The 72,089-nt window shown below is 43.6% G+C and overlaps 2 protein-coding genes across 2 annotated transcripts; one reads left to right on the top strand and one right to left on the bottom strand.

Annotated features, from left to right (window-relative positions):
• Positions 1–12,657: 12,657 nt before the first annotated feature.
• LOC141804107 (junctophilin-1-like) lies at positions 12,658–55,501 on the top strand. The gene is made up of 7 exons (XM_074688379.1): positions 12,658–13,255; positions 32,546–33,305; positions 38,012–38,130; positions 40,065–40,331; positions 42,781–43,211; positions 46,881–46,977; positions 49,250–55,501. The coding sequence occupies exons 1-6, from the start codon at positions 12,877–12,879 to the stop codon at positions 46,959–46,961; spliced, it is 2,037 nt and encodes a 678-aa protein (XP_074544480.1). The 5' UTR covers positions 12,658–12,876; the 3' UTR covers positions 46,962–46,977; positions 49,250–55,501.
• A 9,154-nt stretch (positions 55,502–64,655) lies between these two features.
• tmem70 (transmembrane protein 70) lies at positions 64,656–69,675 on the bottom strand. The gene is made up of 3 exons (XM_074688892.1): positions 69,426–69,675; positions 68,086–68,188; positions 64,656–65,588 (listed from the first exon to the last, which is right to left on the bottom strand). The coding sequence occupies exons 1-3, from the start codon at positions 69,597–69,599 to the stop codon at positions 65,143–65,145; spliced, it is 723 nt and encodes a 240-aa protein (XP_074544993.1). The 5' UTR covers positions 69,600–69,675; the 3' UTR covers positions 64,656–65,142.
• Positions 69,676–72,089: the final 2,414 nt, after the last annotated feature.

The raw sequence follows: 72,089 nt of genomic DNA, 5'->3' as shown, positions 1-72,089 counted from the left end.
TATTAGACCCTGACTGTAACGAGTAATTAACTTCCCGCCGAGAACATGTTTGTTCCTCTGTCGATGTCATAAAGAGAGATATTAGCAAGCCACGGGTCACAATTTACTTTTCCACACTGCAGGGACAAATGTGTGTGTGTGTGTGTGTGTGTGTGTGTGTGTGTGTGTGTGTGTGTGTGTGTGTGTGTGTTCACTGTATATCCATTAAAAATGTTTGTGTCATCATTTGAAGATAAAGGATGGTTTTGAAGCGATGTCGTGTTTATTTCATGATTTGACTTCATTTAGGCTGAGAAGTGTGTGTATGTGTGTGTCTTTCCTTTCAGTCTTTGTTTGTACATCCCCAAATCATAACAAACATTATCTCAAGACACTTTACAAAAACATTTACAGGTCTAGACCCGTAAATGTTAATAATAATTTTATCAGCAGAAACCCAACATCAAGACAAGATAAGGAGTCCGATCTCATCTTAACCCACCGCGTGTGTGTGTGTGTGTGTGTGTGTGTGTGTGTGAGAGAGAGAGAGAGAGAGAGAGAGAGAGAGGGAGAGAAAGAAAGAAAAAAGCAGCTCTAGTGTCTCACTGCATTAACAGGTTGAGTCCACTTTTCTCACCATCATGGGTCATCATGTTAAATCTCTCTGGAGACATTCTTCTGTCTGTGTGTGTGTTTGTGTGTGTCACAATTATAAATGAAAGATTCCAGCGAGGTGAAGGGATGATGTAAAAATGATAGCAACAATCTCTCTTACCTTGACTCTGATCAGAGCGTGTGGGTCAGGGCCTTAAAGTCAGGGTCTGTGGGTCAAAGCCTGTAGGTATGGGTCTTTAGGCCTGAGCTAAAGGTCATGGCCTAAAAACCAAAGCATGTAGGTCAGAGTATGTAGGTCACAGCCTGTAGGTCAGGGCCTTTAGGGAAGGGACTGTAGGTAGGAGCGAATAGGTCAGGGCCTGTAGGTCAGGGCCTCTAGGTTTAAGTCTGCGGGTCAGAGCGTGCAGGTCAGGGCCTGTAGATCAGAGCATGTGGGTTATTTCCTGTAGGTCTTTTCATGTAGGTCAGGGCCTGTAGGTCAGAGCATGAAGGTCAGAGCGTGTAGGTCAGAGCCGGGACGTCAGAGCATGTAGGTCAAGGTATGAATGAGGCCCCGAGCTCAGATGCCCCATCCAAGCAACTCTGCTCTGCTGGTGGAATAGGTTTCTGGTCCTTCCCTTTCTAATCCTGAGAATCATCAGGTATGAAGGTGGTGCTATGGTTTTCTCCGACTAATAATACATCCTGCCCTATGAGGAGTGTGTTTTTGGATGTGAGGAGCACAGAGCAGAAAAGGTTACAACAGAGGGAAGGACCCAATAACAACATGGAAACACCTAAGTAACAACCTTGTTGAAACATAGTCACAACAAATTTACAACATGGATACAACACGATAACTACACAATGACAACATAGTAAAAGCAACATAACAACATGGTGACAACATTGTCACAACATGGTAACAAAATGGTAACAATATGGTCACCACACATTCACAACATGGTAACAACATGGTAACAACAGGGTCACCACACAGTCACAACATGGTAACAACATGGTAACAACAGGGTCACCACACAGTCACAACATGGTAACAACATGGTAACAACAGGGTCACCACACAGTCACAACATGGCAACAACATAGAAACAATAAGGTCACAACATGGCCATCACAGGGTCACAACATAGTAACAACATGGTAACAACATAGATACAATAAGGTCATTACATGGTCATCACAGGGTCACAACATAGTAACAACATGGTAACTACATAGTCACAACACGGTCACAACATGATCACGACCTGGTCCCAATATGGTCACAATATAGAAACAAAAGGTCATAACTTTGTAACAACAAAGAAACATCAAGGTCACAACATGGTTATCACATGGTCACAAAATAGTAACAACAGGTCATAACACAGTAACAATAAGGTCACCACTTGGTCACAACATGGTAACAACAGCTGACAGTACCTTTTGCTGGCTGATTCACCTCTTCTCTAGATAATGTTCAGAGAGTTTTTTTCAACAAGGAACATTCGTCAAAAACGACTTAAAGAGGATGACCAAAAACAGAGAAAAAAGATATACAACTAGAAAAAACCCACATAGAATGACCAACAGAGAATAACTCACCGAGAACTTCTCACAGAGAACGACTCATAGAGAACAACTCACAGGGAACAAGTCAGAGAACTACTCACAGATAACAATTTAAAGGGAACGACTCCCAGGGAACAACTCCCAGGGAACAACTCAGAGAACAACTTACATAGAAAAACTCACAGAGAATGACTCACAGAGTACAACTCATAGATAAGAACTCACAGAGAACTACTCCCAGGGAAAGATTTAGAAAATGACTCACAAGGAACAACTCACAGAGAGCAACTCACAGATAAAACTCACAGAGAACAACTCAGAGAACAACTCAATAAGAACAACTCACAAAAATGATTCACAAAGAATGACTCAGAGGGAACAACCCAGAGAACGACTCACAAGGAATGATTAAGAAAACAACTCACAGAGAAAAACTCCCAGGGAACAACTCCAAGAAAAACTCATAGAGAACAATTCATTGAGAAGGACTCACAGGGAACAACTCACAGAGAACAACTCACAGGGAACAACTCACAGGGAACTACTCGGAAAACGACTCACAGAGAACAACTTACAAAGAACAACTCATAAAAAATGACTCACAAAAAAAAACTTTTAAAAAAACAACTCACAGAGAACAACTCAATTAGAACGACTCACAGAGAACAACTCATAGAGAATACAACTTATAGAGATAACTCACAGAGAATGACTCACAGAGAACAACTCAAAGATAAGAACTCACAGCGAACAAATCACAGGGAACGACTCAGAGAAAACAACTTACAGAGAAGGACTCACAGAGAATGTCACAGGCAAGGACTTACAGAGAACAAATCACAGGGAACAACTCAGAGATAACAACTCACAGGAAACAACTCACAGGGAACTACTCGGAAAACGACTCACAGAGAACAACTTACAAAGAACAACTCATAAAAAATGATTCACAAAAAACAACTTTTAAAAAAACAACTCACAGAGAACAACTCAATTAGAACGACTCACAGAGAACAACTCATAGAGAATACAACTTATAGAGAAAACTCACAGAGAATGACTCACAGAGAACAACTCAAAGATAAGAACTCACAGCGAACAAATCACAGGGAACGACTCAGAGAAAACAACTTACAGAGAAGGACTCACAGAGAATGTCACAGGCAAAGACTTACAGAGAACAAATCACAGGGAACGACTCAGAGATAACAACTTACAGAGAAGGACTCACAGAGAAGGACTTGCAGAGAACAACTAAATGATAAGAAACTCACAGAGAGCCACTCCCAGAGAGCGACTCCCAGAGAGCGACTCCCAGAGAGCGACTCCCGGAGAGCACCCGGAGAGCACCAGGAGAGCACCTGGAGAGCGACTCCCAGAGAGCGACTCCCAGAGAGCGACTCCCAGAGAGCGACTCCCAGAGAGCGACTCCCAGAGAGCGACTCACAGAGAGCGACTCACAGAGAGCGACTCACAGAGAGAGACTCACAGAGAGCGACTCACAGAGAGCGACTCACAGAGAGCGACTCACAGAGAGAGACCCACAGAGAGCGACTCACAGAGAGCAACTCACAGAGAGCGACTCACAGAGAGCGACTCACAGAGAGCGACTCACAGATAGCGACTCACAGAAAGAGACTCACAGAGAGCGACTCACACAGAGCGACTCCCAGAGAGCGACTCACAGAGAGCGAGTTACAGAGAACGACTCATGGAGAGCGACTCACAGAGAACGAGTCACAGAGAGCGACTCACAGAGAGGGACTCAAAGAGAGGGACTCACAGAGAGCGACTCACAGAGACTGACACAGAGAGAGACTCACAGAAAGCGACTCACAGAGAGAACAACCCAGAGAACAACCCAGAGAACAACCCAGAGAACAACCCAGAGAACAACCCAGAGAACAACCCAGAGAACGACTCACAGGGAACGATTTAGAAAACAACTCACAGAGAACAACTCAATGAGAATGACTCACAGGGAACAACTCACAGAGAACAAATCACAGGGAACGACTTAGAGAACGACTCACAGAGAACTACTTACTGCCAGGCTCTAAATCAGCCACCCAATCTCCTCAGTCAGTGTGAGTCCACAGATCCCATGGTGCTGCTCAAGAGAAGGACAATCAAATCTCATTTGTGAAAATGTCTCCTTTCTTCCAGCTGCGCTCTTATAGAACACTCAGGAATCAATCTGAGTCTGAAAAAAGCATTACTGCAGAAGGGCTGGAGGACAGCCACTGCTCCATTCAGCCCAGCACACAGAGGGACTCCTGTAATTACACGTGTGTTTCAGATTTTGAATCCATATTTCATTTACAAACAGATCAGCATGATTCAGATGCTCAGATTCACCCTTCATCAGATGGACACAGTCCCTAAGAGGAAAAAGAGCCGGTCTGATGAGGATGCTCCTCTCTCTCTGTGAAAACACAGTCATACCACAGACTAATTTTAGACATATGCATTATATATCCAACCCATCTATATCTGAGCTCACATCCAGAGCTGGACAGGAGCCATGAGAAACCCTTTAGAGCTCATCCTTCATGGTTTCACAAAAAAACGGGGGGGGCAAAAACAGCACAACAATCAAAGCACCAAGAAAAAAAGATGAACTCAGCACTAAGCACAGAAAGCATGACCAGCCTGCTGCAGTTGTGACATTATTTTCCCTGACTCCCTGTCCGTCATACAGAGTGTGTGTGGGCGTGAGCATGAATGTGTGTGTGTGTGTGTGTCTGAGCACGCATCTGGGCAGAACTTTGCCACATGTGATACAGAGAGCAGAGGAGAACTGTGAACACAGGGCTGTTCACAGAGGTTCTGGACCACAGAGCAACTACTCACTAACTGACACGTACTTTTCAAGAGACCCCTGAAAATGTACAGGTGAGGCTATCAGGGAGTCTCTTGTGTCAAACCCCCCCCCCCCCCCCCCCCCTGTATTTCACACAGTAATGATGACGGATATTTAAAGTTGGGCTTTTCTTGGACCCGCTGCTCTAAGGCCACAGTGTGTGGTTGATTGTAAAGTTTGTTCTATTATTTGTGTTTGAAAATCTTTTTTAAATGGCCACCTTAACAAGAACTTTTTAGATGCTAAAACAGCTCTGTATATGATTGATCCGTAGCTGAAATGTGTTTTAATTACTGCTTTTTGATTAAACTTTAATTATTAGCTGCCATGGTGGCATGTTTTCTTTTCTGGCTCATTAGCTGTCAGCTTATTTTATTGTCTTGATGGAGGTTAATGTAGCCATTAGAATAAACGCACAATTAGGCATTGCCCTGAATTAATTTAATTTTTATTAAAAATGAGAGACTACTTTAGGGATGAATGTTTTGTGGTTGAAACCCAGAGTGGAAAAATCATTAATTAGTAGTAGTATTTGTTTTATTACAAAAGGGGAAGCCCTGGTGACTTCATGTTCTCTGAAGGAAGGCTTACTGTGTTACACTTTGAAAACCCCTGGATTGAAGGATACTTCAAATGCTAGTTTCAGTGCATCTCGTGAGCGGGACACTTCAGATCAAGGATAAAGGCTGATAGATCACGACCGGCAAAACACAAGAAACAGGGAGGGACAAGGAATTGCAGCTGCAAGGAACTGCACCTCACGTTAGACGTTAGATTTCCTCCTGTCTGATATCCATGTGAAAAATAACCATACTTGGATGACTGAAAATGTCCAGTTGTGTAAATGTCCAGCTGTATGCAGAAGAGGCTGTACTTTAAACGCATCAACATGTATCTCAATCTCTGACGTCAACACCTATAAGTGGCAGGGAGGAGTGGCTCTTAACCTCATGTTTCTCTGAAAACAGTTTGTATCATGTTTTTAGAGTGACCCACTCAAAGGACACTCAGACATGATCCTCAAAGGAGAAGAGCTGGAGATGCAGCATGGATTCAGAAAACTTACACCGGACCCTACCTCCTCTTTCAAGAGCCATTTTAATATAAAGCATTACATCATGACCAGAAAATGCTGCCTGAAAGTTTCTTCATTTAAAGGTTCAACAGTTCTACAGTTTCATTTAGCAGATGCTTTGTCGAAAGTGAGGTACAACCTAAAGCAAAAATTTAGACAGAGGGGAAGAAGTGCAAAAAGACGTTCTTTTTTCAATGTTGAATGATTACTGCAACAATATAGTTCAACCTTCAACAACATTCAATAATCAGTGCTAAATATTCACTAAGAGCTGGGTCTGAGACCTTCTGACTCTTCTCCCCCTGAGGACAAAGAGAAGAAGGCTCAGATTAAGGGCCTAACTGTTCCCTGAATAATGAGTCTTTAGACATCTCTGAAAGTAGAAAGGGACTCTGTGGATCGTATAGGATTGGTAATTCATTCACCATTTGGGAACAACAGAGGAGAAGAGTCTAGCTAGTGATTTGGAGCCATGCTGGGCTGGGAGCCCCAGGCGTCTTTCACAAGCAGAGTGTAGGGGACCAGAAGGAGTGTAGACCTGGAAGAGGGACCAGAGGTAGGCAGGAGCTGTTCTTGTCAATGTTTTGTAAGCCAGAAGAAGAGCTTTGAATTTGATTGGAGCTGCAACTGGAAGCCAGTGAAGAGAGATTAACAGCGGGGTGACACGCTGTTTTGGGCTGGTTAAAGACCAGACTGCTGCTGCATTCTGGGTAATCTGCAGAGGTTTAAATGTACACACAGGGAGGCCTGCTTAAAGAGAGCTGCAGGAGTCAATGTGTGAAAACACAAGCGCCTATACCAGAAGCTGCATGGCCTGTTATGTCAGGTAGGGTCCAATCCTCCTGATGTTACAGAGGGCATATCCACAAGATCAATCTGTTTCTTCAAAATTGATGTGGTGTAAATCTGGTCTGGGGAGCTTCTGGTGAGACCTGCCTGAGCCTGGAGGCAGCTGGACCACAGCAGAGCGGGGCTGGTGTGAGTTTACACTCTGACTGTAATTGAAACCTGTCTGATGTGGTGCCAGGACAGTGGACCTGGATGTGGTGGGATCTGGCTGTGAGGCCCAGGTACATGGTCCAGTGTTGGTTGATCTGGGTTAGTCACAGGTCCCTGATGTTCTGGATCAAGTATCTTTTTCATGCCACTCCAGATTTTCACTCTCAGGAGTGTCTTCATTCACTGAAGGCTGAAATAATTCACAGCATCTTCATCTTCAAACGTGAAACACAGCTCCTTACCCTGACAGAGTCCTACCCCGAGTGACAAGGGATCACTCTTCAATGGAGCAGCCTGAACTCCATCATCCTCATCCTCATTATTTGATTTAATCCGACCAACAAGAAACAGGAGATATCTGATCTTGCATCCACACAATAATCCATCTTTAAAAACCACCACGGGTACTGGTCCCACGCTCTCCCTGTCCTTACAGATACATCACCTGCTCTGTACTGACACCTGCAGATGCAGCACCAACATGTCACACACCCCCACCATCAGAACGACATCAACGTGAGACCACAACGCCATCATCAGGCTAAACATGAAACACAGCACGACTTGTTAACATCTTCCACGTACAGCGTACTCACCCTCAGCCTGTGGACAGGGAGTTCACACAATCAGAGCTTAAGGTTTGATATCAAACCTTCATCAAACCTTCCCTATTCACCTCTCAGTCATCTCCCATGTGTTTCTCCTTCATTTCTTAGTCCTCATCAGGTAACCCAGCTTCTCTAGCCTTCATTCAGGTGCTGCCATCTAGTGTTTGAAATGGGCTACAGCTGCAGACTGATGATACCCAGTCTGAAGGAGGGTCTCCAAGCTCCAAAGTTTCATCCTTCCATCCTTCCTTCCTCCACTTGCGTCATTCCCTTGAGTCTCAGTCCCTCCCACTAGAGATGATGGAGGGATGTGGAAATGAAGAGAGGAGAGAGGAAAGGAGGAGATTCGTTTTTAGAGCAATGGAACATCCTCTCCTCCGGAGCGTCACATGAAGCGACGTGTTTCAGTGATGACGGCATCAGCTGGTCACCTCTGAATAATCTGTCAGTCAGCTCTAACAGCTGTTTGTGCGTCTACACATGTGCGCTGTAATAACTCTGATAAAACGTGAACAGTTTATTTATTATTTATTTTAGATTATTTAATTATTTATCCTTCATCTAGAGCCTATCTGATGGTAAACTCTCAAACTTATTTTATATAACCTGCTTTATTGTGTCTCAGGATCACTTATTCATCAGAAAAAAATCCAGTTCCTCTTTACTTGCCCCAGGAATAAAACTTTATGAGCTCTAAAGGAAACAGAAGTCACAGAGAAGAAGAGAATACGTTTTTTTTTCTTTTTTTTCTGCGACAGACTTTTTGCTCTAACTGAAAAAGAGAATCCATGAATCTATGAATTATTTAATTGGATAGTAATCTGAGCTTAACAGTTATAAACTGTGTATTAATCCTTTGTTTTGTTGATTTGATGATGGTTGTGGTTGGTATTTTGTCCTTTAAATTAACTTCAAACTCTTTTTTAATCCCAGCTTTTAACCTGTTCCTGAACCATCCTTTGTTTGCCTATCCTCAGCTCGTCTTTTCTCTCATTAAACTCTGTTGTGTTTGTGAAGTTTCATATAGAGAAGTCTGAGCCGCTGCAGCGTCCATTCAGAGAGTGATATTCCATGGTGTGTCTGTCAGTAAAAAGACTTTCTTCAGAGCCAGCTCTTTTGGTTCCTCGATCATCACTCCGATCAGTCTCCTCCATCCTCCATCCTCTCTCCTCCGAGCACAGTTATCGCTTTGGGTCAGCTTTTCATATGGCGGCCCCGGAAATACTTCCAGTGCTGCGGAGGAGAGAGGAGAGAAGAAACTGCAGTTTATTGCTTTGGGATGCACCATCTGAGTAAGGACCCAGTGCAAGACCTGTGTGGAAAGAAATATAACAAATAGATCAGCTCTATAAGAATCTTCATCATCTCATCTGGCTCCGGCTGAAAATCTGCATGAGTGGGAATATCCAATCACGTTGCTTCATTTCACTTTACCTCATTCCACTTAGTTAACTCCACTGTTCTCTACTTTACCCCACTTTACTCTAGATAACTCCATATAACTCCACAGTAGTCTGCTTAACTCAACCTCACTCTAATTAATTTAGTCCACCTTTCTCCATTTTATTCAACAATACTCCATTTTACTTAATTTAATTTACTCCTCTTACTCAACAATACTCCACTTTACTCATCAATACTCCCATCAATTAACTTTACTTCACATAATTACATTCTACTCAACTTTATTCCACCTACTCTACTCCACAGAACTCCATTTTATTCCACTCTACTCCACAGAAGTCCATTTTATTCCACTCTACTCCACAGAACTCCATTTTATTCCACTCAACTCCACTAATTGTACTCCACACTGCTCAATTAAACTCAACTTTAATGAACAATACTCTATTTCATGCAATTTAATGTACTCCTTTTAACTCCACATAACTCCACTCTACTCCACTAAATTAACTTTTCTTTACTCCATATAACTCCATTTTATGCAACTTTACTCCACTTAATTAACTCCGCATAACTCCATTTTACTCCAACCAACTCCAACCTACTCCACCCAAATCCTCATCACTTGATTCAGCTCTACTCCATTTAATATACCCCTCTTAGCTTCACTGAATTAACTCTACTGTACTCCACACAACTATGTTTTACTCCAATTTACTCCACTTAGTTTGCTCACTTTATTCCACATAACACCATGTTACTCCACTTAAACCACATTTCTTGATTTAACTCCACTTTACTCCTCTGGAGTAACTCTACTTTAACCCACTTTACCCTATTTTCCTCTAATTAAGTCCACTGTACTGGTCTTTACTTGACTTAAGTCCACTGTTTCAATTCCACTTTACTCAGCATAACTTCATCTTACTCCACTTTAATCAACCTTACTTAATTTAACTCCTCTTAATTCAACATAACTCAATTTTACTCCTCTTAGATTCACATGACATGACTGAACTCCACTTGACCCCACTAAATTAACTAGGCTACAATTAATGCCACTTTACTCAAATTAACTCCACTTTAGTCCACATTATTCCATTTAATTCAGTTTTACTCCACCTTCATCAGATCAGAGCTTTAAGATCTTCCTCAGACACTTGTTTTTTCCTTCTCCCTAAAGGAAAATAAGTCAGCTGTCTGTTTTCTGCCTTCAGCAGTGTGTTTTCTGCCTTCAGCAGGGTGTGTTCTGCCTTCAGCATTGTGTGTTCTACCTTTAGCAGTGTGTGTTCTGCCTTCAGCAGTGTGTTTTCTGTCTTCAGCAGTGTGTGTTCTGATTGCCGTAACTGATCTCTCATGGAAACTCTGAGACTCAGCTGAACACTTGCAAGCTGATCATTCCCACAGAGGACATGGACATAACAGTCAACATACAATCATTTCCTGAAAGCTGTCCCTGACTTCAAAATAAAAGCCTTCCGATGACTTTCAGGAACTGCTGCTCAAAAGATTTGCATTGTAACAAACTTTTTCTTCCTTTTCACAAGAGCAAGGACCAACCCTTTGTATAATAATAATAATAATAATAATAATAATAATAATAATAATAATTATTATTATTATTATTATTATTATTATAGCTATAAAGCTCTTGTTAGACATAAAGAAGAAAAACACTGGAGGCAATTTTGCGACAAATTTAACAGCCTCACTGACCACCACCTTCCACAGCGTTGCCTCTGTTTTTGTCTTTTATGTTAGAGCTACATTAGCAACACCTCCTCTACAGTAGCCATGTTTATTTTTGAGTATGTTGTTGTCATAAACTGTTGACTCCCGACTGCCCCCCCTTGTGATTGTACTGGCTGACAGCAATGCCAGTGTAAAGTATGTGAGCTATGACAGTAACATTATTTGAAAAAGAGGTATGTATTTTCATACATAAAGAGAAGAGAAATGGGCCTTATTGCATCTCACTGCTTGTTGTAAGAGTTGTGCGCCTCTGTCAACCAGGTTCAGGAACAGTAAACAGGCCATTGATTGGAAAAGCTGGTTGACCAGTGGGAGGGGCATTTTATAGGCCCATATTCAACCTTAAGGTGATCCATCCCCATGAGAAATGAACTGGCTTTGTGCTACCAATAAACCAGGGTAACCCTGAAGAAACCTTGCTAAGACATCTACCCCGCTTCGAGCTATAGGCCCCTGGAGTGCATACTGCACAGCATTTTCATTACTTTTCCCACATCCCACAAATTGAGACAATGTCCTGTGTTTGATCATCTCTTCCTCTCCTCTTCCAGTCCCCTTTCTGACAAAATGACTTTCATCCAATAGCTGAAAGACAGCTATCACCATCGCCTGTGTCTGCTGTCAGTCAATATGAACCAGCAGGTGGTTTCAGGAGTTCATCAACCTGTCACCCATGTCCTCCTTACCTCCGCCCACTGACATGAAAAAAAAAGGTAAAAGCCTCAGAAATCAGAATGCAGATTTAGGTGATAACATGAAGGTCCTTGGAGGAAAAGAAGCTGGGAACATGTTTATTTATGGGTGAAACCAGTGAAGAGTGGCTCACAGCTAATGTCATAGGAACTTGATCAGTTATTTCTCCATCGTGCATGGAGATGAGCATGGTGTGAAGCCACACACGCCGTGATGTAAAACCTTCAAGAAACAGCTCACCCAGAAAGTTAAAATGTCATCTTGTGTGCCTTTTTGTTTTATTGACCATTAATTACTTGACCTTTAGGACTTGAGAACAGAAGAAAAAGAAAAAAAAAACTTGATACTCTAAATAGTTTTGATCACAATATCTCACAAGTTCTGAAAAACTTAAGAGTTTTTTTTGTTTTTTTTTTTAACGTTTATAAGAAGATTAAAAAATATATATGTATATATATTTTTTTCCTGTGACAAATCAATTTTATATCTCATGGATCAGAAAAAATGTGTGGAAAGAAAATGTGCATACTGTGTTGAAGTAAATCAGATTGTTGCTGTTCATACCTATAAGCCTGGTCTCAATAGAAGTGTTTAAGGTTAGATGGACATATTTAAATATTTGGACTATGCTGTGGTAACATGTCCCACATTGTTCAACACACAAACACACTGCTTGTCTCACATGTAGCTTGTAAGCACCTGGTCACCCTCAATACAATAGATGTGAGACAATGTTCAGACAGTGTGACCGAAAATTGCCCATTGGTGAGCGTGCGTGTGTGTGTGTGTGTGTGAAAGGCAGGCTGTCTCTTTGACAACCCTGTGACTGACCTCAGACCAGTCAGGGTGTACACCGCTTCACCCAGAGGTAGCTGGGCTCCAACCACCAGCAACCCTGAACATGGTGGTGGTAGAAGATAAATGAACGAATAAATGAATGAATAAATGAATGACTAAATGAATGAATACATGAAGCATTGTTTAAATTCAGCTGGGAGGCTATCCTTGACCGGAAATGTAACATCATATAGACTTTAATTACGTCCGTCTGTCGCTCAACACGCCGACTTTTATTTTGAAGAGCCGCGCCGGAAGCGGGCTGTGGGTTGATGATTGACAACTGATGGTGTGGACTGACTCTTCACAGAGCAGAAGAAGCAGCGGGGCAGTCTTCATCAGTCAGCGAGCGGAGGTCTGCTGCTGCCGGAGCCCGCCTCTCTCCTCCTCCGTTCCGGCTCAGCTCTCTGATGGTCCCGCCGCGCACGCACCCCCCCGCACCAACTCTCTGGACCTCACAGCTCCCCCCCGGCGGTGCTCCAGCCCTCCGTGCCTAAATGACGGGTGGTCGGTTCGATTTTGACGATGGGGGGACGTACTGCGGGGGCTGGGAGGACGGGAAAGCCCACGGACACGGCGTGTGCACCGGACCCAAGGGCCAGGGAGAGTACTCCGGGTCCTGGTCCAATGGCTTCGAGGTGGTGGGGGTCTACACCTGGCCCAGCGGGAACGTGTTCCAGGGATACTGGGCTCAGGGGAAGAGGCACGGACTCGGCGTGGAGACTAAGGGAAGGTGGATTTACCGGGGGGAGTGGACCCACGGGTTCAAGGGCCGCTATGGAGTCCGGCACAGTCTGAACACCCCGGCCAGGTACGAGGGCACCTGGAGCAACGGTCTGCAGGACGGATACGGCGTGGAGACGTACGGGGATGGAGGTGAGGGGGCGGGGCGTGATGATGTCAGGGAGGTGGTACATTTTCTATTTTTAAACTGTTTTATTTTTCCCCACTACCCTGTTTCCACACACACACACACACACACACACACACACACACACACACACACACACACACACACACACACACACACAGCTCATGATAATAATAACAGTCATGGACTGGATGTCAGTGGTGTGTGTGTGTGTGTGTGCGTGAGAGTGTGTGAGTGTGAGAGTGTGTGAGTGTAAGGGTGGCCTGGTTCACCTTGCTGCCTCCTGAAGCCAGGCTGACAGGCTGACAGGTGTTCTCCTGGAACCATCTGTTCCTTGAGGTAACTGCGGATTAACTGAGCGCTGACATGAACCCAGGCTGATTCCAGATCCCAGAGTCCAAGCCCAGAGCCAGAGCCTGATTCCTTAGCCCTGAGCCTGCCTGTGTGTGATTTATGACACAGGGCTCTGCCTCGGTGACTGCTCAGTGTTTACGAGCTGTTTCTCAGACCTGTAGTTATTTACATGTTGTTTAATGAAGCTAACAGGTGCTAAGTGGCTAACTCTGGTGCAGCTTGAAAGGGCAAACAGCAGGGAGAGTCGGGGGCTGTGATTGGCTGAAGGCAGGGGGGCTGTGATGTCATGAATCTGACATAAAACAGAGGCTGAAGAATTAAAGTGAGTGCATGAGTATAAAAGAAGGGAGCGCACAAAGATTATGAAATAAAAGGGGGATTATGAAATGAGAGAGACATTATGAAATCATAGTTATATAAGGAAATATGAAAGAGACATTATTTAACCAAAGTGACACACTGAAGAGAAATTGGCATGAAACTGGATGTGAAATCATAAAAGCTGGGTGCTCTGAATGAAAAATGAGCTCCTGAGCTGCAAGTGGCAGAAAAAAAGGACTTTATTTGAGAGACGTCACATTATGAAACCAGAGCTCAAATCCAAGGAAACCATTAAGTCGGAGCCAACAAGGAGCTCCCAGTTTGATCCAGGCGCAGTGAGGGAGATCAGCTCATTATATAAGTGATGTTAGAATAAGAAGAACATGCTGGAAAGAAACAGGAGATACTCATGATGAAGCTGAAGCAGTGGAGATGGTAGAGACTGAGGTCTGCCATCAGTAAATCCAGTCTGTCCTACTTCAGTCTGTGCTGCCGCTCTGCCACAGCACACCTCTTGACGTAGAGCGTGACATGAGCTAGACTGCAGGGCTCCACACGAACTTTCCCACTGGGTGTCGGGTGTTGGTATCAGTACTAAACAGTACCAATCAACAATACTTATGTGTGTGTATGTGCTGATAAATACTATTTTTTTTAATAATGAAATCTTGGAGTTTTTTAATTTAGCATTCATTTCTCAATATATAAACCTGCAATGCTGTGTTCATGTCCAGCATGGAAAATCATCTACTCTTCCTCTCCCTCACAGTCACAAAGACACATTTAGGTACTTAAACATGGTACCATTTGATTTTATGTTAATTGATTCTCTTTACCATAGACAGTATTTGGTCGGTACCTATAAAAGTGCTGACTTCGGTCCCTACAAGCCAGACACACTCCGTCAGGAATATGCATCAAAACAACAGGTGATATAGCACATTACCCACAGTACACTGCTCCACATGAAACAGTTGGACTGTTAGACACCACAGTTCTTACGTGGCATATTAGCTCAACAAGCTAGCTGTAGTGTACTCTTTAAAGTTTAACGACTGAAACACAGATATAAATGATATAAAAATATATGTCCTGGGAATTCATGAGGTATCCATCTACAGTTCAGTAAACAGGATTAGCCCCAACTGTAACAACAACATGGGGAACACAGTAATGCATTTTAAATGTATTTAAACTTAATATTCTGAAAAGGATTTTTGCAAAGTACCTATTTTCCATGTGTTCCTCCAGACTAGAGTCTGCTGTGTTTACTCCAACTTCAGGAACTGGTTCAAAGTGATACTCCGGGATGGAACAAGTTGGGTCCTATCACAAGGTTTAGGGCAGAAATTACCCCTACAGCAGTGTTTTTGTGCAGCAGAAGCCCAGAGCGCTCGCACCAAACACCCCCTCCCTGCTCCACTGCAGGTTTCCTCTGCACTCAGACGGGGCCATATTTTACTTGAACAAAAACACAACACATTAAAGCGTACCTCCTCTGCACTCTGCGGGTCGGCGAAAGGGGTGAGGAGCCAGCGCCTTAGGGGGTAGCCACTATCACCTGAAGAATAAAAAGTATAAAAAGGGTAATGAAACATCAGGCTTTAATAGTCAGAATTTCTGCAGTGGTGTTTGCTCTTACCGAGGAGCCAGCTATCACCTGCAGCACCTGCCTGCAGTCTGTTCCCTACACTGCTGTGTGTCAGAATGAATGAGTCCTGTGTTGACCCAGGCCACCGTGCCACTAAATTTGTAAAAACCATATTTGAGGAGCAAATTATTTGTACATTGATTGTATGCAAATTTTTTTGGTTTACATAGATGAATTCATTTTCACTCGGTGCCCTTATTGCAACGTGAGTGCAGTCAATTAACCCGATTACATTTGGAAAACCAGACATTGCTGCAAATTGCTGTTTGATGTTGGCCTGTTCACCCACAGTGTAAGGAAACCGGATGAATTGACTGGTCATGTTTATAATGCCATCCAAAATGGTTTGAATTATGTTGCTGAGGGAAGGCTGTGATATCCCAGACCTATAAGGACAAGTTAACTGAATTGTATCATATAGATCAAAATGGGCTTTAGAAAGAACATGAAAAATTATTTATTTTAATAATATCAAACACATTCCTGTCGGCTAGTTCCCACTGAAAGGAGCCGGTTGCCAGAAACCCCAGAGTGGTCAGCAGCTGTAAAGGCACCGGGATGGCGGATATCTGGCGGGTGGATCTTTCTAACATTGGGCCCAGTTCAGCACATAGATCCAAGAGCACTGCTCGAGGGAATCTAAATTGGCTTTTTAGCCAGTCATCATCATGGGCCAGGAAATCTTTGTGGTCCCTAAAGACTCTCTCCACCCTGATCCTACCACTTGCGTGATCTACCAGCAGTGCCAGTGCATCCATTGTGGCGCCTTACGCACGAGTGTCACGGCACTATTTATATGCTTATTCAGTATTTACACCAAATGCTAAACACCTTGTTCCAATACTAATTAATCAGCGCTTTCCATCACTCAATATCATTTGAATATGAAAGTATGACACATGCACATTGTGCATACAGTATGGCTCGCTTAAGGAACATACTTAAAGACTGCAGACTTGGTGTTTGTGATTACCCAGGTCTATAAGTCTGATATATGATGACAGTGAATATATGAGATGAATCGGGCTCCAATTCACCACCTCAACATGTGCCCCGCCACTTACCCAGTCTCCAAAATCTTTGTACGCAAGGGTCAAAATTAACGTACTGGTGCGCACATTTTCTCGCCAAGTATTTTTTCATAAATCACAAACTGCGTGAAAAGTGGCTTATGCCACTTTTCACGTGTGTAAGCAAGTTTTATAAATGAGGCCCCAGATCTTTAGCTTCAAAAAAGAAAAACCTGTCAGTTTGATTCCTAAATAAGAAAACACCTCTGTTTTCTTTTTTTAGATATAACATTTTCAGTCTTTTTTTTTGTCTTTAATACCAGAGACATAAATTATCTGCATGCTAGCTAGCCAGTCTGGGACTGTGGGTGAGCGCTAATTTATTGGGGGTTGGCCATTTGGATTGTAACACAGCTGGATCCCTCTGGCCATGGCCTATACTTACAGCATCATTTTCAGCCTTATATTTTATTCAAAGTGGCATTAAAAAGTCGTTGGAATTCTTGAATTCACTTGCTGAAACCTGCAGATACCATGGGTTTCACTGGTACCAACTTCCTCAGTCGGTCACAACAGCTCAGGATTTGGTTGCACCCTTTTTGGGAGCTCCAGCACGAGCATGTATGCTGATGGTTAGTTGTCGCGTTAGCATACCATAGTTTACGTTTCTTGAGTGATGAGGACTGACAGTAAGTCAGGTTAAGGTTACTTGCAGAATATTCAACTGAATGTGAAGTTTGTCTGCGACAAGCAGCGGCTGACAGAACAGTTCACTTCTTTTATATTATAAAACGAAGACAAAAAAATGTTTTGAACAAGAGCAAAGCAAACGACAGACATGCATGTGCTCACGTCTTTTTGTTATAAGTGTTGTGCTTACAGGAGCTTAACAGCAGCATCTCTGTGGAGAGATCACTCTCAGCCAATGGCTGAAGAGTTGTTGGCAGGGGCTCAGTGTTTCAGGTGATGATGGCTTTCTTGTTTCTTACTGCCTCTGTGCAACTTCAAAGTTTCAGGTTCAAACTGTTCTGACCCGGTAAGAAGTTTAGAGTTGGCTGAAACAGAGGGACCACACTGTCAACAACAAACGCACAGCATGGCCTCCCTCTCCACCCACAGGCCCTTTTCTTCTTCCCCTGCTGCTCGGCTGCTGTCTCCCTCCTTTTCATCATCAGGACTGTCTGATGTGGCACCTTTTGCTGGCTCTCCCTCACCACCAGCCTCCTCCTCTCTATTCTCATTTTCATTTTAGAAAAGCAACGATAAACCGCTTCATTTGCAACTGTGAAATGCTGTTTGTCATGAAGCTCTGTCTTTAGTTTGTGATGCTCATATTCACTGCTCGTTAAACGATGGTACTCTCTCTTCAGTGGAAAAGAGGGCGACTTTAAATCACAATGGCTATGTTTACAACAGTGTTTCCCCTACCTTCAAATGGGGGGTGGCCCTAGTCCCCCCTGGAAGTCGAGTTAATGTTATTTTCCATACAGCCCCACAGCAGAAGTGATTTAGAGTTACCTCTGTCATAAATCAGGTCTATACCTTGTTTGGGAATAAATAGCCTTGTGTTATTTATGTAATTGACATGACGGGATGTCGTTTGTACATCGTCGGGTTCACATTTCTCCTTGCGCTGTTTCACACACCGTGAACTTCCGCTCCTATGTGTTCACAGACACAAACACGTGCGCATGTTTACACAAAGAGACAAGCTCATTTCGTTTAGCAGACAGAGAGCTGGGAAAACCACCAAAAGAACCACTGCCCCCCCAAGGCTGTAAACCTAGGGAAAACACTGAACATGCAGTCAGTATTGGGGTAAAGGTCATTAATCTGGTCTCTGAAACATTTGGAATAACCTGTTTACATGCATGAGCAAATAGGGTTATTCCTGTTTACATGGCATCCTGATCCAAACAGTGACTGCTGATGGTGGTGGTTGTGTTGATGACAGCTGTGACTGGTGACTTCATGGTCTACAGTTCATACCTCCACACGTACTATAAACACCAAAGACTAAAAAAGAGGTGGGCGTCCTCTTGCTCAGCTTGAAGCGAGGTCTCCACTAAAACTGCTCCCCCTGGTGGTTGACTGCAGTGTAGGTCAAAAATCTGTCTCCCCAGACATTCCAAATGGACTGTGGTCAAACTTTAAAAAATAAAACACCTGTTAGAATTGTTTCTCCCATTCGTGTGCTATGGGGATATGAAGATGCTATTGGGCTGGATTGTCTTCCAGTCCTCTTTTTTTTTAGAAAAAATATTTTTTTTTATTAGCTTTGAGAAGTTAAATATGGGGTTTTACATCATGTTTAAAGATGGCTGGAAACTGATGTTATTGTGCAGTTTTTTTCTGGAATAGTAAAACACGTAAGAAAGAAGAGACAATAAGAGAGTAGACTCTCCTAAGGAAAAAAAAAAAAAAAACTTTTATTTTTCACACGGCTCCACTCAGATTCTTTACTGCATAGACTCTGGCAGAACAGTGGCGATGCCTGTGATGAGGAAATTATAACGGGTGCCGCCATGTTGTCCACTCTGCATACAGTCCATGGTAAACACCTTTTGGTAGCATCTTTAAAACTTTGTGAGGGCTGTCTGTTTGGCGTTGGTTGCAGTGACACCTGTGGTCAGATTCTCACTGTACTGTTTTTCCTGAATGAGGACTCCGTTTCCCATGAGCACCATCACCCACTATGATGAATACATAAACTATTCCAAGGCGTGCATTTGTTTGTTGTCTTCTTTTTACTGCTATAGTGCTCCATAAATAAAAACAAGGATTTAAAGATAAAACCTGGGTTTAATGAGAGAAAAAGGGCCTCCGTCGGGACGCTGAACAAAGACCAAAGACTGGTGTTTTCAAGAATATCAAATCATAGAGAGGCTTTATGAGAATGTGAGGTGGAACACAGATTGTTTGGAGAACAGAGATTAAGAAAGAGGAAGAGGAGCATGTCTCCATCTCTGCACAGCAACTGACATGCACGTCCTTTAAGGTTCTTCATGAAAAAACATACTATTAACATTAAGCTGTGTGGAAGCTCCTCCTCTCTGACCAAGCCAGATCAACAACAGACTATAGACCCATTACAGACTGACCACAGACGGACCTCAGACTGACTTCAGATCAACTACAGACCGACTACAGATCCACTACAGACCGACTTCAGAACAACAGAGTGACTATAGACCGTCCTAAAACAACAGACTGACTACAGACCCACTGCAGACTGACTATAGACCAGCTTCAGACCCACTACAGACCGTCCTCAGACAACAGACCCACTGCAGACTGACTATAGACCAGCTTCAGACCCACTACAGACCGTCCTCAGACAACAGACTCACTGCAGACTGACTATAGACCAGCTTCAGACCCACTACAGACTGTCCTCAGACAACAGACTCACTGCAGACTGACTATAGACCAGCTTCAGACCCACTACAGACCGTCCTCAGACAACAGACCCACTTCAGACCCATTACAGACTGACTATGGACTGACTTCGGACTGACCTCAGACCCTCCACAGACCGAGCGCAGACTTTGGTGTTTGACAGCAGAGTAAGGCACAGCTCACATTTCATCTGCTCTGAGGAACAGCTCGTTTTATGTATGAATGGATGAAAAAGTGTAAAGTATGAACACATATGAAGATGTGAATACCTCTGAACACATTTGTTTATGTGAATGTATGACAGTAAGACAGTGTGCTGTGGATCCACTCTGGCTCTGCTGGTCACATGAAACCAGACCTCCTCCAGTCTCAGGCCTCTCTCTATATTTAGCCTTGCTCTGCACCTTACTGAGACTGGATTAATCCACCACCACCTCACCCCTTCACCCCCTCACCACCTCAGCCTTAACCAGTGAGACACAAGCACTCTTTTAGACTGGACTACAGCTGTTCCCAGGTGATCCTGGGGTCCTGCTCTGTATTAGGGCTGCAACAATTAGTCGACATAATCGACAGGGGTGACTGTAAAAATTCATCGACATGAATTTTAACAGTCGGTGCGTCATATTATTGTTTTTATTATTGTCGTACGGTGAAATCAAATACCAGGCAGTAAATGCTTATCTGTGACTTCAGGTCACTGCATGAGGCGCCACGTTAACAGATACTTTATGGAAAAAGATCACTAAGTTCATACACAAGGAATATAGATGAGGAAAAATCTCTGCGCCCCGGCGGCACCGTGCGCTGACGGAGGCTCTGCACCTCCGGCTTGGACAGCATGACAGCCCCCGATGTGTACTGCCTGACAGTGTGATTTAGAGAGTCTCCTTTGCTGTCCATTAGAGACAGTTTTTTTTTTCTTAGTCACAAACTAGTGTCTAAACTTCCCTAACTTTTTAAAAGTGAGGATATTATTCAGATTGAGCTTACGGCACCGGTAACATTAAGCGGGGAGGAGGAGGAGGAGGAGCGGAGTGCGCATGATCAAAGTGGAAGTGGTGCATGTAGAGAAACCAAGCGGCAACCTCCGGTCTGGGAATATGAGACAATGCGGAAGTGCTAAAATCTGCTGTTTCTGGAGTGTTCGCTTGAGGCTTGCTCTGGAAGTAGCGGAAGTCACAAACACACCAAGCCAAAAAAAGCCATTTTCAAAGCAGAACTTAACCTATTTACAGCCTGGTTCAAAAAACGTCTCCTGTCTGAGTCGCTAATTTTACTACTGGCATTCACTGTACGAGGGGTGAATTTTTTTCTCACTCGGCCATTCAGAGGGTATTAAGATCCTGAGCTCCCCCAATAAGAGGCACAGCTGAGGGTCACGTGACTGACAGGCACCCTATGGCTGTAGGCAAAGCCCTTGCCACTACCAATATGGCTGCTTTAGCCGATGTGCTTCATTTTCCGTTTCAGAAACAGACGGGTGACGTCAGCGAGACTACGTCCATGTTTTATACAGTCTATGGTGGAAACAAACCAAACAAATGTGTTGTCATGGAGAGCTGGGAGAGAGTCAGGCAGGATCGTACAGAGCAAAGCAAGCCCCAACAAGCAACCAAACATCAGAAAAACAAGCCCAAAGTCACTGATAAGTGGTCTCTCCAGCCAACACTGGGAACAACAACTTCATCTCCCTGTTACCTGATTCATTTATTTTGAGGTTTTATTTTATTTTTTTGTATTTTACTTAAATTTTTATGTCATCATGGATGAAATAAAGACAAACAAACAATCATGACACAGGGCTGACCAATCAGAGGTGAGAACCTAACTCTGGTTAAATGCAGTGTAAATGCAACACATAGGTTGAATTTTAAAGGTCTGCACATTTTAACACAAAATAATTGTGATTAATTGACTTATTGAAAAAAAATCGATAGATGAGTCGACATTGAAAATAATGGTTAGTGGCAGCTCTCGTCCTGTGCACCCCTTTCTAAAGACCTAAGGGGAAGTCTCTCTATTTCTCTTTGTCTCTTAAACGCCCAGGTTTAAAACCATCACATACTGCTGCGGTTGGACGTTTGATAACCTCCCACACACACTGAGGGGGGATTTCTGAGCCATTTCTCTGTCTCTGTCTCTCGGTCCCTCCGTCAGTCCACAGGCCCTATGTTGTTCCTCCTTTTAAGTAGGGCTGGGCGATATATCAATGTTTTAATTATATTGATATGTTTCTTCTACGCAAATAAAAATAGCTCTATCATTTGTATCGATAAAGTTGATTTTGCGTGCCATTTAGCAGTTCATTTCTTCATGTGGTCCGCAAGTTCACTCCTATTTCTCCTCTCCCTTTCTCTGTGTCCGTGTTTCTCACATATAACGTCTCTGCTCCCCCTCCCCAGCACTGTGACGTGACAAACACCCCTCCTCCTCCCCCTCCCACCACTCACCGACAACAGAGACGGAATCAGTAGCTGAAGAAAAGTTAGTCAAAGATAAATGATAGCTCAATAATTTGGAGATGGTTTGGATTCAGTGTTTTAGACTACTAGCATCGAAAGTTTTCTGTTAAAGACTGTCAAAAACCTGTTTCCTGAGTGCTGTCAGGCGTTTGGTGCAGGATGAAACTGTAATGATGCGGCTACACCAAACGCAAACTCGCGAATTTATTCGTGCGAATCGCCTGTAATGCGCTGCGTGAACGCCTGAATCTTGCCACTGGACTATTTTAAAAATGCTGAGGGGCGAACAGGTGTTAGCGCGACAGTGCGTATGCGGAGTAGAGAGCCCGTTCATTTAAAGACAGAAAGCCCAAAAGAGCATCTGAAAAACAATGAGCTGTGGTTTCAAAAGCATGACAGGAGAGTGTGTGAAAGCTTTGGAGATCACAATCAAGGGCTGCTGCCTCTCCCTGGTAATCCACAGGCCCTGCCTGGCTGTTCCCTGTGATCTCATCTGGCCGTACCATAATAGCAGTTGCTTTTGAGCAGAGTGCCAACAAGATTAAAATAACAACAGAGAAACACTCCAATATTCTGCCAATAGGAATATTGGCGGAAAGTGTGCCACCTCAGCCAATCAGAAAAATCATACAGTTGCTAGGAGAGAGGGGAAGTTGTGGGAGTTACAACATGCAGGTCATCCATTTGTAACTTTTCACGTGTTTGGATTATATTGTTGGTGTGTTGTAGTGTGTATAGTACATAGTGTACTTTATGTGTCAGAGCGATCAGGAGATACAAGGCAGTTTTTCTGTCAAATCTTTTGACACCTGATAGTTTTGTAAATAGTTGTACAAAAACACCTGGCAATTTCCTGTTTAATGCAAATAAGTAAGGGTATTGTTTGCTGAATTTGTACATTAGCATTTTAAAATTACTATTTATATTTGCATTCTAAGTTATAAAAATGAATCACTGCACATGTTTCTGGTTTCCACATTTAAAAAATAAAACTTTTTCCTATTCTGATTTTTTTTTCTAATGGATACAAAATTAATATGAATAATAATAATAAATATCAATACACATATGAAGTGTTGCCATTCTGCATCGATTGTGCCCATCAGAGCAACATCCCAAGGCCAAGTCAAAATATTGAGATATATATCGTATATCGTGACGAGGCCTAAAAATATCAAGATATGGATAGAATGCCATATCCCCCAGCCCTACTTTCAAGTGTGTTGCAGTGTTTATTTTGAAGCTGAAACCTGATTGGCTGAGGCCTGCTGGTGTGTTTTATCTGTTCTTTGCCCTGATTTTGGTTTAGGATCACTTCTGTCAATTGGTGTGTTTTGTTAGGTGATGTTTTTCTGTGCTCCCTGTTCACGACCTGCTCCACAGGAGAACCTGCTAACTGCACACTAAAGGGGCCAGGACAGTCCGCTAGGGGCCAGGACAGTCTGCTAGGAGCCAGAAGCTTGCAGTTTGTGTCTTAACTGAGGCCCAAAAGTCCATGAAGATTCTCTGACTCAGAACTGATGCTGTTGAAGGAGACGATTGTCAGGCCTGAGCGTGTTAGCCTGTTAGCCTGTTAGCACGGAGGGTGTTCAGCCTTGGCTGATTTGGATCGGCTTTTCATGCAGATGGATTTGTTGATACTTGAAAGGAGACCAGCTCTAGAGACCAAGCTGTTTGTAAAGGCTTGATACGGGCTGGTGAAAACATGGATTATTGATTAATCAGGATTATGTTATGGACGAGTGTTGATGGACCATTAAAAATCCAAAAATCGATAACTTCTTGAAACAACACACACTGTAGTTCCCCCACAGAGGAAAGGCTGCTCAGCTGTTTCTGGGCTTTGTAAGGCCAGAAAAATATCTACGGAGAGAAAGAGAGTCCAAAAAGCTGTGGGAAGAAGGGGGAAGACAGGTTTATCTCTGTTATCTATAGCGCCATTTTTATTGTTATTATTTTTATAGAGGTGACAGCTCTTCTGCAGCTGTGCGCGTGGCTCTCATGTTTGCTCTTGAATTTTGACAGCGTTATGACACCATAGTTATCCACAGTACATACTGCCATTCAAACACTTCCCATCATGCCTCACTTGAGCTGTTCAGCACAGGCCCTGGTAACCTGTGAGGTGATTTAATCATACAGACGTTTGTCCCGGGGTTCTGCTCAGCCTGGCAGCCCACTGGATCGTCCCCCACTTTCCAGTTTGGATGGTTCAGGTCTGGCTGAGTTGTGATCCAGTTTGAGTCTGAGTAAACATTTCAGCGACAGGGAAAAACATGACACAGCCGTGTTCGTGTGATATTTAAATCCATAGTCTCACACTGTCTCACCAATGTTGCATTCAGGAACAGCCTGGGATTTTAGCATGTTGTCATGCACAAATGTTCAGGTGGCCTTGTGCAGAAGAGCATTTAAACAGATCAGATGACTTCATCATCAAAACTAGCTGAGATAAATGAAGTTAAAAAGCTAGAGACATGTTATAGCCATAATTTTTTCATATTTCTTTTTGTTAAAACACGAAATTAAAAAGTGTGCAGCTTCACTTTCTTCCCTTACTTATTCCTTTGTTCCACAGTAAGCTAGTAAAGCTATGATACGTTTTCCATTCAGGTTCATTGTGAAGGTGTAAAGCATTACATGGCTGTGAACACACAGCAGGGGTCTTATAGGGGTGGAAGCGTGTTTGACAAAAATCTGAACCCTTGGGTTTTCCTGACAGTGTGTGGTGTGTAAAAAAGACAGAGTTAGAGGGTGTGACTGTGGCGTTGTGTTGTTCTGCTGCCATGATGCACTTTGGATTCAGTGTGAGCTCAGATGACGGCAAGACGAACGTGGTGGATAAAACCACGGCTGAGAGCTGACAACTTAAAGACTTTGTCACTCTGATGACTTTTCAGATTCCTCTGGTGACCTTTTTTTTAAAGCCACAAGTTCTCTGGAGTTTAAAGCATGTTTTGATCTTCCTTTCCCCAATGAGCAGCAGGTGCTGTTGTGAGCCCCCCCCCCCCTTTCCAAAACACAGACTGACAAACAAGTCCTCCTCACCGGCAGCAGTATCCTCCTGCCGGAGCAGACAACTGCATGTAACGGTATGTTTATCTGGGTCACTTCAGCCTGTCCCAGGCCCAAATGAAGGAGGAGGGCTGATATTTGGACATTAAAACAAGAATGGATCAAAGACAGTTCATTTGTTGCTCTGAACTTATTTACTGTATTTTTACCTGCTCTCTGCATCTCTTCTGTTATTTCTCTCTCCTACAGCATCCGGGACAGTAACATGCTAACAGCTTATTATGCAAATTACAAGATTGTAGTACAGTACAGACTTTCCTTTTTAAGGAGTTGGCACCAGCTTTAGCTATGTTTCAAATGTCAAACTGCTTCATTCTCCAGGTTTACATGAGGTTACATGATTAAAACTGATCAAAACAAAACAAACAAAAACTGTTAATGTGTTAAGACTGCTATAAGTTTCCTTTGTTCAAGTCAACTTTTTACTGGATACAACACGCCGAGGTATTTCTCAGAACACTTACATAGGGATAGGGTTTGAAACATGACATCAAGCTAATGTTATAGCATTAGCATTATATATATATATATATATATATATATATATATACACACACATATATATATATATATATATATATATATATATATATATATATATATATATATATATATATATATATATATATATATATATATATATATAGTAAGAATCATCATATAGAACTGCCTTAATCCTTGGTGGCATAGATTCAACAAGGTACTGAAAACATTCCTGTCTGCTGGAAGTAGCCATCAGAAGATGGGTACACTGTGCTCATAAAGGGATGGACATGGTCAGCAACAATACTTAGGTAGGCTGTGGACTTTAAACCATGCTCAGTTGGTACTAAGGGGCCCAAAGTGAGCCAAGAAAATATCCCCCACACCATTACACCAGCAGCAGCCTGAACCGTTGATACAAGGCAGGATGGGTCCATGCTTTCATGTTGTTGAGGCCAAATTCTGACCCTACCATCTGAATGTGGAGCAGAAATCCAGACTCATCAGACCAGGCACGTTTTTCCAATCTTCTATTGTCCAGTTTTGGTGTTGCTGTGTGAATTGTCGCCTCAGTTTCCTGTTCTTAGCTGACAGGAGGGTCACCTGGTGTGGTCTTCTGCTGCTGTAGCCCATCTGCCTCAAGGTTGGACGTGTTGTGTGTTCAGAGATGCTCTTCTGCAGACCTCGGTTGTAACCAGTGGTTATTTGAGTTACTGTTGCCTTTCTATCAGCTCCAACTAGTCTGGCTATACTCCTCTGACCTCTGGCATCAACAAGGCATTTTGGCCCACAGAACTGCCGCTCACTGGATATTTTCTCTTTTTGGGACCATTCTCTGTAAACCCTAGAGATGGTTGCTGGTTAAAATCCCAGTAGATCAGCAGTTTCTGAAATACTCAGACCAGTCCGTCTGGCACCAACAACCATACCACATTCAAAGTCCCTTAAATCACCTTTCTTCCTCATTCTGATGCTTGCTTTGACCTGCAGCAGATTGTCTTGACCATGTCTACATGCCTAAATGCATTGAGTTGCTGCCATGTGATTGGCTGATTAGAAATCTGCGTTAACAAGCAGTTGGACAGGTGTATCCAATAAAGTGGCCGGTGTGTGTGTGTGTGTGTGTGTGTGTGTGTGTGTGTGTGTGTGTGTGTGTGTGTGTGTGTGTGTGTGTGTGTGTGTGTGTGTGTGTGTGTGTGTGTGTTTGTATTTTCCTGTCTTTAGCTTTCAGTCTTTTCAGACTGATTATTTCTGTTGGTGAACAGAGAGTCTGTGTGTTCAGGACCATTGGGCAGTCAAATGTTAGTCTTCTTTTCTGAGGACTGATAGATGTAAAGTAACAGTAAAACAAATATGATTGTTAGATCATATGGTGATATGGTGCAGAGAGTGTTGGGTGCAGCCCTGTGCTCCTGGTTGCTGGTGGATTTGCACTCTGCAGGCAGTGTGTTTCCCGAAAGGGGACGGTTCACTGCACATAGCAAGATCTCTGCTGGAGTTAAGTTTGGACGTCCTGCAGACTTCCCAGTATCTCAAGTTACTTCCATCTTTTAAAATAGCACATTCTCACATTCTCCTGCTGATGGCATCAGGGCTCCTAACCAGGCCACAAAGCTAACTGTTTTATCACCACTGCTGCTCTCACATTCACTAATGTGTCCAAATATGTCCGAGCTGTCAGATCACCTGCAGACTGCAGCTCACAGGTGTCACGCTGAGGTTGGGTACACCTCTGCTGGCTGCTGAGCTGCTGAGCTTCATAACATGATGTGTTGTTTCAATGAGGTTACAAAAAGAGGGAAAAGGTTTCTCCTTTGATTCCAGGAGAAGTTAAAGATACGCAACATGTCACACGAACAGCAGCTTTTCAGTCTGCGGTCTGCTGATGTCACGCTTCAGGACAGGCTGATTTCACACAGAAGGGCGCTGTGGGGAGGGGAAAACAAGGCAGGAGGAAACTGTGAGAACTCAAGTTACTCTCTGAGACGAGGAATGTGTCACCACCACATGGAAGTGTTAAAATAGCTCAAACTGGCTCAAGCCCAAATTAAGAGCCTCTGTACACAGAACCAATTCCCCCATCCCATGGAAATTTCTCATATCACACACTCAGACTGTGACAACAGAACATTTACAGCTGACAACATTCTCTAAGTTTCTGGAGGGGAAAGAAACCTCTTAATACCAGCAACCTCTGTAGGTCAGACTGCATGAATGAACCGAGGAAGAAGAGAGATCTGTGTTTTTCTCTGCTGAAAACGATTTCTGTGATTAATTTTGTAGTGATGGTGGACACTGGAGCCTAGGAAAGAGATAGAGCACAAGCGGAAGGCTAAAACACAAACTAAAGGCTAAAACACAATATTAGGGCAAAAACACCAGCTAAAGGCTAATACAAAGGCTACAGGCAAAAACACAGGCTTAAGGAAAAGTATGGGCTAAATCCAGAACATAGGCCAAAAGCTTAAACACAAGTTTAGGGCTAAAACACATAGTAAGGACTATAACATGGGCTTCAATCTAAATCACAGGCCAGAGGCTTAAATATAGATTTAAGGCTAAAACACAGGTTAAAAGCTAACACCTTGGCTTAAAACACAGGTTAAAGGGTTAAATCTAACTAATGGCTAAAACACGGGATCAAGGCTAATGCTGCGTTCCATATGTACTCAGAATTGGGAAGTCAGGAGTGGGAATGACGTCATCACCAATTTAAGCATTCCACTTGCCAAGTTGGAAAAACTTGCCTTAACAGCAGTGTTTCTGTATATAAACATTGAATAATACTATAGACACGTTTGATTTATTGTGACAAACACTATACAGAAATGATAAAATAAACAGAATAAAACAGGAGCTTAATTACTTTTTACCCCTGATCTCAGACTTTCCTGCTGGGAACTTGGGAGTGTTGTGGATACTCCAACTTACAAGTTCGAAAATCTGACCTCTGGGGGCGTTCCAGTTGGGCTTTCCCACTTGGAACTCAGACATTACAACTTCCGAGTCCAAATGGAACGCACTATAAAACATGAGCTGAAATCCAAAACACAGGCTGAAGGCTTAAACACAAACTTATGGCTAAAACACAGGCTAAAGGCTAAAACACAGACTACATGCTCAAACATTTGCTAGAATCCAGAACATAGTCTAAAGGCTTTAACACAAACTAATGGCTAAGACACAGGCTAAAGGCTAAAACACAGTTTAAAAGCTGAAACAGTGCTAAAGGCTTAAACATGGGGGTAAAGGCTTAAACATGGGTTGAAGGTTTAACACAGGGTTGAGGCCTTAAAACAGTTAAAAGGCTAAAACACAGGCTAAGGGCCCAAAAATGAATTTAAGGCTCAAACATTGGCCTTGGCTCAGTGCCAGCAGCAGCACACACCCACTGCCTCCAACCGTGATTACATGAACACACCCTCTAGCCCATCAACCACCTGTAGCATCACATTTCTACGTGGGAGAGACTTGACAGCCATGCACCTGACTTGGCATGTTAGCCCAGGCCAGTCACAGGTATTTGACAAATACCTCTTAGCAGAAAGCTAACTCATGTTGCTCTTTGTCCTGTGCTGCTCTCAAATTCCTAAAAATGAGTGAAAGTCAAGCCAAGCCTCACCGTTCTTTGGGGAAAAGCTTTCTCTTTTCTGTGTTTTCTTTCTCTTTGGTTGTGTTTTTCTTTCTCCGTGCTACATCCACTATCATACCCACTTGAGGTAGCTTCTTCCACTCAGTATCATCTACACACATAGGGTGCGTCTCAATGCGTTAACTTCGTGCTTCCTCCGTCCTATCTCCTCCATGACACCGGAAGTACTTTCCCAGTCGCCATTTTGAAGATTGTCCCAAAGCGATAATTGCGCTCAGAGGAGAGAGGAGAGAGGAGAGAGGATGGAGGAGACTGATCGGAGGAGCTATGATCGAGGAGACACGAGAGCTGGCTTTGAGGAAGTCTTTTCACTGACCGACACGCCCCCATATAGAATATCACTCTCTGATTGGACGCTGCAGCAGCTCAGACTTCACATGAAACTTCACAAACACAACGGAGTTTAATGAGAGAAAAGACGAGCTGAGGACAGGCACGGAGGATCGTTCAGAAACTGATCATAAATCTGGTATCAAAGGGTTCGCTGTGAGTTTAGAGCACAAAACACTGAACACAACCATCATCAAATCAATATAACAGAGGATTAATACAGAAAACTGACTGATCAATAATATCTTCCTGAGACACAATAAGGTGGGTCGTATTGATAGTAATATAACCCACTTTATCTGATCGTGAACTCTGAAGCTTCAGAGTTCACCATCAGATGGGCTCTAGATAAAGGCTAAATAATTCATAAATAATCTCACAATTACGCATTTTACTGGTAAAGTGATCCGTGAGCTTCTAAACAGCACACAGAATAAACAGAGAGCAGGTTTTCTTTATGGTTACGTGTGTGTTTAACTGGTTAAAGGAGCAGACAAAGCTCTGTTACTGTTTCTGTTTGATCAGAGTTATTACAGCGCATATCCCCAGACGCACAAACAGCTGTTAGAGCTGACTGACAGATGATCCAGAGGTGATCAGCTGATGCCGTCATCACTGAAACTCGTCGCTTCATGTGACGCTCCGAAGGAGAGGATGTCCCATTGCTCTAAAAACGAATCTCCTCCGTTCCTCTCTCCTCTCTTTATTTCCTCGCGTCTCTCCCCTGCATCTCTGGTGGGAGGGACTAAGACGCAAGAGAACGACGCAAGTGGAGGAAGGAAGGATGGAACTTTGGAGCTTTGAGACGCACCCAAAGTCACTTGCACACTGGGCGCGCTGCAATTAGCTAAGGTAGCCACGTCTACTCCCCGCCCAGAAATGTCCTGAAACAACCAAAACACCAACGTCCAGGCAGAGGAAGGGGTTGAGGCAGACACAGACACTGACACACATGTATAGAGGTCCAGAGGAGATGATAGAGCAGGATTATTCTTTTAAAAGATAACGTTCTGTTTTTTTAAGGAAAATTCTGCAGACTCTACCTTTAATGCTCATGCAGATTTTTTTAAGTTCTGGTGTTTTATGGACAGGTCTATAGAGTCAGAACAAGCGTTTGAATTAGTGATGTTCAATACCACTGATTTCCTTTCCGATCTTATGTGAAATTCAGGCTAGTATCGGCGATACCGACACTTAGTGTGAATACATGAAATGTGTGGTAAATCTTGTGAGAAAATGAGCGCATTTCAAATCATACCACTAAATTAAAATTACCAGTACATTATTTAAACAAATATATAAATGCCACAATAATTTCACAAGTTTGTCAATATTTACATTTTGAATTATTTTTCAACAGTTAAAGCAAATTAGACAGGTTGCAAATTATAATGGATCTATTTTATATATTTAATGTTATTTTTATTCATGTTTTCTAGAAGATATTTTTCTTAACTTACCATGACTGTTTTATTGGAATTGTTCTGTGTTATTTAATGATACCTGTTGTTTGCGATCCGCTTTAAATGAACAGTTATTTAGGGAACCTTACCTGAGTTAATCTAGGCTTTTTGCTTATGTGAGATTATCTCCTTGACACTCAAATTATTACTCAAAAAAAAAAAAACTCATGCAGTTATTTATTGAAGCATGTATTGATTTTGTTAGTTATTTCAGAACCATGTCTATTAATTCGACAATAGAAACAGTGCTTAGCAACTCTTAAAGCTCCACATTTTCTCCTTCTGTACCTGGATGGTGTCTGCCTGCAGCACTGAAAGACTCAGCCAGAGATGTGTGTCTTGCCCTGGCAGCACCGCCCTGACGCTGAGCTCTCCTCCTTCTCTGTCCCCCTCATCATAAATGCCTCGTCTTCTTGGTTGTGATACAACCTGAGGTTTTAAGCAAGGACTGCTGGTTGCCACAAGTCCTGCACACAGACAGCTGGTATTGGACGTATCGATCTTTCAGTATCATCCCGCACATCACTAGTTTGAATTGACTCAAAAAGTTTGTTTACATATACAATTTTGATTATGTTTAGGATGTGAACAAAATAATGGCTTTTAAGATTAAGGTATTGTGAATGCAGTGTGAATGCTTTGTGTCATTTACTGAATTTGTGAGTCCAGTCTGCAGAAAGCACACATGCTCTCTTTTGCCCTGTTTCCTTCAAGCGGTTCAGCTCAGTTAGCTTTGCTCTGACTGCAGTCTGGTACACTCTGACTACGTCCAAACATCAGTCTGTATTTTGGCCTGACTTCAGTCTGATAACAGTCTGACTATGTTCTGATACAGTCTCTTTACAATCTGACTTAATATGATACAGTGTGACTACCGTCTGCCTACAGTCTGACTTCAGTCTGCCCACTGTCTGCTATAGCCTGACTACAGTCAGACTGAAGCCAGTCAGACTGAAGCCAGGCTACTGCCCCACAGTCTGATTGGTAGATGGTCTAAATCCTGTGTAGTTTCAGTCTCTGTTTCTATCTGACTGATTTGTATTTACACTTCTGGCTCTGTCCCCCCTCCCTTCCCCTGTGTCTCTCCTGTAGGTACGTATCAGGGTCAGTGGACTGGTGGGATGCGTCATGGTTATGGCGTCCGTCAGAGTGTACCCTACGGCATGGCCTCAGTGGTCCGCTCCCCCCTGCGAACCTCTCTGGCCTCTCTCCGCAGTGAGCAGAGTAACGGCACCGTGCTGCGTGACAGCCTGTCCGACAGCCCGGCTGGAACACGAGGAGGCTTTGTTCTCAACTTCCACTCGGATGGGGAGGGCTCAGAGAAGAAGAAGGGTCTTTTTCGCCGTGGCTCTCTCTTTGGTAGTCTCCAGCGACTGCGCAAATCAGACTCCCGCTCTTCAATTTCCAGTAAACGCAGCTCAGCACACAGCGACACCACCATGAGCCGCATCAGCTCCAGCGACGCGAACTCCACCATCAGCTTTGGAGAGGGAGACACGGGCGATGACTTCCTGCCTTTAGAGGACAACGTGGACGCCACCACCACCGAGTCCTACATGGGTGAGTGGAAAAACGACAAGCGCTGCGGATTTGGTGTGTCAGAGCGGTCCAATGGGATGAAGTACGAAGGCGAGTGGTTGAACAATAAGCGCCATGGCTACGGGTGCACGATCTTTCCTGACGGCACTAAAGAAGAAGGGAAGTACAAGAACAACGTGCTGGCTCGGGGTATCAGGAAGCAGCTGATCCCGCTGAAAAACACCAAGACCAAACAGAAGGTGGACCGAGCCATCGAGGGGGCTGTGAGAGCTGCAGCCATCGCCAAAACCAAAGTGGAGATCGCCATCTCAAGGTAAAACTTCACAAAAGTAACCCCTGTTTCACTCCTGGAACTGAAGTTTCAGCTGTTCTTTGGTTTTAAAAGCTGCACTTTGTACACACTTTTACTCACATTGAAAGCTGCACCATTTCCAAAAACATTTTCATTATCTCTAGTGTCATGGTTCGTTTGGATCACGTCTGTCATTGCGGAATAAAACAGCTCCCCCTCCAGCTCTCAGCTGATTTTCTCACGAGTACTGTACGGATGAGCGAATGCAAGTTAGTAAAATAACTATGGCTAGGCAGCACATACCTGAGGTCCATAGTTTTAAGACAGTGGATAAACTCTGTTTTTTTTATCACTATGGGTACCATATACATGCGCCTGACACTTTAAAAACCATTGGGACACATGTCTTTTTTTAATATAAAGGAACATGCGGAGATTATTGGTAGTTGTAAATTTGCACCTTTTGATGAAACTAAATAAATAACTAAAATGTTTTTTTAGGGCTGGGCAACGATTAAAACTTTTAATTGTAATTAATCGCATGATTTTCCTGATTAATCATAATTAATCGCATTGTGAAAGTGCCATAACATCAGTCATGCAAACACTAAATCAGTACTTGTTATACAGTAATAGTTTAATCACATATTCAGTGCAAATCAAATTTACAAAATGTAAATACAAAATTAAAGCTTATTGCCACTGTCAGGGCATTAAAGTGATACTCCAGGATGGAACAAGTTGGGTCCTCTCACAAGGTTTAGGGCAGAAATTACCCCTACAGCAGTGGTTTTGTGCAGCAGAAGCCCAGAGCACACACACCAAACACCCCCTCCCTGCTCCTCTGCCGGTTTCCTCTGCTCTCAGACGGGGCCATATTTTACTTGACCAAAAACACAAATAAACTGACTCCCACCGAAAAACTCTGATATCGGTCTGCATTCACGCTTTATTAAGAGAATTTAAAATAAGCTAAATAAGGCTCTAGTTCTCATCGTGTCTCTTCGTCCTGGCAGACTACCTGCGTTTGTTTATATCTGGCACGCCGTGCGCCCGGACTGATACTCTTGCGAGCGCCTTTAAGTTCCGTGGCATTGCCCCTCTTCTCCATGCTTGTTTTGGTTACTCATCGTGTTTTCCACCAATTTCACTTCCGGTTGCACCGTGGTCAGCAACAGACATTTGCAAAATAAAAGCACGTGAGCAACATGCACTAATGTGCGATAAAATATTCAACGGCGTTAATAGATTGACAGGTTAACGCGAAAATAACGCGTTAACTTGCCCAGCACTAGTTTTTTTTAAAAACGCTTTGTTTTAGTCTGTATTGGTTTTTGATAAATGAGCTACAACAAAAGCTATTTATTTGAGTGTGGGATCGCATAATTCATGCCTCCCTATGTAAGCCAGTGCCCTGGGCACCCCAGTCTAAAAAGTCTGGACCCACTCCTGCTTGTCAGAGCGTACCTCGTTGCAGGTTTGTTATGTTGCTCTGCTTGTCAACGGATAGATTTATGCTGAAAGGAGGGTTCAGTTGGTGGAATAGAGGGAGTTACAGAGAAAGATGGGACTCTGAATTCCCCCAGGTAAAAGTCAAACAACTCCTCAATCATTTATATCCATGCAGCATGCCGTTCTGGTTGGCCGCGCATCAACACCCTGTCTCCCTCCCTGCAGGGGTTTCAATACATACTGATCAGATGTATGGTTTATATTAAACTCTTTGGGCTGCTGATACAGAGCATAGGGAACATGTGTCCATCAGGGTGCTGGGTGTCAAAGACCCACAAAAACATTTTTCTAACATTCTGGATGGGTTCTCCATCAGGCAGGACAGGTGTCTGTCTGTAGGTGTTACAGACAGCAGGACCCTGGTTACATCAGCATCATAGTGGTGAGCATGGGTCTGGTTCAGACCCGGTGCAGGAATGGAGTCAGCAGCTGAGGGATGACTGCTGTTGCTGGCTAGTATGTGGAGATAAGTCTCAGAGCCTCTGACTTTGAAAAGTTGTGGTTGATGACATGTTGCTTCAGTTTCCCTGCCCGGGTAAATCTTCTCCACAGGTTTCTACCAAAGCTGTCGTCATGCTTCTTAAGGTAACGGTACAGTGAGGTGTTACTTCCAGTCTGTGGACTATCTGACAACAAAAAAAAAAGAAAAGAAAAACCCAGAGTGATTTTCTTTAACCTTTATTTAACCAGGTTGGTCTCATTGAGATTAAAAACCTCTTTCAATGGCCAAGACAGGCAGCAGCAAAAACACTAAGTTACAAACAGGAAGCGCAAAATGAGACAAACAGCTGAAACAAAAGGTTATGGATTAAAATCACTTTCTAGGAATCAATTATTTGACCGAACTAAAATCTTTACTTTTTATAGAACCAGCCTTCATGTTTTTCATTTTAGATTTAAAATCCTTTAAGGACACCAGCTGCTTGAACTTTAAGTCGTTCTGCAACGGTCCAAATTGAGGGTGCAGAGTACCCAAAGGCTTTTTCCCTATTTCTGTCCGAGCGTTTTGGACACAGAGCATAATGAGGTCCTTGTTTCTCAAATGAAAACCCAGTTTTAGCCTCAGCTTGTTCACAAGACACAGCACATGTGATTTAAAATTTAAGGAGCTATCAATCAATATACCAAGGTATCTGTGAGAGTGTACAGCCCCAATTTCCTTTCCATCAGCAGTACTCAGCACAGGAACATTTTGGAACACACCTGGTCTAGATCTGGTAAAAACCATAAGCTCGGTCTTACCTGTGTTTAAGACAAGTTTCAGTTCCTGCAGTGTATTTTGAAGAAAAGGCAGTCTGCAAATGCTCATCAGCTTGTGCAAGAGATGCAGCACAACAGTACACGATGGTGTCATCAGCATAAAAATGTAACGCTAGTGAGCTTCAGTGAGTATCTGGGAGTATCTGGACCAGGGGCGTTTCTGGGATCTGGGAAGACCAGGGGCTAAGACCTGGACTTTGGGGGCTGGATGGACTTTCTGACAAAGCCATGAGCTTCTCCTTTCCATGTCTCCTCTTCTCATCTCCTCCCCTCTTCTGTTCCCTTAGAGCTTCTGAATATGATGCCTTAAGACTCAACAGCTCGCACAGTTTAACAAACTGACTGAATGAATGGGCAAATGAATGAATGAGTACAATAGAATAGAATAGAATACAAGAGAGAAGAGAAGAGACTTTATTTATCCCCGAGGGGAAATTCAGGAGGAGTCACAGCAGCAATCAAGAAAACAAAAGTAAAATGCATAGACAGTGTAAAAAGGTCCATAAGAAAATAAATGATGTCAGCTTGTCCATCATTGTCCAGTCAGCCAGTCTCCACCTCCACAGGGTCCAGGACTGAGCCTCCCCAGCAGTCTGTTCAGTCTCTGTCTCCTGGATCCTGTCTGCTCACAGCAGGCGAAGCTGCTCCAATGTGGCGTTGGTGTCTGGTATTCCCTCTGTTGCTGGGTTAGCACAGCTAGCTTGTCCATATTACTTGCAATAGATTTTACATTCCCAATCACGATGGATGGAAGGACAGGCTGACGTCTTCACTTCTTAGCTCACACCTGAGAACCAGCACATCGTCCTCACCTCAAACCTCAAACATCAGGCCTTGCACCAGTTAGCATTGACATGCTAAAGGCTGCTAACAGCTGAGTTCACATGTAAAAAATGCAGCCATGGTTACATGTAGGATCTCCAGACAACCACAGGAGAAAAATAGTAAAAATATCACTGAAGACAAAACCAGTTTGGTGTCCATGGCCAACAAATGAGCCACACAAAGTAATGACCCGCTGAAAAAATAAAATGTATTGAAGTCACGTCATCAATAACACAGCATGAATTGGCAACACCTCTGTTTGGAGTAATGGTCTGGAGCCCATGTGGATTGTAGCCTCAGTTTCTTGTTCTTAGCTGACAGGAGGCCCACCTGGTTTGGTCTTCTGTTACTTTAGCCTGTCTGCTTCCAGGTTGGATCACCTGCTGAACGCTCTGGATAAACCTGCCTCTTTCTGTTAGTCTGTCAGTTACTATGACAGTAAATCTGTCAATCAGTCTGTCAGTTAATCTGTCAGTTAAACTGTCAGTCAGCCTGTCAGTCAGTCTGTCAATTAGTCCGTCAGTTGGTCTGTGAGTTGGTCTGTCCGTTAGTACGACAGTCAATCTGTCAGTAAATCTGTCTTTCAGTTAGTCTGTCAGTGTGTATGCCAGTTAGTCTAACAGTCTCTCAGTTAGTGTGACAGTAAATATGCCTGCAAATCTGTCGGTTAATCTGTCAGTCAGTCTGTCTTTTAGTTAGTCTGACAGTTAGTATGACAGTTAATCTGTCAGTAAGTTTGTCTTTTACTTAGTCTGTCAGTAATATCACAGTTTATCTGACAGTTAATCTATCAGTAAACATGACAGTTAATCTGTCACTTAGTCTGTCAGTCTATCTGTCAGTTAGTCTGTCAGTTTGTTTGTCTTTCAGTATGACAGTTAATCAGTCCATAATTCTGACAGTGTGTTAGTCTGTCAGTTAGTCTGACAGTAGAGGGCTCAAAATTAAAGGGAGATTCTGCAGGTTGATTGGGTTTTACCAACAGCTTATTCTTAATAAGTGTACGATTTTACTTACTCACTGTGTGTGTGTGTGTGTGTGTGTGTGTGTGTGTGTGTGTGTGTGTGTGTGTGTGTGTGTGTGTGTGTGTGTGTGTGTGTGTGTGTGTGTGTGTGTGTGTGCGCTTGCAGGACGTCACATGCCCGGGCCAAAGGCGATGCTGCAGACCAGGCTGCACAGTCGGCCAATCAGGACTCAGATATTGCCAGAGCTGTTGCCAGGGAGCTGTCCCCCTCCTTCCATCAGCCAGGTAATGACAACAAAAAACAACAACAAACAACATAAATAACACGGTTATGTCATATATTTACAAAGCATTATCTTGAACAGTACAGTCAGGCGGATCCAGAAAAACTGTAAACATTGGAGAGTGATAGGCTTCCAGATTGAGCAACTCAAACTGATTCCCTTCAAACTCCTGTCCTTCATCAAGGGGCAACATCCAGTTAAGAAAAAGTGGACCTATGCAGAAGTGCTGAGAGGAGTTGGTTATTGAGAATCGGCTTGAGGCTTGCTGCAGAAAGACCAGCAACCCCGTACACACCAAGACAAAAAAACAGACTCTACAGCATTTAAAGCATATTTACAGCCTTGTTCAGCTTGGGTCTGAAACACTGGTTTCACTATCAGCACACACTGTACGGAGGAGGATTGTTTTCTAACTCAGTGGTTTAGAAGGTATCAGAATCGTTTGATCGTCAAGAGACACAGCAGACAGACTGACCACTGACTGTTTAGGTTTGGGCAGGAGCTATACCAGGTTTATCGATTTTGATGTTGGGTTACAGCTCGCAGTACCCTGTGTACAGTCCTCAATAAACCTGCAACATCAAACCCAGATTCAGTCTCAATAGCCCTGTTTCCACCTAGCGGTTCAGTTCGATTCATCTCAGCACAGCACACATTTTACAGCATTTCCACTGACTAATCTCAGGACAGACCCCAAGTATCAGAGACAAGCCAATCCACTTTTTTGGACCCCTCCGTAGGGGTGCCAGACAAGACCGATCCGACCCCCAGAAGGTGGAGCTAGAAACACTGCAGTCTGTTGATTGGTTGAAAGAATGCTCACTTCCTGTGTGACAGCGGCTCACAGCCTTCTCTGAAACAAAGCTTGATTGTTCTTTGTAACAAAGAGACACATGACAATCACAAAGAAGAAGAACTACTGGATGTCTTCATCGTTGCTCTTTGTTTACTGTGTCACCATTTTCTTTTTTGTTGGTTTTGTTAGCGGGGTACACTGTGGCACACTGCTATGCCTGCACAATATTATGTTACTGATGCAGCTATCCATATCCAGCTTTCACGCCGGACTGCTTGGTGGAAACAGGGCTAAAGTCTCTTTTGCAGGATGCTACAGTGTGTGTTTGTAGAGCCAGCTTATAGAAATGCTGTACCTGTGAGCCTCAAACCAAACTGTCTCTGCCACTAAAGATTATAATATAATGGGTGACCACAACACAAAGCATGGAAGCTCCAAAGAGTCAGAGGCCCTTCAGTCAGAGAAACATCCGAAATCTCTTTACTACCATAAAGAGGAGTTAACACAACACCCTCTGGACTGGAGAGGACAAGAGCATCTCTGCATGCTGCCAGTCTGTGGTTATTTTTGACTGAAGACGGGCTGTGGATATCGTTCAGAGGGCGCATTTAGACAATGAAAGAATGTTGTATCATAGCTCCTTCTCCTCACCAGGGTGTTTTTCAGTAGCATTCTGGTGGGCCAGATAATGCCGTTCGTTGATGTGCATTGCCATAGCTGTAATCGAGTGACAGTTTAGTAGAAGATCCAACCTCCTCACTCACTTCCTGTGAAGCCAGCTCCTTGTAGGCCATTTGAACAAAAGTCAGCCAGAGCTCAAGCAGTCTTCGGATGTGAGACCCCTGCGGGAGTGTTAAAAACTGCAGTTTCTGGAGTTTCCCCCAAAGGCTGTGTGCAGAAAAGGAGGAAGAGGGGCATGTAGGTCCCCGCCTCTGTCTGCTCACCTGCAGAGCATGTCTGTCAGGTAAATCACTTCCTGGGTGTGTCAGCAGAACCATGCCAGTCAAAGCCAAACAGACAGACTGCAGATAAAGGTATGACAGGCTCAGTGATGAAAAACAGAGTCTGAGTACCTGTCCTGGTGTTGGCTCTTGACTCCTTAAGCCAGCATGCTGCAGTCACCTTTTCTGTGTTTCCAGGCCCTGACTACATTCGACAGAAGTACAACGAGCCAGTGGAGGTGAAGGAGGTTTTGGAGGAGAAAAAGGACAAATCTCCCTCAGGAAGCCCTCATTTCTACAGGAAAGGCACAACCCCCACACAGTCCCCCTCTCAGAGTCCAGGTGCCAGTCCCAGTCCTTCACCCAAAGCTGAGAAGAAGTCCTTCTTCAGCAGTAAATCTCCAGCCAGCGTGGCTCCTGCTGCCAAAGAGAACAAACCTCCAACTGCCGAGTCCCTGACAGCAGGTAAGACCCTCAGTCTGACTGACACACTAAACAGGAGCTGCAAAAAGCTACAGGGGCTCCAGGAGTTCCAGAGGCTTCAGAGGCTTTAGAAGCTCTAAACGCTTCGGAGGCTCTATCAGCTTTGGTGGTTCCAGGAGCTTCAGGGGCCCTTGAAGCTTCAGGTACTGGAGGGCTTTCAGTAGCTTTAGGGGTTTCAGGGGTTTCAGAGGCTTTAGGGGCTTCAGGGTCTTCAGGGTTTAAAGAGCTCAATGAGCTTCAGGACCTTTAGGGACTTCAGGGGCTTCAGGAGCTTCAAGAGCTTTAGAAGCTTTACAGGGCTTCAGGAGGCTTAAGGGCTTCAGAGGCTTCAGAGGCTTCAGAAGCTCTAAACACTTCAGTGGCTCTATCAGCTTTGGTGGTTCCAGGAGCTTCAGGGGCCCTTGAAGCTTCAGGTACTGGAGGGCTTTCAGTAGCTTTAGGGGTTTCAGGGGTTTCAGAGGCTTTAGAGGCTCCAGGGTCTTCAGGGTTTAAAGAGCTCAAGGAGCTTCAGGAGCTTCAGGAGCTTTAGGACCTTTAGGGACTTCAGGGGCTTCAGAAGCTTCAAGAGCTTTAGGAGCTTTAGGAGCTTTAGAAGCTTTGCAGGCGTCAGGAGGCTTAAAGGCTTCAGGTGCTTCAGGGGCTTAAAGGGTCTTTGGTAGCTTTAGGGGCTTTTGGAGGAACAGACGCTTTAAGAACTTCAGCGCATACAGGTGTTTAGGAGCTTAAGGGTCTTGAATAGTTTAGGGGCTACAGGTGTTGGGGAGCTTCTATGTCTTGAGTAGCTCCAGAGGCTCCAGGGGTTCCAGGAGGTTTTAGAAGCGTTAGGGCTTCAAGACCTTCCAGAGCTCCAGGGGCTTCGGGTGCTCCAAGGGCTTTAGGAGTTTTAGGGGCTTCAGGAGATACAGGGGCTCCAAAGCTCCAGGGGCTTTATGTGCTTCAGGGGCTCCAGGGGCTCCAGGGGCTCCAGGGGCTCCAGGGGCTCCAGGGGCTTCAGGGGCTTCAGGGGCTACAGGGGCTTCAGGGGCTTCAGAGGCTTTAGAAGCTCCAAACGCTTCGGAGGCTCTATCAGTTTTGGTGGTTCCTGGAGCTTCAGGGGCCCTTGAAGCTTCAGGTGCTGGAGGGGTTTCAGAGGCTTGAGAGGCTCCGGAGTCTTCAGGGTTTAAAGAGCTCCAGGAGCTTCAGGACCTTTAGGGACTTCAGGGGCTTCAGAAGCTTCAAGAGCTTTAGGAGCTTTACAGGCGTCAGGAGGCTTAAGGGCTTCAGGTATTCAGGGTCTTGAATAGTTTAGGGGCTACAGGTGTTGAGGAGCTTTAAGGTCTTGAGTAGCTCCAGAGGCTCCAGGGGTTCCAGGAGGTTTTAGAAGCATTAGGGCTTCAAGGCCTTCCAGAGCTCCAGGGGCTTCGGGTGCTCCAGGGGCTCCAGGAGTTTTAGGGGCTTCAGGAGGTACAGGGGCTTTGGGAGGTTCACAGTCTTCAGTGGCTGTAGACTGGAGCTTAAGAGGCTTTAGGGGCTTCACAAGATTTAGTGGCTCCAGGAGCTTGTTAAGGGGTTTTAGCTTCAACAGTAATACTAATAATAGTAGTAGTGTAATATTATTTGAAATCTTAAAAGCTTATTTGATGATTATGGAGCTCATGGGGGACACTAAAAAGGAGCAATTTACAGTAATCAAGGGAGGTGATGAGGCCGTGGACCAGGACAGCAGTAGAGTGAGGGGTAGGAGAGGGACGGAGACGATTAATGTAACAGATGGAAACTTGCAGTCCGGGCTTTGTTATTGATAGAAGAGTAAAAAGAACATGAGCTGTTGAGGACGACACCCAGACTCTTCACCTAGGGAGAGGGGGACACTGTGGAGCTGTCTGTGGAGACAGATAAACTGTTAGCTTTGGATAAGGTCGGTTTGGTGCAGACAAGAAGGAGTTCTGATTTTTCACTGTTGAGTTTGTAGAAGTTAGAGGTGAACCAGGTTTTGATCTCAGAAAGGCAGGGGCTCCAGGAGCTTCAGGGTGATCTGTTTTACATGTGATATAGTAAGTATAGGAGAATGGGAAACATGGGACCATGTAGAGACAGAAACGACATCCTGTCATGTGAATCGATAAAGAACATAAGGCTTTTAAGTCTAATAAATAGAATTATAAGGTATAGATCTGATCAATGAGAAAGGAACACTTAATTACTTCTGCTGTAATCTGGTATTACATAGATAATAAAATTATCTAGACCGGCAATGGGTGCACCCCCATTATAATCGGAGGGGAAACACTGGTAAACATCAGTCCACATGGTGGATGGTTTGACCCATTTCCTCCTGTTTGCTAAAAGCCTGCTCCATAAAGTGGATGACTGGCTTAGAGTGCTCCTGAGCCTCAGCTCCCTCCAGAATCCATATGGCTGTAGTTGACCATTTATTCTCTTCTCTTGGCAGGTATAACCAAGGCAGCATCCAAACTTTCTCTCAGGCAGGAAGTCAGGCAACAGGAAGCGCCAGCTGCAGTCAAACCAGCTGCTGCAACAACCACCAGCAGTTACCCCAGCAATGGGCAGATTCACTCCCAGTACCACGGTTACTATGTGATGGCCGACGTCAAGGCCCCACCACCAGAAGACCCAATCGGTCTGGAGGACGACTTCCACCCATCCAGCCTTGCACGCTTGCCACCACCAAACAAACAGATTCTGGCACCAGCAACAAAAGCCCTGCCCGCCCCCAGCCCTTCACCAGTTCCACCCAAAGAGCCCACCAAATCTCCAGATTCCACCAAACCAAAACGACAGGAATCCACCAAACCAAAGAGCCTTGCTGAAACCAAGAAAGCTAGCATGGAAATAGTTCCTGAAATCATGGAAGAAGAGTCGGTGAGTTGAATTATGTCAGCAAAACTTTGCTGCTAGCACTAGTGGTCTGAGCCTAATAAAATCTGAGCCTATAACAGACTGAGTCTATAACAGACTAAATCTTCAATCGTGGTCAGAGTATAAAACAGTTTGAGCCTATGACAGTCAATGTCTAAAACAATTTGAGCTTATAACAGTCCATTACAGTCTATAACAGTCTCAGTCTATATTAGTCTATAACAGACTATGACAATCTGTAACAGTCTAAATCTATGACAACCTATAACAATCTTAGTTTTTAACGGTCTATAACAGCCTTTGTCTATAACAGTTAGAGTTTCATACAGTCTAAAACAGCCTGAGTCCATAAGAATCTATAACAATCTGAGTCTCTAACAGTATATAACAGTCTATAATTGCCTCAGTCTATAACAGTCTATGATAGTCTGAGTGCATAACAGTCTGTTACCATCTATAACAGTCCGAGTCCATAACAGTCTATGACAGTTAATAACAGCCTGAGTCTATAACAGTCTGAGTCTATTACAGTCTTTAACATACTACTAATCTGAAACAGTTTAAATCTTTGACAGCCTAAAAAAATCTGAGTCCCTAACAATCTATAACAGTCTAAGTCTGCAACAGTCCATGATAGTCCATGACAGCCAGAGTCTATAACAGCCCATATTCAAATCCATAACAATCTATAACAGTCTGTAACAGCCTGAGTCTATAGCAGCTTATAACAGTACGAGTCTATTACAGCCTTTAAGACCCTCGGTCTAAAACAGTCTGAGTCTATAACAGAATATAACAGTCTATTACAGCCAAATTCTATAACAGTCTTATGTCTATAACAGTCTGTAACAGTCTGAGTGTATTAAATTCTATAACAGTCTATCACAGTCTCAGCATATAACAGTCCGTAACAGTCTGAGTGTTAAACAATTTGTAACAGTCCATTACAGTATGAGTGTATAACAGTCTATAACAGACTTTAACAGTCTATACCAGTCTAAGCTTATAACAGTCTACAACAGTCCATTACAGTCTAAGCATATAACAGTGTGTCACATTAGGCAACAGTCTAAGTACTTTACAGTCTTTAACAGTCTTCAACCTTCTAAAACTGTCCGAGCGTATAACAGTCTACAACAGTCCATGACATTCTAAGTCGATAACAATCTACTACAGTCTATAACAGTCTAAGTCTATAAGGGTCTAAAACAGTTGATATCAGTCTATAACAGTCTCCTACAGTCTTAAACAGTCTGATTCTATAACATTCTATAACAATCAAAAACTGTCTGAGCATATATCAGTCTATAACAGTCTTGGCAGTCTATAACAGTCCTATACAGTCATTGTCTAGTCCTAGTCAGTCATGTCTATAGCATGCGCTTATAGTCTATAACACTCTTTAACAGTCTGAGTGCTTAACAGTCTTTAACAGTCTGTAATAGTCTGAGCGTATAACAGTCTATAACAGTCTCTAAAAGTCTAAGCATATAACAGTCTGTTACATTAGGCAACAGTCTAAGTATTTTACAGTCATTATCAGTCTTCAACAGTCTTTAACAGTCTAAAACTGTCTAAGCATATAACAGTCTGAGTCTATAACAGTCTATTAAGGTCTATAGAAGTCAAACACTGTCTGAGCGTATTAAAGTCTATAACACTCTTAAACAGTCTCTTACAGTCTATAACAGTCTAAGTCAATACGGGTCCAATACAGTTAATATCAGTCTACAATAGTCTCCTACAGTCTATAACAGTCTATAAAAGTCTGAGTCTACAACAATCAAAAACTGTCTGAGTGTATAACAGTCTTAAACTGTCTTGGCAGTCTATAACAGTCTAAAACAGTCTACAATAGTCTATAGCATGTGCTGACTTCCCATAATAGTCTGAGTGTATAACACTTTATAACAGTCTGTAACAGTCTTAGCACATAACAGTCTGTAACAGTCTGAGTGTGTAACAGTCCATAACAGTCTTATTGTATAACAGTCTTTAACAATCTGAGTGTATAACAGTCTATAACAGTCTTGTTGTATAACAGTCTATAACAGTCTGATTGTATAACAGTCTATAACAGTCTATAACAGTCTCAGTGTATGACAGTCTATAACAGTCTTGTTGTATAACAGTCTATAACAGTCTGATTGTATAACAGTCTATAACAGTCTATAACAGTCTCAGTGTATGACAGTCTATAACAGCCTGTAACAGCCGGAGTGTATAACAGTCTATAACAGTCTGTAACAGCCGGAGTGTATAACAGTCTATAACAGTCTGTAACAGCCGGAGTGTATAACAGTCTATAACAGTCTGTAACAGCCGGAGTGTATAACAGTCTATAACATTCTATAACAGTCTCAGTGTATGACAGTCTATAACAGTCTGTAACAGCCGGAGTGTATAACAGTCTATAACAGTCTGTAACAGCCGGAGTGTATAACAGTCTATAACAATCTGTAACAGCCGGAGTGTATAACAGTCTTTAACATTCTATAACAGTCTCAGTGTATGACAGTCTATAACAGTCTGTAACAGCCGGAGTGTATAACAGTCTATAACAGTCTCTAACAGCCGGAGTGTATAACAGTCTATAACAGTCTGTAACAGCCGGAGTGTATAACAGTCTATAACAGTCTGTAACAGCCGGAGTGTATAACAGTCTATAACAGTCTGTAACAGCCGGAGTGTATAACAGTCTATAACATTCTATAACAGTCTCAGTGTATGACAGTCTATAACAGTCTGTAACAGCCGGAGTGTATAACAGTCTATAACAGTTTGTAACAGCCGGAGTGTATAACAGTCTATAACATTCTATAACAGTCTCAGTGTATGACAGTCTATAACAGTCTGTAACAGCCGGAATGTATAACAGTCTACAACAGTCTGTAACAGCCGGAGTGTATAACAGTCTATAACTGTCAGTAACAGCCGGAGTGCATAACAGTCTATAACATTCTATAACAGTCTCAGTGTATGACAGTCTATAACAGTCTGTAACAGCCGGAGTGTATAACAGTCTATAACAGTCTGTAACAGCCGGAGTGTATAACAGTCTATAACAGCCTGTAACAGCCGGAGTGTATAACAGTCTATAACAGTCTGTAACAGCCGGAGTGTATAACAGTCTATAACAGTCTGTTACAGTCTGAGTATTTTACAGTCTATAACAGTCGATGTCCTGGCTTCCCATTCCTTACTCAGAGAGCCTTGTTTCGATGAGCAGGCGTGATACTTAGAATAAAATGTTTATGGATAATAATGTGATGGCCTCTTTACATTACCCTGGTATGGTAACCAAGCACTGACAGAGTGCCAGTAGTACATTTGTATGTGCTTTTCATACATTATGACTTGGGTGTGCCTTCCTGTCATTCCAGAATGTCCTTTTTTCTCATTATTTTTTTCTGAATGTAGCTTTGAGACCTGATGGAAAGTCTACAGAATATATACTGAGACTTGTGACTGTGAGTAACAAACCAAGTCTTGTTTCTGGAGCAGAGAAACCAGCTGAGAATAAGAGTGGTCAGTCAGCTTGGCCTGATCTTAACTGAGCCTGCAGAGTCCAGTTTGAGCTGGATGTTAAAGAGCTGCTGATAGGGACCAAACGTGAGTCAGGGCAGATGTCTGGAATAAAACTCTAAATAAAGCTTCCCTTTGTCTTCACAGGGCCCTAACTCCATCCTGGTGGCTTTGGTGATGCTGCTGAATGTAGGTTTAGCAATCATTTTTGTCCATTTCCTCACCTGACCAAATCTTAACTCAGGTAAGACTTTGCTGGAACCACTTTCTACCTCACTTCATTCTTTACTTCAAGCTTTACTTCATACTGCACTTCATATTTTAATGCTCTTAATAGATGTATAGCCTTTTGCTAATGTCTCAGACCACCTGTCATGCAAAGGAGAAAAGTGTCCAGCACCATGGAGTGCTTTCTTTCAGACTCTTCTCACCTGTTTGTGTTTATGAATAAAATTTGATCATTTAACAAAGATCAGGGACAGAACTGTTCATGTCTGAGTGCAGGTACTCTGCTGCTCTGCGAAGATCTACGAAATAACTGTACATGATCTGTTTGTGACAGGTAGATTACAGTTATTCTCCATTGGTTTGGCTCATTTCTATAAACAGTAATGACGTTCTCAAAATAACATGGACAAAGCTCCAAACTACTTGGCAATTGAATTTTATATAATATATAATTATTTTTTTCATAAATTTCATCAAATTTCAATGCTTTTGTTTACTTTTTACAAATGACAGGTACAGATAGCCTACAGTTAGCACAGGTAGCCTACAGTTAGCACAGGTAGCCTACAATTAGCACAGGTAGCCCACAGTTAGCAAAGTTAGCCTACAGTTAGCACAGTTAGCCTATAGCAGGGGTCTCAAACTCGTGCCATGGAGGGCCAAGAGGCTGCATGTTTTCTATCCAACCAGAAACTCCACCAGCTGAATTCACTGATTAGTCCCTGCCCTCTGCTTGAAGGTGAGGTAATTAGTGAATTCAGCTGGTGGAGTTTCTGGTTGGAAAGAAAACCTGCAGCCTCTTGGCCCTCCATGGCACAAGTTTGAGACCCCTGGCCTATAGTTAGCACAGGTAGCCTACAGTTAGCACAGTTAGCCTCTATTTAGCACAATTTTTAAGTGAATAGATCTTATTGATCTAAACTGATGGTTGATTCTCAGTCCGATGGTCATTCTCTCCGAAACATGACAACATTGTTTCATTGTATGAGTCACCACATGCACAATAGTCTGTTTAACAGTCAAAATGAGCCAGCAACATAATAACATGAATACCATGTATGGATCTCTAGGAATGTTTGATAAATTGATAAATTGATAAATCGACATTTAGGTGAAACTAGAATTCAGAAGTCACAGATGTCCAGACGACAGGTTCTCTCCATGATTGTGAAAACACACTGTGATGTGGACGAGAATCTGTGGACAGACAGACAGCAGCGTGTGGTCACCAGGAGAGGGAGGGTGAGGACAGCAACCAGTCTTCACTGGTGGTCTTCACAGTGTTAGTTGTTAAACTCTTAACTATTGTCAGTGAAGGACTGGGCAGAGACTGAGCGGTGGACCTGAGGGATATTTCATGGTCCTCTGCCATAGTAACAAAACATCTAAATGTTTTGACTTGCAGTGCTCACACAAAGGCAAAGGGATGGTTTTGGAGGCACTGACTGTTTATACGAGAAAGAATTTTGTTTTTGACACATGACTGAACGGTTTTAGGAGAGATATAAGCTTTTGCAGGTGATCCATGGTGTTATGCTGACCCATCGAGGTTATTTTGGCAAAAGCACCAAGGGTGTTGAGAACACCCGGTCTGTTTCAAGAAATGAGCCGAAGCATTTGAGAAGGATCTTTGCATTTTTGGTGGCACTGACTGTTTGAATGGCAAAAGAACCAAGTTTTGAAGCATGAGTGAAGAGTTTTGGGAGAGATATGAGCTTTAACAGGTGAGCTATATGATGTTGTTCTGAACTGTAAGACCTTTTTGCCAAATGAACTTAAAGTTTTGAGAGTGTATTTTAGTTTCAAGAACTTAGCCAAAGCAATGGAGAAAAACTGTAATGAATAGAAACAGAGCTGGGATGGCAGGCTGGACAAACAGCTGAGTACGGACTGAGGCTGATGGATAACTGGAGTAAAGACGGAGACTCAGGCAGGCTGCATTAACACCCAGAAATGTCTCGGTTCATCTGGATTAATCTGGTGCTGGACCCAGTGTTGGTGCTGCTTTAAATTGTTTTCAGTGAGTATGTGACTAAGCCCCGCCCCTCTAGTTACCTCTGCTGCACCTGTGCGCTCCCTGCTTCTCTGCTGGCTAAGTGTAGAGCAGACGGAGGAGTCAGGAATAGGTTTCTCCCTCCAGCTGAGGGGTTTCCCCGCTGACATGCCGGTGACGGACTGTGTCAAGTGACTCACCTATTTTAAAATCCCCCCGGGTTCTGTTTTTAAAGCTCTTGAACTTACAGCTGTCACTCCTCTGCCTCTAATCCCAAACTTCTCTTACCTTGCAGTGGAATCATCCAAACCAGGAGTCGCGAACTCTCCGTCAGCCAAAGGGGCCTTTTCAAATATGCCGCCAGTCAGAACGGCAGACACCAGCAGGACGGAGGACTGAAAATAGACGGATGAAGAAGGAGGAGGTGTGAAGGGAGGAAACAGAAGGAGCAGAGGGAAGGGAAAAAGCAGAGAGAGAAAGATGAAACTTCTACCATCACCCACCCACCCCCCTTGGGTGCCTGGGTGGGACCTGATTGGACCTGATTGGACTGGCGATGATTTGTGACTCCACTCAGAGTGCAGTGACAGCTGAAGCAGGCACTCACTGTTTGGAAAAGGGCCCCCGAGCCTCTCCATCAGGGTCAGAAATAACAGGAGGCCTGCAGAGGAGAGTGAATGGGAGGGAGTGTGAGACCTGGCATCTGTACTGCCCATAAATGCCTGTAATGTGTGTGTGCTCATCCAACTGTTCAGCTCCTTTGGAAGCTTTGAAATGCTGCAATAAAAAGCTTGTGCGCCGTCCAGCTGAGTGGAAGAATATTTGTTTCCTTGATGACCGTCCAGAGGACTGGAGGCAGGCTGGTATTTAGGATTGGACCCCAGGTCCGTTACTGTTGGTGGCATGAGTCTTTAATCCAGCTCCCACTTTCACCCACAGCATGAAGAACACATGTACGATCAGAGAAGTTACATAAAGAGGTTGAACTGCAGTGCACTTTAATTGAGCTGTTCAGCAGGTCAGTCACACCAATCAATGCCTTCCTGCTGCCGTCTGCTGCACACTGTGTCCCTCACACACCCGGCCCAGCCTCCGGTGGCACTGTTAGAGACCCGTACAGCCCAAGGACCGCTCCTTCGTTCCTCTGGTTCTTCTCAGCTTTCCTCTTACATAAAAATCCACCAAAACCCGTTTGGACAGAGGCCAGGGGTGTGCGTTTCTCACTGTCCTACACACTGATGAGTGTGTACCTGTGTGTGAGAGAGTGAGTGTGTGTGGGTGGGCTCTGGATGTGTTCGTAGATGCACTTTGAGCTGATGGAAGCCAACAGCTGCCTTACCATTTTACAGAGTGACGTGTTGGTGGGTGAGAAGGGCCGCAGCAGGAATGTGAAGCGCTCGGCTGTTCTCTCGCTGCCATGTCCTGGGAGAGCGCCTCTATTTATACCCGTCTGTCCATCGATCTGCTCAGATCTGTTTTTATCTCTCTGCTCACTGCTCCGTGCACCAAATCAGCTGGGTTTATTCCACAGCCACAGCAGAAGGGTACATATAGAAAATCCACTTTAATTCAAAGGCTCCTTAGAGCGGGCTGTTTCAGGTAATGGGAGGTGTTTATTTCTTAAAGTAAGGCCTTAATCTTTGTGTGGTTTCTGCTTTCATCAGTTTGAATTGTGTGTTTTATTTATGTCCCCACCATGACCCTGATGTAACTGGGCTCATGTCATGAGGAGCTGTTCTTTGCTGTAATGCATGGCACCACTTGTTGTCACTCTGAAATGACTCCTTGGTGATTGTCATTTCCCTGATCACAGCCAGTCAATGCTGAGGCTAACAGCTGAAGCTAACAGCTGATGCCCAGGCTAACGGCCAGTGTAGATGCTAACTGATGCCCTGTGGCCCTCACACCCTCACATTTCTTCGCTTTTCTCCGTTATAGACATTTCTGATGATTATTTGTTGCCCCATGAAGGAGACCTGTGTTTGATGAGCCTGCTGAGTTAGGTGACGCCAGCCTGGCAGCTGGGGGTGTAGGTTTGTGCAGGGGGCAGGCTTTGAAGTAAAGATGAACAAATATATGAACAACTTTTTTTTCAACTTTTTTCCTCCTATGTTATCTTTTTTTAACTCCAACAATCAATCTTTATACACATGCAGAGAAAACTGTTGGCTTCATAGGATAAAACTGTGGTGTCATCATGTTGGTCAGGGCTCAGGAGAGGCCACGCCTCCCTCTGTGCTCAAATGAAGTGTGTAACGTCAGTCGGATGATGATGATGAGGTGTCTCTTTGGCCTGGGGACAAAAGGGTGTCTCCAGATCCTCTGGTCTCTGGTTCCCAATCTCTGGGCAATGAATTCTGGTTTGTAGTTTCTAGTCTCTGGGCTCTTGGCTTTGGTCTCTGGCCTCCGGTTTTTAGCCTCTGGTTTTTTGTCTCTGGCCTCTGGGCTCTGATCTCTGGTCTCTGGCCTCCAATCTCTGGCCTCCCGCCTCTGGGGTCTGGTATCTAGCCTCAAGGCTCTGATCTCTGGCCTCTGGGCTCTTATCTCTGGCTTCTTGTCTCTGGGCTTTGATATCTGGCCTCAGATCTCTGGTTTCTGGCCTATTGTCTCCGAGTTGAAGAGAATGCAGGGTGCTGGATGAGCGGCTCACACTAAATGTCTCTGAGGAAGGGCACAGGCTGGAGTGAAGCCGTCAGTCACACCTGCCTGTGAGTGTGTGAGGGCTGTGGGTCTTTCAGGCTCTGATATGGGGTCAGAGGCTGGACATACATACATTCTCTACTTTAATTCATGTATAGTTAATCCAGATTCAACATGAGGCTTGGAGACCACAGAGCCATGTTTACAAGTGTGACTCATGTTTGGAGTTGTCATATGAAGAGTGTCTGCGAGCACAGGTGAGTGTGTGCAGCGTGCACCCTGCTGTGTTTGAAACCACAGACTGGGCTTTGAGCCGAACACTTCCAGCATGTGTTTCCATCTTTAACTGAAATCTTCAGACTAAAGATGATTGGTCAGCTCTTTGTCTCTCTGCTCAGACTCTGCTAACCTCAGGAAGAGGGTAAACAGAAAGGACAGAGCTGTTGATCTTGTTTCTGAATCTGTTTTTGACGTGAAGCTTCGAGCAGTTTGATGATGGAGGCTGTTGTAGAGCTGATGGTTGAGCTACATGTGGGCCATGCTGCATCTCATCATTCATTTTCAGAGGTTTTAACAGGTTAGTAGGTGTGCTTTTTCTTAGTTTGTGGTTGAAATTGTTTTAATCATTGTTAGATGTTCTAACCACAGGGCGTAAACAAACATCGAAAAAGAGTGTGACTGTTGCTTTTCAGAGGAGTGTCTGATGAGCTCCTGATTGGTCATATCTATTTAAATTTGAATATTTATATTTGAATGTGTAATATGTGAAGAAGTGGTGTGTGTTTCATTGAAAAAGTTTGTTAACTTTGGAAGAGGAAAGCCTCTCTGGTCTTAAACAGGCCTCCTGAGTGTCCTGAGTACCCCACGCGCCCTGTGAGCCCGGTGTACGCCCAGTCGGCTGAGGTCAGTGTGGTTGTCAGGGTGCAGTTTGTGTAAGGTCTGACTCAGTGAGGAGCTGCTGACAGGTTCGTTAGCTGCACTTTGGTTTGTTTAGTTTGTATTAGAGAAATGGACCCCACCTCAGCTCTATCAGAACCCCCCCCCCCTTATTTATTTATTTATTTATTTATTTGTTCATTTATTTAGAGAAACCCTCTTTCTTCAAAGATTACTGAATATTTATTGACATTAGCGTTCTTCAAAGCAGATTTATTAGCGTTCCTCAGTCATGCTGATGGGGCGAGGTGTTTGAAAAACGAGACAAAATCACTGAGTTTAGTCACTCAGGAAGACTACAACCCCACTGCCACTGGGACGCTGACATTGTTCCAGATATCACTTCAGGGATTGGTGCAGCCTAAATGACACAACATTCAGATGTTGTGTGGAATGTTTGCTGAAAAAATCATTTTGGTTTCTAGTTTTACTTTTCACCACTTCAGGCTGATCATTTCACATCTCTGAGATTACCTAGATTGTAAAGGATGTCAGGCTCAGTGCTCCCATGTGCATCCTGTTTGTTAGGAATGGGTATCTTTCCCATTTTAAACATACAGTACCGATGCCCAGTACCTGGCCATTGGTATCAGTACTCAACACTACCAATTTTCTGCACTTTTTGTGTGTTTAGTTTGTTTGATAATAAAATCTCAAAGTTTTTCAATTTAATATATTTATTTATTTCTCAATATTTAACCTTGCAATGCTGTGTTCATGTCCAGCATGGAAAATCACCTGCTCTCCCACTCGCTCACAGTCACAACCATGTGTTTAGGTACGGTTTGATTTTACGTGAAGCGGTACTCGGTGCTACAGATGGAATTTGGTTGGTACCTATAAAAAACTAAAAGTACCTACTTCGGTTCCCATCCTTGCTGTTTGTTGGCACGTTAGACCAGAGGACTTTCCAGAGGATGCCACTAGAGGGTGCCACTCAGAGATAAAACTTAAGCCAGTACTGTGTGAGACAGCCAAGGTCAGCCCCCCTGTGCTCAGCACTGCCCCCCACAGTTTTCAGTGGTACTACAATGTTTGGTCTGTATCTACAGTCACTGAACTACATCCAGACATACAGCTGGGTGGTGCAGCTTTTTCTGTCCCAGGTCTACTGCTGGCTCTCCTGCTGCCCCTGCTCTACTTCCTGAGAGACCCCAAACATAAGATGGTTGAACAAAGAAGACTGGTCCATGTATTCCCTCAGAAAGACCCCCCCCCACCCACACACACGCACACACACACACACACACACGCACACACACACACACACACACACACACACACACACACACACACTTACACACACCTGCCTCCAGCTCCAGACAGCTGAGGACAGAGGCAGCTGAACACCACCTTTCTTTGGGGCATGAGTCCACAGACCAGGGTCATGGGGGCTGCATTCAGGTCTTCTCATACCGGACTTCAAGTTTGAGTTTTTAAAAGTGTTTAAATTCATAGAGAAGTGTGTGTGTGTTTAAGTGCTGACAGATTTCATGTAAATAAAAAGATGTGTGTGAGCTTTTTAGAATTTACTGTCCAGCACTGAGTGGGTTTAACACTCAGAGACTGGTTTTCAGTTTGCAGTAAATTGTGCCAGGAAGTGACCTTTTAAGACTGAATGACACTAGAAGCCATTTTGTGGTTACCAGCCTGTTGGTTGATGCTTTTTGCTTGTTCATTGTAGTGATTGTATCACAGAAATGTAAAATATAAGTTCTTTTTATTGTCTTCACTGAATAGTGAAACCTGAAGATCAGAGCTATGGCGCGGGACCTGGCTCAAGCGAGTGTTTCGTCATGGTTTGAGAAAAAGCTTTAGATTAGCAGCTCGGTGTGTCTGCAGAAAGTGTTGACCTTATTTACTGGGACAGGGAGAGGGTTCAAAGGTCAACATTTAGTATGGAGGGTAAGCTAAGTTAAAGGTCTGGTCAGAGCAGAAGATCTGCTCTTCCCTCAAATTTATCATCAACACCCTGTCAGAGCCGTGCCTGCTTTAGTGTGACCATTTGGGTACAGAGAAACTGAGACTTGGCAGAAGAGACTTCATAAAATAACTCAACAGGGACAGATACAGTGAAACCTAGACTCAGCAGGGACAGATACAGTGAAACTGGGACTCACTACCAGTAGTGATCTCTTTTGCTTGATGCTGCCCCCTGGTGGTGTTAAGTAGCTGGGAGAAGTGTAAATGTGACTTAAACCACTGACTGAAAGCTGACCAGAACAGGCAGGATCACAGATAATGCTTCAGAAATAAATGCTTCAGGGGGGTTACCCTCACCATGCTATACTCTGATTGGATGATGAAGAAATAAGGCAGTCATTTGTAGAGAAAGACAGGGAGGGAAAGAGGATGTAGTGATTAAGATTTCCAGGTGAACAGAATGTGAGCGTCTCTTTCTCGTCTGAAGGTTTTTTGTATATTAATAAATGAATGTAAGTGAAGAAGAGGCTCACCTTCATCTGAGTCATCACAGTCCTCGCAGAGTCCTGACAGATCAGCACACAGTTTTTCTGAATGTGTGTGAATGAAATAAGCTCTCATATTTCCCTTTAACGCTCTTGTTTCTACAGTTCTGCCTGATGTGCCAACAGTTTGTCCCTCCTGACAGTACAGTGAGTGACAGGGTGAGGATGACAGGGGGAGGATGACAGGGTGACAGGGTGAGGATGACAGGGTGAGGATGACAGGGGGAGGATGACAGGGTGAGGATTACAGGGTGAGGATGACAGGGAAAGGGTGACAGGATGACAGGGTGAGATGACAGGGTAAGGGTGATGTCTTACCGCTGTATAATGTGTTTGCTGTTGAAGGCCTGTTTCCTTCAGGGCTGGACTTTGAACACTCTGCCCGGCTGCTGCTGCTGGTCATACTCTGCACATGTGGTTGGCGCTTGTTGCACCATACAGCCTTGTTGTTTTATGGAAGTTGTTTTATGGAGATGAATAAAAATCCTGGGTTTACATTTCAATCCTGCCTTGTGTATTTTTTGTATCTCAAACACAAACATGGACTCGAACTGATCTGATCTCATCCTCTCGACTGTGCAGTGGCAATGGGCGCCCAGCGTGTGGTGCTGTGTCCAGCAAGCCAGCCTGAGGATGCAGATAAAGGACTCAGCATTTCTCTTTCTTCCCTCCCTCAGGTTGAAGTTTTAGTAGAAGCATGGTTCCCTGAGTCACAGAAAAACATGCTTTCTCTCCAGCGTGTAGTTCTTTTTCTGGTCCCCGACAGGCAGCGTAGTTTTCTATTAGAGACATCTAAAGTGTGAAAGTTGGCTCAGGTCTCTTTGGACTAAAATAGTCCTGATGGCTGACAGCTGCTGGCCTGCCTGGAGACTGCAGCACAGGCCTGGGGCTCTCAGAGACCAGGTTTCAGTTACATTACTCTGAGCAAGAACTGTGAAACAAGTTTCTGAACCAAAGGCCGGGGAAGAGGTTTCAGTCAGAGAGCTCATGCTCACTGAAAACATAAACTCAGCGGTGATTAACCCTGCCCTCAGTCTGTTAAAGCTCCTGTCAGAATATTTGCTCTGATGTTGGCGCCCTCTGTGGACAGAGTCATATCCTTTACAACTTAAATTTACACCTGCTCCCTTTCAGTCTGGGAACAGTCAGTTTTATTGTTAATGCTCTGAACAAGCTTCACCATTCATTTCAATCTGTTTCAGAACAACTCAAACTTCTCTCTGAGGAGCTGTGACACAAACCTGTGACACAAACCTGTGACACAAACCTGTGAACAGCCATCTCAGTGTTGATTTACAAAGTTAAACTCTCAGGGCTTGACATTAACACCCACTAACTCCTCACTTTGGCAGGTGACACTGCCACTACTACCAGCCACTTTGGGGGTTGAATTATTTGATTGTAGTTTCCTGAAACAGCATCTGAAATACTACACCAATTTCCAATGAGACTATGCCACTACAACTCCCATGAGCACTGCCTGCACACAGTGGGTGCTTCTCAAAGCTCCAAAGTTCCATCCACGCCTCCTCCACTCGCCTCCTCCACTTGCGTCTTAGTCCCGCCCACCAGAGATGCATGCCAGAGACACGAGGAAACGAAGAGAGGAGAGAGGAGACGAGGAGGTTCATTTTATGAGCATTGAGATGTCCTCTCCTCCGGAGCGTCACATGACGTCAGTCTTGGAGTGATGGCGGCCTCACAGCTGGATAAACCGGTCTGAACGCACGGGAGAAACTAAATTAAGGAAAATAATGTAAACAACAGGGCGCTCGACCACGGAAAATTCATATTCACTTTTAGATCAGTTTAACATGAATATGTTTATGAATGAAAAAGAAAAATGTCACGTTTTCCCAGGCCCAGAGTGATAGTTTTTAATTCTTATGTTGGGGCCACTTTGTGTTCATAAATAATGTGTTTATTCTGCTATAAGCACTGCTTAGCGCACTGGTGGGACAGGAGGAGAGAGAAGAGGAGCTGTCTGCAGCGGTGCCTTTCATCCATTACGCGCACGCAGAGGGACAGAGGTGAAACTGTTGCTGTATCAGCCAATGATGGCATGATCTCACACCCATCACTGATAAAACAACAGTTTGCTACTGTATGACAATTGCGTGGTTATGTGTTATTTTTAAAGGCATTATTGAACTGGCTGGAGTGAGCCAGTGGAGCGCGCAGTCAGCTGACCCGAAGCCTTTCAGTTTCACTTAAAGCCTTGTTGTCTGTTGTCCGGTCTCTGGGGCTCTTTCTAATTGTCTGTTTTCATCCTCGGTGAGAATGAATGTTGTAATCATCCAGGTAAATATCAAACATGTTTGAAAATTATCGGGGCGGCTCCGACGAGTCTGTGAGACGATCGTGGGGCTAAAGATTCATCTGTTAACCGCTCACACTAGAAGATAATCTTCGCCGAACGTCGGGGCTGATTTTAGTCTCCGACCAGATTTCTTCCCTGATTGTGGGGAGGACCGAATCTGGGTTAAATCGGGCGAGAATGCTGAAGTGCGAGCCCGGCTTTACACTTAAACAGCGTATCTTGCTCCATGGTGCTCACGTTTCACACATGTGGACAGCTGACGCTTTGTGGCCGGCTCTGATACGTCACAAGGGGGCGTGTCTGTCAGTGAAAAGACTTCCGCGAAGCCTGCACTTGTGTTTCCTCGATTATGCCTCCTCCAGCTCAGTCTCCTCTCTCCTCTCTCCTCTCTCCTCCGAGCACATTTGGCGCTTTGGAATGTCCTCCAATATGGCTGCTCACAAAGTACTTCCGGTGTCGCGGGGGAGAGAGGAGATAGGAGACTGCATTTTGGCACATTGGGAAGCACCCAGTGTTTGACCATTGGTCCATTCAGAGAAACTGGTCACATGAGGAACAATATTTGAAGCTCCTAACATACAAACACTTATCAAAGTTATGTGTAAAAAGTTCACTCTGGAAATACTGTAAACAAACCAAATCACCCTAAATGAACGAGACTTATTGTCCAGTGTGACTGAAATTTATTGTTTTCCTCTTCACAACACCTTTTTGGCTGATACGACTTCAAAATATGGAGAATTATACTGCGGGGTGACTTACAGTCCAGCATGTCGCAGTCAGCTTTAATCATATTAAACATAATTATCCAACTAAATTATGGCTAGTGGAAATGCTGAGTGGCTAGTAACTCTGGGAAACCTCCAGCCACTTTGGCTGAAAAAGTTCACGTCAAGCCCTGGTTACTGTCATGAAGGCACCTCCACTCCAGGCCCACAGAGGTCATCAAAGCAGGAACTGACAGAGCAGTGAGGCAAACAGGGGCACTGGGTGGTACAAACATCAAAGTGGATCAGAGCCAGTATCCTGGTTTTAGTTTGACCTGGATTTAGGAGCAAGGATGACACATCCAGTTCCTCCTGGCCCCCCTGCAGGCTCCTGTTTCTCATCATTTGTGAATAATCTTCATGCACTCACTCAGGAGCACACAGCAGAGTATCATCCCTGTAAAGTCAAGTTGTTAGATCTAGAGCTGTGATCATGAGGACAGAGCAGAGGAATCACACACACACGCACACGCACACAGTGCTAAGGAACAGTAGGAAGGTTTGACAGCAGGAGCCAGGATTGAACCCCCAACCTTTAGACTGAACGAGCACAACTCCAGCCAACAGATGGTGATTGCACTGCTGTACTAGACCAGAGCACACGCTGCAGCGACACCTGTGGCCAGAGTCAGCACTGTTTTTCACAGAATGAAGTCTCCCAACAACACCGGGGCCCGTGATCTCAGAGCTTCAAAGAGTCCTCAAAAACACCAAAAGACCAACTCTGAGAGCTTATTTCCTCCTGGGTGTCTTTTGAAGGTCCCATTTTCTCCTTTTTCAAAAATCCAAAAATGGAGTCTGAGAGCTTCTCCACCCTACACAGTGTCTTTTTAAGAGCCTTTTGAGTGTCAGGGAGTTGTCCAAATTAAAAAAAGCACAAGGGTTGTTCTTTTTTATTATTATTATTATTATTTTTTGATAATAATGACCTGGAGTATCAAAAACACCAGAAAATAAACCCCAGCAGCATATATTCTCTGCTTGTGTTTTTAAGAGACTTAGGCATGTCTCTGGTGTGATTTTCAAGATTTTTAGCTATGGGCTAAACTTTGGGGGAAAAAACATGAAGGGTTAGCTGATGTTTTTTGATCTAAATTTCCCAAGGTTATAAAAATACCAAAGAAAGGAACACTTTTTTTTTTTAGCTTATTTGCCCCTTGGTTATCTTTTCAAGAGCGTATCCAGTGTGTAAGAAAGGCATTCAATCAATCTTTATTTATACAGCACCAAATCACAACACACATCTTAAAACACTTCCCAAAACCATGAACAAGTCTAGCCCCCTCCAACATCAAGACAAGATAAGGAGTCTGAGCTCATCTTCAAAAGCATACTGCAGGTTAGAGACAAAAGCTAATAAATTGATAGTAATAAACCTAAAAGTTATATTTTGAAAGAATTTCTAAACTATAAACCACAGGCTCTCCTGGAGACATTTTAGTACGGGTTTTTGTACTTCCTCATTAAAAACTGTGATTTGAAGGTGACGTCACAGAGGGGCGTCCCTCTGCTTCTGTTTAAAATTAAAAAAAAAAACATGGATCAGACTGTCACTCCTGTCAATGAAGAGGAAGAAATTCTGTATTTCTATCCATATGATGGTCCTCAGGGTTATATTTATGAGCCTGTTAGGGAACAGGACAGGATCAGGAGGAATAACGGCCGTAGGAGAGCAGAGGAGTTGTGGTGTGAGGAGAACCAGAGGAGAACAGAGCAGGTGTCCCGCTGAGTGAGCGCTGTTAGCTAGTGATATGTAGCCTAATTCTGTGTTCACATCAGCATGTTTTTAGTTTAAATCAGATACACTGACTTGAAAAATGAGTAGTAGGTGTAAGAGCTGATCTCAAAGCAACGCGCTTTGAGCCGTCATGATAAAGCCCATAGAGAGAAAGACAGAGAGGTCTATCAGAGGTCTATCAACTGATCCAGAGTCAGAAAACCAAGACTTAGCTACAGTGCTCAGCTCACGTTTCTATAGGGTTGAATCTCAGGCTGAATCTCTGACAAATCCTTGTTTACTTCCATCACTGGGAGCCGGGCTAGGAGCTGCTGCTGCCAGTGAAGCTACAGTTGTCTGACAGGACGGCAGCCGTGTTAGTCTCACCCAGACCTGGCTCCAGTATCCAATCCTGAACTCCGTCTGCAGTTCGTTTTTAGTTTTTTTGAGAACATTAAAATTAGGGAGCAACAAAGGGGAAAGGCTTTTCAGAGGAGGGAGGCAGCTGCCCCCCCTTACCTCCCTGTAGATCCACCCCTGGTCCAGATCTTCACCCACTCCTTCCAGCTGAAAGGTGGGGGCTTGAACTGGTTCCAGGCTCTGCTCTGTGAACTGTCAGTATGTCAGTGTGAGAATAACCAAGGTCAGATGGCATCAGTTTCAGGCAGAGGGAGCCTGTAAGTGGAAACTGTGTCAAACCTCAAACATCTCCTGCTGCTCACGGACGCTCACATTTCACAGGTCATCACTTCTGAGGGCATGAATACTCTGAGGCCTACGTCTGGATTCTTCTGACCACAACCAGGACACACTGACTACCTGAGGAGCACAGAGTCTGAAACACGGGGTCTGGGACAGAGAGTGTTACAGGGTCTGAAACAGGGTCTGAAACAGGGTCTGAAACAGGGTCTGAAAAACAGAGACTGTAACTAAGGGTCTGAAACAGGGTCTGAAACACAGGGTCTAAAACACGGTGTCCAAAACAAAGGGTCTCAAAAAAAGGGGTCTGAACCAAGGTCTAAAACAGATGGTCTAAAACACAGGGTCTGTAACACAGGTTCTAAAACAAGGTCTGAAACAAAGGGTCTAAAACAGAGGGTCTGAAACTTAGTGTCCAAAGCACAGGGTCTCAAACACAGAGTGTAGTGGCAGACACAGTGTGTCCCAAATCGTATACTTCCATACTCAAATACTCAAAATTTTGAGTATACTGCGTCAAAATGAAAAACAGTATGCATAGTATGCGAAAAATGAGTATGCAAAAGTACCAGGATGATGTACTCAAATCGGCCCGGATTTTGAGTATGCAGCTGTGGACACTTAACGCACTCATTTCCTCCTCTGGCAGCAATGTATAAATGTAACTTATTGATGTTGTTTTTTACACGTGTTGTTTCCACCAAGCACCATCAGCTGTTGACGTTGTGTATATGGTGAAATTTGTTTTTGTTTGTTTTGTTCTGCGAATGATAGGCTATGCCAGTGTTTCTCAAATCTCGTCCTGGGGACCCCCTGCCCTGCATGTTTTAGATGTTACCTGACTCCAACACACCTGATTCAAATGATCAGCTCGTCATCAAGCTCTGCTGGAGCCTGATAACGAGCCATTCATTTGAATCAGGTGTGCTGGAGTCGGGTAACATCTAAAACATGCAGAGCAGGGGGTCCCCAGGACCAGGATTGAGAAACACTAGGCTATGCTAAAGCTAGTTGAGCTAACAGCTATCTCAAATGCCAAAACTCATTGGGCTAACAGTTACGGGGGCCCTAGCATTACCTGGTGAACCAGGTAAATATAATAACAAGCGGGTTAGACCCTGCACAGTGAATACATGACCAGAAGCACCACTCGGACATTTAATTTGTGGATGTATTTTAACTGCCACAGCGCCCCGGTAGCGCTCTTGGAAGCTTCAGCCAGCTGCACCGACCCCCGTTAATAAACTCTACACAGCTGATCATGTTATTAGCTGTGTTTAATATACTACTGAAAAGGCTTTGAAAATTTGCTGGCAAATAGTGGCGGTATTTGGCGGAAACTCGCTGGAAGCCGGTCACAATTAGTCGTAGAAGAAGAAGAGGTCGTCATCATGTCATCATTCCCGGTAAGTACGGCGCTCGGCAGTATGCGATTTGGGGCAGCACTACACCCTCAAAATGTGCGCACTAAGCCAGTGAGTATGTAGTATGCTTAGTACACTCAATTTGAAAATTTTGAGTACACAGTATGGAAGTATGTGATTTGGGACACACTATCAGTGTCTAAAAATGAGGCTCTGAAAGACACTCTCTAGACAGGATTTGAAACTTAGGGTCTAAAACACAGGGTCTCAAACAGGGTTTAAAATCAGTGTCTCAAACTCATGGTTTAAAACAGGGTCAAAAACAGGGTCCAAAACACAAGGTCTAAAACAAAGGGTCTGAACCACAACAGAGGGCCTGAAACAAAGGGTCTAAAACAAAGGGTCTGAACCACAACAGAGGGCCCGAAACACAAGGTCTAAAACGAAGGGTCTGAACCAAAGGGTCTTGATGAACACAGGGTTTTAGACACAGGGTCTGAAATACAGGGTCTAAAACAGGGGTTCTGAAGTACAAGTTAGGTCCGGATAAATGTTTATATTTCCTAAGACTTAATGCACTTAAAAAATATTTTATGTAGCGTACTCTTAAACTGTGATATTACTTTTTGATTTGAGTTCTTGTAGGCAGAGAAAATAGCCTTTGAATTTGGTACCGTCTGTCCCTGTTAGCGCCTATTTCCCCGTCACCATCGATTACAGTCTGTGTCTTACTGAGGGAGAGGAGACAACTTTCTACTGTATCTAATGTCCTTAGTGGTTACATAGAGCTCATACAACCCCACTTAAAAAAACTGAACTATCCCTTTAATGTGGCAGAGGGTTATAGTGTACTGAGAGTATGTAGAGGGCTGTTTTAGGATTGAGCCGTGGAGATTCACTCACAGAGACTCACTCAAGGTTCTCACTTATAAAGACTCACTCAGAGGGACTCACACACAGAGACTCACTCAGAGGGGCTCACTTATAGAGACTCACACAGGGTTTGCGTTAACTTTGTGCTTCCTCTGTCCTATCTCTTCCATGACACCGGAAGTACCTTCTTAATCGCCATTTTGAAAACTGTCCCAAACATAGACTGTATAAAACATGGACGTAGTCTCGCCGACATCACCCGTCTGTTCCTGAAACGGAAAATGAAGCACATCAGCTATAGCGGCCATATTGGTAGTGGCAAGGGCTTCGCCTACAGACATAGGGCGCCAGCCGTCACGTGACCCTCAGCTGTGCCTCTTATTGGGGGAGCTTGCGTTCTTAATATCCTCTGAACGGCCGTGTTGGAAAAAAATTCACCTGTGAGTGTGACTCCATGATGGAGGGGGGAGTGTGTAGGGGGCAGTTTAAAAAAGGCCCGCCGCTGAATGAAGTTCACTTCATCAGGGTGTAGGGTATAAATACAGCTTTGGGACAGAAACTTCCCTCTCTCAGGCAGAAACAGATAATCAAATAAAAAAAGAAAATAAAACATAGAAAATACAAAAGAAACTTACTCCCACGCTTCTCTGGCTGCATTTCTTTTTTTATTAAAGAGTTTTTCATGTTTCACTCTCGCTTGAATGAATTCTTTTGTTTTTGTGACCGTCCCTGTAGATATTAAACTCTCAAATAAACACAAACTGTCTGAACAAACGCAAGGCAGGCCTTAATCAATTAACCTGTGGCTCTGCGAGGGCACGCAAATGGAGGGGTAGTGGGTAGAGCGATTGTGTAGGGGTCGGTTTGAAAAAGGCCCATAGAGACTTGCACACAGAGGTTGTTTCCCAAAGCTCAGGTACCTTGCCTTGCCTTTGAAGGCAGTGCCTTCAAAGCCACTTCCTTCCAATCCAAGGCAAGTGTCCTGCCTCTGCTCAAAAGGAGATGCTAATGGAACAGCCTACAAAGGCATGTTTTACCATCAGATTCCTGTCACAAATTTTTGTGTAATTGGAGTTACATTGTCTCACGTAACATGTGTTGCACTGTGGACAGTGCTTGAAAAGTTGAAACATGGGAGTAGACCGTATGCTCAAGCGGCTACAAATATTATTACGTGAGTGACACACAAAAGAGTCAAGTGTTGGACATGGTATAGGTTGTTATTTTCAGAGGTGTATTTTGTTACTTACATTTGATTTGGAATTTACCGCGCCCCTCCGCTGGAGCGTCTCTGTAGTGCGTCTTTTCCTTCCATTTTATTCCTTTTTCATAGATTTGTGCGTTGTGTGTATATGGGGTATTTACAGCCATGGCAAGGCAGCGAAGGATACACCTGTGTAACCTTGGTCAATTAGCCACATGCTAACCAAAGGAGGACATATGCCTCCGGAGGACATGAACATTGGAACAGCACTTGGGCAGCGGCTGATGATGTGGTTGCCTGCCCACGCCCACATCAGACCAAGGCAAGGCAAGGCACCTGGGCTTTGGGAAACAGCCCATGACTCACTCAGAGGGACTCACTTTTAGAGACTCACACACAGAGACTCACTCAGGGATTCAGGGACAGCAGGAAACTCTGTCTGAGTGTTTAATGACAGCAGCATCTGTTGAGGGACCTCAAAGGAGACTTCATTCATTCATGGCAAAATGTGGACAGACGTTGCACACATCAGCTTAACACTCAGAGAGACTCACACAGACAGACTCATTTATTTTACATCCCTAAGACATCTTATTTTCCATCTGCTGAAGTACGTGAAGAGCAACCGTTACACAAAATTTCAAGTAATAAAGTATTTCATGAAGTATTTATGACTGTGAAGTCATGGCGCCCTCTGGTGGCTTAAAAAAAACAAGCCTTACCCTCATTCAGAAAGAGGCCCTGAATGTGGCAGGGTAACAGAGATGTGATGATCAGCTCTCAGGTCCTATCTTTAAAAACTGACATTCAACAAACCAGAAGGACACTCTGAAGACATGAGGTCAAAACAGATGGAAACTTTAATCTGCGGGAACATGGGGGGGGAGGTTAAAGCATTAAATACTCATGTGCCCAAAGGACAGTTTCTGGTACAGAAGCTCACAGCAGACAAACTTGGTTATGTTCATGTCAGTTGTGAGAGGGATCAGGCAGTCTTTTGTTTTCTTCAGCTCTGTACTCACACAGCCTGTCTCACCACTGCAGGGTGAGGGTTAACCCTAACCCCTAACCTTTGGGGACGCTCCCTCAGCATTTTGGACCAACTCTTCATAAAACGTCACAAAACAAGGCTCAGAGGGCCCCTGGAAGCCCTGTCTGGATGCGGTACCATGGTGTGGACATGACTGACCCTGATCCTCCTCAGCTGTCCTCAGGTCTGTTTAGATCCTCAGGGTGGAAGCTAAAGGGCTTGTCGTAGCCCATCAGGTGGTTGTAGTCCTGAGGGATGGGAAACAGGTCAGGGTTCACCAGCAGTCCCTGGTCTCCTGCATAGAGGGTAGTGAACATCTTAGAGACGTTGGGGACCCGGACCTGCTTCTGGTGAAATATGCTCTTCTTCTCTGTGAGAAAGATGCTGTAGGTGATGGCGGTGTAGGTGTCTGTGTCCGGCTGGTGGTACAGGCGCACTACGTAGCCTCTGGTGACGAGGTGGAGGAGGACTGGAGTGAGGAAAGTGAAGAAGCCGATGACTCCGCAGAAGGCCGCCTGCAGAGCGAAGCTCTTCACCCCCAAACCGGTCTTCAGCAGGATGTGGGGCATGAGGAGGAGGCTGGCCCCGCTGCTGCTGTACGAGAAGAGCTTCACTCCTGGTGGGTCAGACACAGACCAGATCAGACACAATGAACCAAATCCTTCCTCTGTAGCCTACTGGTCTATATACAGCACGAGTGTGCTCACAGCTTCTTACTAGGGCTGGTTAACCTGTCTGATTTCCAAATTTAATTCCACTATGATTATTGGGGAGCGGGTTTGATTATGAGACGATTTTTGATTATTGATTCCCAATATTTGATTCTCTATTAGCGATTATTGATTTTCCATTTGTCAGTGACCCAAAATTAATGCACCATTTAAAAAACAGTTGCTGAGTTACAACTCTTTTATTAAAAGTAGTGCTGTCAGGCGATTAAAAAAAATAATCTAATTAATTACAGGATTTGTAATTAATTAATCTAATTAATCGCATTTTAATTTTCATATCTGCTTATGGTCCCAAAATAAAGAATTTGAATTCCAGGACATTAAAATTACATTAAAAGACATTAAAATACATTTAAAAATAAGGTGGGAATATATACAACACATTTTTAGGTACCCTGAGGCATAAGGAACAAATGAAAAAAGTGTTATGGTTCTATCTTTACAAAATCTACACATTCCTGCACCTAAGATAAGCTGATTTGATTTTTAGCACGGTTTTGGCTTCTGTCACATTTTTAATAGAGGACTCATTTTTCACTGCAATATGAACTTCTATACTTCTATGAGGTCAGGAGAACCAGGGCTAAAGCCTAAAAACTGTGAGGAACTATGTACAAAACACTTTTTTCAAGTCTTGGGTCAAAGAAAAGTTAAGTATTTTCAGTTTTACAAGCTCTGAACACACAAACTGTTGCTCATTGGTGCAGAGCAGCCCCAAGCTGAAACATGACACCAGGAAGATGGAAGCAAATTTTTAAAGAATTTCTTAGATTTAAATACAGGACAAATATTGATAACTCAAGGCTTGTTTAATGCAGTAAAGAGTGTAGAATTATCTGTTTTTTACTGAATTGAGCTAGAGGAAACGGTTGATTTTCTGCAGATTTTCTGCAGATTTTCACAAAGGATGTGTGAATAAACGAGACGTCCCCAAAAATGACTCTCACTTCCCCTGTTAAAAGCATGTTGCTGACGTCCTGTGTGATACATTAAGGGACCATCGGAAATTTGAAAATATGACAAGAACACCACTTTTTCCTAGTAGGGCAAACGGTTTGTAAATGCCAGACATTTGAAAATAAGTGTGTCTTTGAACGCCCCGCGGGTTTGGGATCCAGATTATTTTTTATGACGCGTTAATTTGCGGTGTAATTAATTAATCTAATTAACGCGTTAAAATGACAGCCCTGATTAAAAGTAACTCGAAGCACTCTCTAGTGTACTTGTTGCTTCAGATTTTTTATTTTTATCTTTTAAAAATGCAGCTTTTGAATTGTGTGTTCACACCTGTGTAATGCCTTGGACCTACATGACAACTGAACTTAAATGGAAAACATGTTGTAGGCTTAATAGTAGAGATGCACTGATACTGATCCTGGTGTTGGATATCGGTGTATCGATGCCCTCCAAAGCTGGTTTGGTATCATTGGGAAGGAGCTGCTCCAAGCAAACAGCTCTCTGCTCTTTTTCACCAGTGCTCTTGGCTTGAATTGGTGCATGCCTATTTAATAGCTTATAAACTGTAGAACGCAAGAGTAAACTAGGGGATCTAAACCAACTCTACCGAGATGGTGCGAGACTACAAATGTACATATAAAACAATAACTGACTGTCTTGTGATTTTCCCTTGTCTTGAAATGTTTATTTTGTCTCAGACTGGATTACAGCTTCTCTTGACTTCAATCATCAAAACTAGAGAGGAATCAATCCAGTGACCCGCAAGGCTCAGCAGAAAACACGGGAAAAACATCTATTGTCAAACTAATGTCATCCTGTTTGAATCACCCCACATGTTGTCACAGACTATGCTATACAGCTCCAGTGAGGCAAGATGAGAGACCAAATATTTGAATGTCAGGACACAGCACGTGTGCTGTCTTTAAACTAAAGCAATTCACAGTCTGGTTTCAGAAATAGTGTCAGACTAGTGAGCACTCTGTGTTTGTTTTTGTCTGGTTTCAAAAAATAGTGTCAGAGTGAGCACTCTTACACACTGTAGACAATCTTTGACATTTGTTTTAGCTAGTAGCTTTGTCTTAAGTCCAGTTCTAACCCCACTGTTAATGTATTTAGCTCCATAATGCTCCTGTAAACTGCACTGATCTAGACCAGACCGCTCTGTGGAAACAGGGTTTATGACTCCTCAGCCGGAGAGCTGTGGGTCTGAGAGCACAGGTAGTAACCAGAGTTAAACTGTTGTTTATGGTAGTGACATGAATCTTTTTGGAGATCACGGACGCTAACACTGTCTCTTTAAAATGATACTCCGGTATGGAACAATTGGGTCCTATCACAAGGTTTCGGGCAGAAATAACCCCTACAGCAGTGATTTTGTGCAGCAGAATCACTTTAAGGCATGATGAAACCATGAAGGTTACTGACCTCTCACTGCCCGGCCCAGATTGCCAGTGTACACCAGCCGTCCATCTGGGGAAGGAGTCACTGTGGACACACACCTGCTGATAGATGGACAGAGGAACTGTACCTATACACAGAGACAACACACACACACACACACACACACACACACACACACACACACACACACACACACACACACACACACATACAGATTGAAAGGATATGTAAATGGAAGTCCAGGCATGATGAGCAGGAGCCTGTCACAAAGCAAGTACAGTCTGACCCTGAAGGTCAGCTTGCTACGCTCAGGCTCAACAGAAACCTGTTTGACACAGTTTCTGACACCTCAGTCCAGTGAGAGTCATCAAAAGGACAGTGTGAAATCTAACACAGCTCAGAGACCTGAAGGCAGAAGCAATCGATTTGAGAGTAATGTCAGAGACTAATGCTAACTTATGTCTTCGGAGGCTGCAGTGTAAGTTGAAGAACAGTTACGTCACAGCGGTGCATCGAAGGCTGTCCCATTTTACAGGCTCCTCTAAATCTGGCCTGCTTTTCAGGTGCTGCAAAGGAGGATCCAGTGAATCCTTCTCAGTCTCACAAGATTCTTTGTGCACTAATGCCAAAGATAATGGACACGGCTGAACTTGTGTATTATCCAGTTATGGATGATTTCTGGCAACAACTATGATTTTATTCCTGAAAACAGTGATTAAGGTTTTGTTTCACAGTGGAAAATATGCTGTTTGGGTTTGTTCAAAGTAATACACAGAGGAGAAACACTTGTTCTTTATAAATATTGCTATTAATCTAAAACTATAGCAGCTTGCACTTTATCCAACAATCCCCTTGGCCCCTGTTCATATACCGATAATGTACGGTTATGCATGACTCTGTTTTATGACGTGATTGTGGTTCCATACTCCATCAAAAAAATAATAATAATAATAAAAGATAAACTGAAATAGTAAGAATTGTAATGGAACAAAAACCCATTCTGTTTAAAGTGCTTTTTTGGTTTACTTGTGTTTTAAAAGTTTGTCGTACCAAATTTATGTGACGTCAGTAATGTGAGGGCTGCGCTGCGTGACGTCGAGGGTGACAAACAGGAAATGTTCCGTAGACCGGACGGTCTAAATTCAGTTCAGCCTCTGTGGTCTATGCAGCCCACGAAGGCTGGTATCTGCCTCCGTTGGCTGCAGACCCTGAACTGGGACACAGCTTTAGTCTGCAAACATGCCAGCTAAGGAAAAGGGCGCTAAGGGCTCAGAAAGTCAGCGCGAGAGCCTCACAGACTTCACAGGCATGCGCCTTTAAGCCAGTGAGTGTGTGGACACTGACATTAGTACACTGTCACTCACCTTGTTACAGGAAAGGATCGACCTTCTGCCCGCGTGCAGCTGCTTCTCTGTCCACACACAGCGCGCGCTGAGCGGGAGAGGTCGGGGCCGCGCGGGCCCGACTGTTGCGGTAAAGTTCACGGTCTGAGGGAGAGCGCGGGGTCTGAACCTGCGGAGAACATTCAGTGACAACATGTTTCATCTGGTCTCTGCTCCGGTCTCTGAAGTCTGCAGGATTACCAGGACCCCCTTCTTCCTGCTTTCTGCTTCTTCTGTTATTTTCAAAGGCAGTTGGAGCAGCTTAACAACACATCAGCTCCACCTACTGAGCTGGAGTGTGCACAGGAAATGTCAGGCAGAAAATAATTTAATCACACTGAGTTCTATAACTAAACCTTTTTCTCTCCCACAGTGTATGACCTCAGCAGTTAGTTTCTCAGCTGTCTGATGGTTAGACCTCTAAAGGAAATACAAAAAGTCTCTCCTCATCATTTTATGGAGTGATACATGTGCACACAGTGAGCATGTTCCTGTCAGGGGCTTGTCCACTCCTGATCCCAACAGGAGACAGGATTTTAAGGTGGGTTTTAGGACGAAAATGTGTAAAACTTTAAAGCTGGTTAAATGATGCAACATTTGGATCCTTTAGTGTTTGTACTTTTGTTAATATTTACCTGTTTAACCATTACAGTGTGATAAAGTAGATAAAGTGAAGTGCACTACTCTGAAAGTCTCCATTGGTGGCAGTAGCAGTAACAGTTGAAATGGTATAAATAAAAAAAGTATAAACACATTTTCTTTCTGAGATCCACTTTGAAATTTTGCATCCCGCTGGGATCAGGATAATACCGTCTTTATGGTACAAAGTGACCCAGATCCTACTGAAAAGATTTGGACAACTCAAAATGAAGGTTTGATGCAGATTAAAAGTGGGATTGGATTGCGTAGTCCAATCTGATTTCAAAATCCTTCTTTCCCTTTGAACAACCCATCTTTCAACATGTAGTCCAATCTGATAACCAAAATTTAGCAGATTACCTTTGAACAACTGGCTCCTTTGTTTGATAGAGTGATGAATTGTTTTCTGCAAGTCCACTAGGTGGCAGTATGACCAAGGTAAACTGCAGCATCAACAGTCAGGTGGCTGTGTGCCTGTCCGCATTAAGTAAGAATAAAATAAAATGATTTTGTCCCCATGAAATAATCCCCAATCAGATTTCAATAAAAAACAAATATAATATATTTAATTTTTCTGTCTTTCATCTCCGTAGATTAATGTCAAAGAAATTAGAAATTAGAGATAAACTTCTCAAAATCATTTCCAACAGTGTCATGTGTTTCTACATGTCCAGTCAGTTCCTCACTCTGACAGAACCAGAAGTTTGTGTGGTTTATCAACAGGTTCAGGTAGATCAGAAACATCATCACAGAGAGGGACACTGAGCCTGGTAGGATTGTTGTGCAGGAAGTTACATGCAGGTATTATGTGTGACCCTCATGTTTTCCCTGAACGTTCTTTATTTTGTTGACTACTGGGCATTTAGACCTTTTATCCCTTTAACACATTTTAAACATCCGTGGTGTATTAGTTTATGTTTTTTCTCAGATAAGGGCTCATAATAATTTATAAATGGAAGTGGGCGCAGATTAAATTCTTTGAACAGCTGGCCCAATGGGATCTACATCCACAAGTTTCAACCCTCCCAAGGCTCTGTGATTTATCTCTGGGGAGAAACTAGACAGCAGTAACATGAAACCAGCACATTTTCAGCTGCATTTTGATTTTTATGGGTTTTTTTTTTTTTTTTCTTTTGGCAAATCTTTTATTAAGGGAGAAGTTTGCGTCTTCTTTATAAAGAAATGCTGATGCATCTCTTGTTCAGTTAATAATTTCTGTTTAAGCACAGCTATTTTCTTTAAAACCAAAGGAGGCGCTTTGAGATGACAATTATTCCTATATGCACTATTTTTTTCTTTTAACACCTCTTAAGTTGTTTTCATTTCATAGTGGATTTAGTTTTAATGTTTAGAGACTATCAGATCAGGTTTTTCAGGGTTAACCACACTGTTATTGTTAAAAAGAATACTTTATAAATCAGAGATTGATAGCCCACACTGTGTTCTACATTTTTTTTCAACCAAAACTGGAAAAAAAAAAAAAAAAAAAACATTTCACGGGGTGGCATCAATGAAAACAGTTTGAGAACCACTGATCTCAAACACCCCATCCTATTAGCGATGTGGGGAACATGAACCATCATCTCCTGAGCTGAGAGCTGCTGTGTTGCCCTCTGCACCTGAAATAAACCCAGGGATCTGGATTTAAAGTTTCATTTGTTAAAAAAAGCAGAGATGGGTCAGGCAATGCTGTGACTGCAAGACACCCAACAAGACTACAAGTTTGTTCCCCTGTCAGATCCGAGACCCCAGCGTCTGTTTGACTGCAGTCAGCACTTTAGAAACTTTAATGTAAGGTTCACCTTATCCACGCAGGGGTGAATTTTTCCACAGGTACCATGAGTGTTGGATTAATAGATAGCATGCTCTGAAAGGCTGCACTATGTTCATCCATACAGTTCATCATTAATAATATTAATCATTAGCTACATGACATTCATTCAAATGTACTCCTCTGTCAAATTTAACCCATTTTCAAGTTTAGATTTGTAAAAAGTACCGTTTACT

The sequence above is a fragment of the Halichoeres trimaculatus genome, unplaced genomic scaffold, assembly GCF_033239565.1.
Source record: "Halichoeres trimaculatus isolate MK-OKI-2021-1 unplaced genomic scaffold, fHalTri1.1 fHalTri1_scaffold_15, whole genome shotgun sequence".
Classification (NCBI taxonomy): domain Eukaryota; kingdom Metazoa; phylum Chordata; class Actinopteri; order Labriformes; family Labridae; genus Halichoeres; species Halichoeres trimaculatus.
This window is presented reverse-complemented; position numbering and strand designations above follow the sequence as displayed.

Bases quoted from the DNA above. Each gene is read 5' to 3' on its own strand.
- tmem70 (XM_074688892.1), bottom strand. From the start codon at position 69,599: ATGTTGTCACTGAATGTTCTCCGCAGGTTCAGACCCCGCGCTCTCCCT. The intron at 68,189-69,425 runs GTGAGTGACAGT...CTCTGTGTATAG, and splicing joins CGATCCTTTCCTGTAACAAG to GTACAGTTCCTCTGTCCATC. The intron at 65,589-68,085 runs GTCAGTAACCTT...CTGACCCACCAG, and splicing joins TCTGGGCCGGGCAGTGAGAG to GAGTGAAGCTCTTCTCGTAC.
- LOC141804107 (XM_074688379.1), top strand. From the start codon at position 12,877: ATGACGGGTGGTCGGTTCGATTTTGACGATGGGGGGACGTACTGCGGG. The intron at 38,131-40,064 runs GTAATGACAACA...CTGTGTTTCCAG, and splicing joins CCCCTCCTTCCATCAGCCAG to GCCCTGACTACATTCGACAG. The intron at 40,332-42,780 runs GTAAGACCCTCA...TTCTCTTGGCAG, and splicing joins TGCCGAGTCCCTGACAGCAG to GTATAACCAAGGCAGCATCC.